Source organism: Saccostrea cucullata, unplaced genomic scaffold (assembly GCF_032062105.1).
Source record: "Saccostrea cucullata isolate Sc308-1 unplaced genomic scaffold, CSIRO_AGI_Scuc_v1 ctg7320, whole genome shotgun sequence".
NCBI lineage: Eukaryota > Metazoa > Mollusca > Bivalvia > Ostreida > Ostreidae > Saccostrea > Saccostrea cuccullata.
The window spans coordinates 42552-109698 of record NW_026929843.1 but is presented as its reverse complement, the minus strand read 5'-3'; the positions used below and the strand labels follow the sequence as shown (position 1 = coordinate 109698).

Sequence of the window (67147 nt, the reverse complement as noted above, 5' to 3'; positions counted from 1 at the left end):
CAAGCAAATATTTTTTTATTCAAGCAAAAAATTTCCAGGGACAAAATGCTATACTAGTAATCTAATTTCGTAAATTTCCAGAACAGATTATCTATGAAAAAAAAAAAAAACTTTGATTGAGGCCATGCTTCCTAGCAAAATGGGTAATGTAAATTGATATAAATTTTAGACTTTAGAATAATTAAATATTCATCGTTTAAACAATCTTAAATGGTTTAAAAGAATATTTCATACGTTAAAAATGGGTGGTTAACTCCAGAAAAAAATGCCGCAAATTTATGTTCCTTTTTAATTTTTCCATCATATAAACCCCCAAATTTAACTTTTTTTAGGGAACGGATGTGAATTTAAAATGCTCTTTTCGAGGTAAACTAAATAAATATCGGAGCCATGGTGTCTGAAGATTTGTTGAATATCAATAGATAATCAGGGTACGCATTTTTCCATCGTCTGAATACATAGTCAGCGCATGTTTTCTGCTGTTCTTACGAAAACTGTAGTTGTTTTGAAAAAAATAATGCATATTAAAAGGAGATAGCCACAAACGGGTCACTTAATTTAACAAATTCTCGCTTCCATTGTTACGACTTCATTACTTTTAGGTCACCTGAGTCACTCAGGTGCCCTTTGCATCTGTTTTTGCCCGCGCCGTCCGTCTTTCGTGACGTCTTTCGTCATCAATCGGTCGAAATTTTGAACATTTTCAGCTTCTTTCCAACCCCAACCAATTTAACCAAATTTGGCACAAAGCATCTATGGGTAAAGGGGGAACAATAATTGTGAATTTCATACCCCTCCCCCCTGGGGCCTGGGGGGTGGGGCCAAAACCACTAAAATTAATCTTTCTTAAAATCTTCTTCTTTACTCCTGGACATAAGCAGTAAACTGTTTGCATATTGCAATAGCTTTGGTCCTTTACCAAAATTGTAAAATTCGTGGCCCGGGGGTCGGGGTTTTTGTACTAGGGCGGGGCTAAATAATATATAGTGAAAATGCATTATTTCTTTGAAAATTTCTTTTTCCCCTGGGTATCAAATAAACTAACTAAGTACATAGTTATGAAGAGCAAGAGTGCCTCTACCAAAATTGTGAATTTTATCCCCCAGGGTCAGGGGTTCTGGTGTCAGGGCAGGGCTTATTGATTATATAGAGGAAATACATGAATTCTTTAAAATTTCTTCTTTACTCCTGGGTATTAGATAAACTAACTAAGTATATAGTTATATAAAAGAGTCCTCTCCCAAAATTTTTTTTATGGCCCCAGGGTCGGGGTTCTGTTGTTAGGGGGGGGTCTTTTGATTATGTAGTGAAATAATAATTTTTTGAAAATCTTCTTCTCTGCTCCTAGGTTTTATATAAACTAACTAAGTACATAGTTATGATGAGAAAGAGTCGACTCCAAAATTGTGAATTTTATGGCCCCAGGGTCGGGGGTTTGGTGTCGGGGGGGGCAAAATTGATTATATAGAGGAATTATACATGAATTCTTTGAAATCTTCTTCTTTACTCCTGGGTATTAAATAAACTTTTTTTCTGCTCCTGGTTACACACTATAACTATAACTATATAAACTAACTAATCATAGTTATATGAACAAATCCTTGCCAAAATTGTGAATTTTAGGGCCCCCGGGGTGGGGATTCTGGTGTTAGGGCGGGGCTTTTATTATACAACTGACATGATTAGTGAAAAAACATTAAATCTTTGAATATTTTCTTTTTTTTAGGTTTTAAGCAGATGAATTACCTATATAGTTATGAGCAATCCCTAATCTTCAAGAATTGTAAATTTAAGGCCCCAGGGTCAGTTGTACCATAGTGGGGGGGGCTGTCTTTTACTAAAATGAACGAGTTTTTGATTATTGATTGTTAGTGTTTAACTCCCCCTCCCGAAAATTTCACTGATATGGAGCGTCACCATAGCCGGTGAAGGGGAAATTTAGGCTTATGCTCGGCACCAGGGCCATTACAGGGATTTCGTGCCACACCTGCTGTGCACGGGGCCCCCGGTTTATACGGTCATGAAAGCCCCATTTTGTCGCCTTTTCGACAGCAAGGGGTTTAGGACCTATTTAACCCGGATCCCCACGGGAATAATTGTTTTAAATGTGTCCTTGGTATTAATCAAATTTTTTAAAAGCAAATTGCTTTCCGAAAAAAGTGCAAAGTGTGGATCTAGGCCTAAGAGTCAAGGGTTTGTGTGGTAGCGGCACTACTATTTTTGCTAAATTACTGATTATTGAAATACATTTTTTTTTCCCCACCCCCGCCTATGGGTATAAAGTAACAAACAAAGAACTGCTAAGTGTATAGGTTATGACCAGATTGTAAATGCTATAGCATCTGGCTTTAAAAATGGATCAAAATTAGTACTGGGAAGTTGTTGAAAATGTAAAGGGTTATAAGGCCCAGGGGCCTCTTGTTTAAAAATTTCAATTCATCATGTGATTCCACCCGCAAAGTACTCGTCGAAACGTTACATTGTATTCTTCAACCTGACCTAAAAAAATCACTATGTTTGGTGTCGTTTTAGAATTTAGCACAATAAATGTTGTAATTTTGGTTTTTATCTATACTTATAAATTAATAAAATTTCAAATAAAATTGAAAAGGGGGAAAAAACTTCTTCCCCTTAATACTACACTACATACAAGATGATGTCCGTAAACTATTTTAGTTTTCACTCAGATAGTAAGTATCGTCATAAAATTAAAAGTAATTACTTCAATTTTTGAAAACAGCCATGAAATAGCATCAACATGAGTATTGTGGCGTTTCGGGTTTGGCGGTCTAATACTCCCTTTTAATGAAAATACAACAAACAATCTATTATTTATTTCATAAAATGATCACTGAATTATGCAATCACCACTTGATTTAATTGATATAAAAGAAATAAGTTGTGGTAACCAATTAAAAAGTGAAAAGTGTAAATTGTTTTCGTCAATCACCGATTCAATTTGACAAAGCTTCTAGAACATCACGCCCCTTTTGCTACATTGTTTTAATTAAGAAATAATTATAAATATTGTAATTATGGGGTTTTTGATTAAATAGTTTTACAACAAATGGTGTTATATAAATTAAAATACAAAAAAACAATAGTTTTGTAAAAACGAGCAAAATATGCTTGAAATTTTCGAAACATATTATTGCCAAAAAAAACACTAATATTTATTGATGAAAGGATTATATAAGTACACAAATGGTCAAACTTTGGGTAGTAAAAGTATACGTTTTCAATTATGGCAATCCATGAGAAGTATCAAAAGTCGATGACGAGTGAATACAATTAAAAATAATTTAAATCGGAAATCTTTGGAAAAATGATATGTGTGCATATATATGCTTTGTTATGAGTTTATCGGTAAAAAATTTTTTTCCGTATGGGAGCATCGTGGTAACTAACCCGACGTACAATTTGTAATCAACTTAAATTGCGTTAAAAAGAGAGAAAACTTACGAATAAGGTATTGTTCAAATGCAATTAAACGCTTAAAGTTTCGTGCTTTAATAAAGACATTTCATTTTTTTTTTTCTCTCAAAAAAAATTTTTCTCCAATGCCAACTTCTTTCAGAACCAAATTATTGGTATTCAACACTATATTTCCCTTATATGAATTCCTGTAGTTTTAAAGGGGGGGGGGGGGGGGGGGAACCAGCCTTTTCATTGAACATTTCCAAAAGTATTGGTGGGGGAAAAAGGGGGGGAGCCTTTTTACGTATCATAAGGGTACATTATAATTATAAACCAAGACCCAAGTTCCTGTGAATTTTTACCCCTCCCCCAACTCCCCAAAATCAAAAAACAATAATTTACATACAACCAAAATATTGCAATATTTAAACTTGTTCAAGAATTTATTGCAACTACAAAGCATTTCTTTTCTATCTGTTTTTTTTCAATTGAAATAAGAACTATACATATAAAACCTATTTATGTTTTTTTATTCATTTTTTTTTTTAAATTTTTACAATTATTTAAAATTTAAATTCCAGTATATATGTTAAAATATAAACTTAGATTATATTATCAGCTCATATATTTCTCTTTTTTTTTTGTTCTCCTTAATTTGCCTTGTCATATACATTTCTACTGAATAAATGCATGTATATATTTATAATGTTCAATGTTATATTAATAATGTTTACTTGTACATGTATGTTTTTACCTTGTATTGTGGAAAGGCTTTTATAGGCAGTGCCTGCTTCCCAATCCAAATTTTTTTTTATAATAAAATATTGTTTAAATTAAATTAAAATCAATTTATTTGTATATTATTATATTGTTGCTTTTATCCTTCATGATTGTTTTGAACAAAGAATTTTTCCCTCTATAAATCTGTAGTCTGTAGTAAAATCTACAACTTCCAACTACATTATATTTAATTTTCTGTTGTAAATGGTAAAGTTCTATGTATAAATTAATTTCCCGTGCTTGCGCGGGTAATTATCTAGTTTTTTTTTAAAAACATAATGACATCCCTGTAAAAATTTAAAACCGTATTCGAATTTCTAGAGAGAGAGATGGAGAGAGAGAGTATGGAGAGAGAGAAGGAAAATATAAAAAACACTGATGATAGTCCCGCCTCCTATTAATATTATAGGCCCACCTAAACACTACTCCGGGTACATGTAAAATTTCCGGGAAAACGACACTAATGTATCGTTATTTCAACTTTGATTCATGGCAACAAGGCATTGTTTTTTCATATGTTCTAGCTAAAATAACCATGAATACGTCGCTTTTCTAGTGGTTGTAATATATTTTGGATTCACTTTTTTACAAATGAACTTTGATCCACAACACATAAATATTTCAATGAAGGTATAAATAACGAAAAGTTTCAATCTCAACGCCATGAAGCAATATACAAAATAAAAGCAGAGCAAACCACCTCCAAACATCAGAGGTGGGATAGGGCCCTGGAGGATGAGATCCCCTGCCGATCGGTCACACCCGCCGTGTGCCCGTTGTATAATCAGGAAATAACAAAAAAAACCTTATAAATTAGTGTATAAATAATGGACTAACAATTGGTATGAAAACGTATAGCATTTCATTCAATGATAAATTGTATTTGCTACAATATTTTATGACCATAGAATTTAAAAATGATGACTTTAAACTTTTAACAATTATTATGATGAACAAGACCCCACTGCTTTGGGGAATGTTGCTGTAAACATATTACAAATGTTACAGAAATCGATATAAAAAAAAATAATAAAATAAATAATATAAATATGACTAAGAAGAGATGATAAAAACAGAGGCCCCTAGAAAAAAGTGGGATCAGGTGCCCTGGATGAGTAAACACCCCCTGTTGACCAGTCACATCCATTGTGAGACCTATGTTTTGTTCAGGTAGACAGAGGTTTCCATAGTCAAATTCAATATAAAAAGTCTAAACAATAAGTATGAAACATGATACATGTATCGGTAGCCAAATGAGGTCAACTATTAAGAATCATATTTGCATACAAGGTTATTAAAACTACCATGAACTTTGAGAAACTCTGACTTTAAATGAGGCTATTGAAATCCCTGTAAAGTAAACTTACAGAGAATAGTCTTTGTCTCTTTAACAAAATAGTGATAAACTGGACATAAACACCATAAGCACGTGATATAGTGGACTATTATCACATGAACATGTGCCAAACAGATTGATGTGCTCTACTGCTATTGGCCGTTAGTTTTTGGCATTAAAACATAGTCATTTAGCTGTTTCAAGCACCTTAATTGGGAAAAATATTTAGGTCTTTTGATTTATAAAATATCACATCAGTGTATATTATCACACTAAATGAATTCTTATAAAAATATTAATAAATTATATTACATCAATAATCCAGAAATTTTAAAGTAAAAAAAATTGCGATAGAAAAACCCACTCACTGGTTTGGTCAGCCTGTGCTCAGTGTTGTGTACAGAGTTTCACAAATTGAAAACACCTGTCTGTTGAAGTGTACACTGTTTTTGTAAACAGGGCACGAGCTCTGTTGTTGTTAAAGTTTACGTTCCCAGGATGTATTCAAGTGTTAAACACTAAACACATCACTGAGCACATACAGACTGACAATACCAGTGAAAGGGTTCCTTTCACATTTCTACTCTGAACTTTCTGGATTACATTATTTTTTAATTATTTTTAAAATATTTTTCATTAATACACAGCATAATTGTTACTTTTCTGAAGTATTAAGGAAAAAAGTGAAAATTTTTGAAAGTGCAAGATGTGTCTATCAATCACATCCAGAAATTCACATTTAAAAAGTGGTATTTTCCTATCAACCCTATATCCTAAACAGATGACATAAAGAAACAAACTAATTAATTAAGATAATAAATGCCTGACTCAGGCTTACTGTCAACAGAATCAAAATATCAAATCTCTACATAATAATAGAATTATCTTTTAAAAACAAGAGAATATGTGTACAGATGGATGGATGTATTACAAAGACATGATTTCTTTTTCTGTTCCTTATATATGATGCTTTCATATCTTATTCTGATTGTTAAGTTCTAATTATGGGTGGAAGTGTTTGTTAAAAAAATACTCCTCAATGTATAATTTAGAAATAATTCATATAAACATTATAATGTGTGCAAAATTTAGCAGAAATTATTATACCAGTTAGTAAATGTAAATCTGATTTACAGTGTAAGTAGTTGATACATGTACACATGAATTTCAAATTTGTTTTATATCTGACTTCTTAAAATTAAATTCCATGAAAAAGAAACCAAAAATGTCTCAAAGCATAGAAAAAAAATAAAAAAAAAATGGAATGACCTTGACCTTTGACCTTGTAAAATGTTCAAGGTCAAGGGTTACATGTACAATGCAATTGACCCCATTCTTCTATGACTTTAAGTTTCCAAATTATAAGGTTTAATAGTAAGTACAAAGAAGTTAAAGGGCAATAACTCATATAAGGTGTCATCTGATCCTTTCACACTTATACAGTGAAGTTAGTTCCAAAGACCCTTAAGACATTAATGAAAGATTGATGTCTCTACCGTTTCAGAGGAGTAGTGATAACAAGGTTTTTCGCTCAAGGGGCAATAACTTTTAAAAGGGTTAATGTTAGGGGACAAGAATGAAATCTTTGAAACAGTTTTAAGAGTACATATTAATGATGCATAGACATTAAGTATATATTGAGAGACAAAAGAGATATATAAAATGCTAAATTTCTCATTATTGGAATGACCTTGACCTTTGACCTTTCCATGAATTTTTAAGGTCGAAGGTCAATGAATCTTATGCAGTTAGTCCCATGTCTCTACGACTTGTTGTTTTGAAAATTTTTAATTATTTGTAAAATTCAAAAAGTTTGAGGGGCAATAACTCATTGAAGGGGTCACCGAATACTTTCACAATGCATAGATTGGAGAGTCCCCTCAATTACTTGAAGACATTTGTAAAAGTTTTATATCTCTGTGATTTATGGTTTTGGAGGAGTAGCGATAACAAGCATTTCTTGCGAAAGGGGCAATAACCACGAAAAAGGGGTCAAGGTTCATTTACACAGGGTCAAATGTGATAATCTTTTACGGAGTACATACTTATGATCTTAAAATCTTTTCGATAAATCTTGAAACGCAAAATCACACGGCGGAAAAATAATACAAGAGGCCCAGGGGCTACAGCGCTCACCTGAGCACATCGGCTAGGAAAAAGCACATATCAGATCAAAACTAAAAGTTTTCTAGTTGGGGGGGGGGGGGGGGAAACTTGAATTTTAACCCCGGGGGGTTGATTTAAAAAAAATTGAATTCACTACCTGAGGCTACCACTTAGTTTCATCCCTGGTCCTGTGGTTCTTGAGAAGATTTTTTCAAAATGCCATTAATTTTTCTCTAATTCATAATTATCTCCCCTTGGAGAAGGGTGTGGCCCATTATTTGAACAAACTTAAACCCCTTTCCCAAAATTTGTGGCAAATTTGGTTTAAAATTGGTCCAGTGGTTCTTGAGGAGTGAAAAAGTGAAAAGTTTTTGACGACAACCCGCGACAACGACTCAACAAAGACAGACAACAGACAAATTTTGATCAAAAAGCTCACTTGAGCTTTGGCTAGGTGGCTAAAAAAAAAGGGAAAAAAAGAAAAAAAAAATCAACATTTTTCCCCAGAAAAGGGGGAAAGACCTAACAACAACAAAGTATGATTTCTTTAAAAAAAAATGCATTCCAAATACAGTAATGGAGTACACGCACACACTAAATTTTTTTCCTTACAGTATATTTTGTTTCATTTAAAAAATAGTAATTATTAAACCATTTACTTACTTCTTTAGGGATGCTTTTTTTTTTTGACCGAAAAAATCAAAAAAAAAAAAAGTAATAAAAAAAAAAATATTTGGGGGTTTTTAAATTTAAAATTTTTAATTTAGAAAATTAAAGAAAACTTATCAGAGTATTCTAAAAAAAAAAATGACTTTGCTGTACTTGAGAAGATTTTAAAGATTTTTCCAATATATTTAATTAATCTACGTAAAACCTTGATCGTCCTTTGTGGCGTCCTTTGTGGCCCTACCCTACCCTACCCCCGGGGGTCATGATTTGAACAACTTTGAATCTACAGTACTAATGAATGTTTTCACATTAGTTTCATCTTTCCTGGCATAGTCATTGGTTTTTGAGAAGAATTTTATTAAATCATGCCAAAAATGTTCACTTATTATGTATTATCTCCCACTGAATGAATGTGACCATCATTTGAACAAACTTGAATCCTCTTCATACAAGGATGATTTGAGGCAAGTTTGATTAAAATTGGCTAAATAGTTCTTGAGAAAAAGTCAAAAATGTAGAAAGTTTACAGACAGATGGATGAACGAACAGCTAGACGGACTACAGACAAAATGTGACAAGAAAAGCTCACTTGAACTTTCAGCTCAGGTGAGCTAAAAATCATGAACAAATCATTGTTACAAGGCACAGCAAAGATAAACTTTAAGATCTTTAAAATTAGCACTTTTTCTCTTAAATATGTAACATCAAACATGAAAATCATCCATTCAATACTTTTCATATCATGTACCTCTTAAGATTTTTTTTAAACACAAACTTAACAATAAGTTGTTTAAGAATGAAATTTACTGTGAGCCTGTGTTGATGGTGGAGGTGGTCTCCCTCTGGCTGGTATTGAGGGGGGTGGTACTGGTTCCTCGGGGAGTTCCTCAAAGAGATCATCCATCTCCAACTCATCTTGTTCTGGGGGAGGTTCAGGTTTGTCTTCTAAATGTAAACATTAAATTTAAGCAGGAAGTAATCAACGTGAGATTGGTACATTCATAGATTTCTTGTTTGGTAAACATTCCTTGTTTTGGGTAATAAAAAAACTAGGAAAATTCTTTAATTAAAATGTTATCATCTCTATTTAAACTCATATTGCAAAAACTAGCAAGTCTCAAGTATTTCAATGTGTCCACTGTAAATAAACTCTTATATATTTGTATTCATTTGAACACATGCAAACACAATGAATTACTTTTGTAACCCGGCATTTCCAAACAACAATTTGCATTCATTACAAACATATATTAAGTAAATTACTTTTTTATTTTTCTATATGACTGTGAACATTGTGATGGGAAGGTACACAAAGTTGGTTTACACTTAATTGTAACAGGAAAAGAGAAAATTTATGGTTGGACTCGGAATTTTACCCTGGACCCCTGTATTACTAGTTAAGTGTTTACAGCTACCAGACCATAATATCCACGGTCCAAAGAGTCATTACTTTCCTTATTTTGTCTTCATCACTAAAGACACAAAGCCAAATATTCTTAGTCAGGTAGGGCTTTTATTGGGAAGTGGTCAATGGCACCTCATGAAATAGGAAAGGGTAAAACTGATGGCTGGACCTGGAAACAAACCTGGTAGGACACCTACACCAGTCCATGGCACCTGATCCCACTTCTGATGTTTTGGAGGTCTGTGTTTGCTCTGCTCCTAATTTGTATTGTTTTATGGATTTTGATGATTGAATACTGTTCATTATCTCCATATCCTTCTACCAGTAAGGTGCTCTAACCACTTAGCCACCAAGTCCAATATACATATTCCCTATACATATAGCCAAAAACCTAAACCTTAATTCTACACGATGCTCAGATGAATCTCACCTCATTTATACAAAAGTCTGTAAGTTGTCAGAAGCCAGCACTCTAGTCTCTTGATACATTAAATGAAATGAAGGGTTAATTCTTTATTTAAGGATGTACAACACACCCACCCCAAAAAATTCCTGTCGTTTAATTTTCGCTATTTTTGTATATTTAGTACATGAATATATTTACTGATGTATGCACATTTTGGACAAAATCGTTCGAGTGGTTTTTGGACAGGAACTTCCAAAAGTTACCCCCCTTTAGTTGTTTACAAAGAGAGAAAATTTTTAGTCAATGAACTACTTAAACCTTGATTTTCAAAAAAGCCAGAATAGATATACCGGTAAATGTCAAATTTCACTGTCTTATTCCTTTAACCATTTAAGACAAAAACATAGTCATCTTTTTAATATACATATCATCAAAACAACTTTTAAAGACCTTAAACTGAAATACTATGTATTATCTAAGCCTTGAAAATTGTGTATTTTTCAAATTCAAATTTTTTTTGTGAAAAAACCTGTCGTTTAATTTTGTTAAAAAACTTTCTTTAGGTAGCTGGTAGTAAAAATAATCTTCATAATTTTTGTATAACTTTTGTACGACCAGTTTTGATTTAATAGCGGAAAATTCCCCCCCCCCCCCCCCCTTTCTCAATTAATCACGTTCCCGCGTGTCTTTCATACGGTCTATGAATATGCTTATGAATCTACAATATATTTTAAAAAAATCAAATTGGAATATTGCTTTTGCTTTAAAAATAAACTGACTTACAATTTCAAAAGTCCTCATATGTAAAGCGTATTTTAATGTAGATTTTAAGGCAATATTTGAATACCCTTACTACCCCCACCCCTTCCTGTTTTGCGTCGCAGACCATTAGCTTTTGACGAAATATGATTACAGTGCAAATAAACTAGTATTTCGTCATTTGAATCCGGAGGTATGCATAATTTTTTTAATTCATGAATGCCAATAAATACTGACTACTGTTTTTATATTTCTGTGGGAAAAAATTACACATCAAGGATTTTAGTGTTTAGTCCATATGTATGCGCTATGCACTTCCATTATCACATGAAACCTGGATACGAATTCAAGTTATGTTGAACTTGAATATGTTGATTTTTAATTTTATTTCTTTAATTCTATTTATAAAAAAAATGGTGTATGTTCAACTCTCCTGTGATATAAATGGAATAATTGTAGTTTCTTTCATGTCATTATTTCAAACGAGACAGTATGTGACTGTGGGCCGGGGATACATCGACATTTGCATAGATGTACACCCCTCATATTGTACGCATTCTTTCAATTTCGTTGCTTCTAAAGTTAAAATGAAAATTCTGTATTCATCCACATTAACTTCAAAATATCAAACATTAAACTCTTCGTCTATTTCAATTCGTATCAAATCGCACATTCATTTGATAAAAATCTTATCATGCTTATAGGCAACATTTTGTTTTGATTCGAGGAAATGCGAACCGACATTGTTGACAGGACAGAAAGTCAAACGATTTGCTGCAATAGGATATTCATAAATGCAGATAATTTCAGTACTAGTGAAAATTCTTTTCAATTCTATACTTACATTGTGTATATGTGGTCTATAGTATTCAATTCTCGGATTTATCAGGTCCTGCTGTAAATGTATCTGATTCTGTGGAAAACCGTGAATAAAGGGAGGAAAATAAACATCCCCTACATTTTCAGAGTTGTTCCTTTTTGATCAGTAAGGGTTCGAGAACAACATCGATTTTTACATTGTTAAAAGTGTTTTTGTTTGTTTATTGTTGTTTTATTTAATTAAGAAGAAAAACAATATTTATATCGTAAATGCACAAATTGTAATGAAGACCATTAATCGGAATGTTATATAGCCAATTGTACATAATAAGAATTTCGGCAATGTAAAATAAAATTTTCAGAATTAAAAAAAAATGCTACGCCTTGATCATGATTACAATTGATTGTATATAAAATAAAATGAAATAAACATAAAGAGATGGTATTTTATGTCTTGCTTTTAACAGAGTTTAATCGGGTTAATTAAAAAAAAAACATGGATTGAGTATGGTATTCATTATCATAGCCAAGCCCCTTATCCAATTTTTTTTTGATTGATATACATCAGGATCGTTTTATTCATCATTTTGACGCTTTATTGCTGACGTTAATTTCACGTCACGTCAAACGTTCGATTGAAATCGCAAGAGTTCTGTTAGGTGTGTACGTTCTTAAATGCCTGAGGAAAATCAATGGTTATCTGCAAAAGATAACAGCCAAAATAATAATATATTGTAGTGACAGGGTCATGAATTCATTACAATTACTGTTATGGAGGTGCTAAAATACTCAATTATATTCTGTTTTCTACTTATAACAAAAGACTAGGGCAGGGCAATTGTCGATATTTTGGTATATTGCGGTAAACTGACTAAAAATACTCCTATTGCAATGTTTTTCTAATATCGATATATAGGCAACTGCAAAGAATAAGACCAATGCTAAATTTGGACAAACTGTCAGGATAAGACTAATGCTCATTTTAAGACAAATGCTACGGTAAAGAGAACTGCTCGTTTTAAGACAACTGCTTAGTTAAAGAAAACTGCTCGTTTAAAGACAACTGCTCAGAATACTCATTTTAAGACAACTGCTCAGGTTTGATCAGAAATTTGATCACTTGAGTCTTTGGCTCAGGTTAAACTTTGATTCCCTACTGAAGCCCTGCCCTCCCCCGGCCCGGGTCATGATTTGAACAATTTAAAATCTGCACTCCCAGCATGCTTCCACATAAGTTTCAGTTTCTCTGGCCAAGTGGATGCTGAGAAGAAGATTTTTAAAGATTTTCCTATATATTTCTATGTAAAAAATTTGTTTCCCTATTGTGGTCCCGCCCTGCCCAGGGGTCATAACCTTTATAATTTAAAATTCTCACTACCCCAGCATGCTTCCACATTTATAAGTTTTCAGCTTCCTGGCCCAGTGGTTCTTCAAAAGAACATTTTTTTAAAAAGAAATCCCATATATTTCTTTGTAAAACTTTTGATTCCCTGTTGTGGCCCCGCCCTTCCTCCTGGGGTCAAGATTTTAATAATTTAGAATCTACACTACCCCAGCATGCTTCCACATAATTTTCAGCTTTTCTGCCTCAGTGGATCCTGAGAAGATTTTTCCTATATATTTCAATGTAAAACTTTGATTCCCTATTGTGGTCCCCCTACCCCCCGGGTCCCCCTTCCCGGGTGTAGTGATTTTTACAATTTAGAATTTACACTACCCCAGCATGCTTCCACATAAGTTTCAGCTTTTCTGGCCCAGTTGTTCTGAGAAGATTTTTTAATAAACCCACCCTATTTTTGTACAGTCAAACTTGTCTTAGCGGCAACCCGAAATCAACGGCCACTCGCGGTCAGCGGCCACTTTCAGTTCCCCCCGACGATTTTTCCTATATATTTTAACTGGAATAAACGGCCACCTGTGTAAAGTGGCCAGCGGCCACCCAAATCCTCCCCCAACAGCCATATTGACACTGTAATAGGCGGCCATTTCATCACTTGTTGCGGTCCTATTACATCTTTTAAACGCATTGGCTGATATTATGATAATGATAGTAAATTTAATCTATTAATGCAATTTTAAAAAAAATGCTTTTAGATACGCTGAACTCTGTGTTTATGAAAAAAAGATATTTGTCCTGTTAGATCAATTTGTAATTATTTTTCAAGATCGCCGATTGAAAAATTAAAAGAATTTAACTACAATTGATACTTTCCTCTAGCTTCACACCTTTTAGATTTTGATTCCATGAAGAAGCCCTAATTGTTACTCTTGTGAAAACAAAGTGCTTCATGTGCCATGATTATCTAGTGAATTTCACTATCAAGAGACGATCGATAGGGATCCATGACGCTCTACTGCACGTGACACCTGTGATATGGAATGATTTTCAACTGCGTAAATACACCTCTCTGGTCAACTGGTTAATTTTACTTGTGTGTCTGTGTATGTTACATAGAAATTCTGACAGCTTTATAAACAATAAAATTAACCAGACTTTAAAAACATTAGCAAGTAGGTTAATTACCTATTTATAAAGTTGGGAGGGGGGTGTAGGCTACTGCTGACCACTTTAACATATGAAAGTGAATATATTCTTACTTAAATTTCTATGCTTTATTTTATTTACCATAAAACTGTATTTTTGTGTATTTTTTTCTTTATAAAAAAAGAATAATAGTCAGGCACTGTCGGTATTTCTTCAAATAAAAATTAAAAGAATTTATTTAATATTTCAATGTTACCAAAGCACACTGATGAATGCAAGATTTTTAACTAATATGTAGGAACAGACACATACACAAAACCTTTAACATTTCAATTCTTTAATATTCTTTTTAAATGAGCTTGGGTTATTATATATATACATGAAAAAGCTTTTTTGAAATTGACCTGTTTAATTATGATGAATCAATTTAACTGTAGTGCTTAATGTTGTTTATTTATTGACCAAATGTCCTTTTCGAGGGCAAACTGGAATAAGAGGCCACCTGTCTTAAGTGGCCAGTTTTCAGACTTCCCAAAGGTGGCCTCTTAAAACAAGTAAAACAAATGTGTTGTACCAAGTTATGTTAAAATTGGCCCAGTGGTTCTTGAGAAAAAGTCAAAAATGTGAATAATTTACAGATGGACGGACAGTAAGACAGACAGACGACGGACAAAATGTGATCGGAAAAGCTCACGAGCTTTCAGTTCAGGTGAGCTAAAACAAATATATTTTTACAGATTCACTTTATGGAAGTAAAATATTATGTATCTCGTAATTTATAAATGGAAAGAACTTCTAATTAACAATCTTTTCAATGTTTAGAAAACCTTTGTTTCTATAAATAACTACTCAAACCCCAATCCCCATACACCAACATTTAAAACTTATTTGTACAGGGCAGCCCGGTCCTCCGAGCTCAATAAAAATCATATGGTAAAGAGCAAGAAAAGTTTAACCTTGTGAGCTACATACGACTACAACAGACTGCTCACATTTAAAGAAAAAAGAGATTTAAAAGGATAACATTGAAAGAACAGCTATTATACTACGTGAAATCTGTAAGTGAATAAGAGTGTCTGCACAAGAGTCATGAGGTAAGGAGTTGATCCTCATGTCCCGGGTTCAGATCCCACTGAGGGGGATGTGGGGACCTATCTTTGGATGATACCAAATAAATCATTATGATAACTTATCTAAACCAATTGAGGTATGTGCCACAGTAGGTGCTGGCGCTAAAAATATCCCTCACTGCTCCATGGCCCTGATTAATGCCCAGTCTGAAATTAAAATTTGCAGCTCTCCACCACAAGTGGCATCTCAATATGAGTGAAAATATTCTCAAAGAATGTTAAGTAACAAAAAACGTAAAACATGGTTACAGCATATAATTCAAAACAGCTTACTACTTTTGGTCACATCTTAAACTGTAATCAGCCTCATTCTTTATCTTTTACTTGAAGTGAGTAAGTAACATGATTGTATAATCATCAGTAGGAATGTTCATGTACTTCATACAATTTTACCATGGTGTAAATACACATGCAAGTCAATCCTTATTTTTATTTTTAATTCAAACGTAAACAGAAGGATTCCACACAAAAAGAAAGTTGAATCGAAGTTTTTAAGACCTTGTGTTTTACTTTGTAAACAAAGAAATTCTTGATACTTTTATGGGGAACATATTTACCCCTAAAATTGTGTTTGGAATATAGAAATTCCTTATACATCAAATCTGTTACTTTTCTTTCAAGAAATTATCAAGAAAATTGAAAGTCAGTGTACTTCTACTAATCCGTCTTGAATTTTTACTTGAAAGTAAAGCAACTGTAATGAAGGACACAAAATAATACATACCCTTAACTTCTCCTTCCGGTGGTAATGCATAGTCAGGGTTAATTGATAGAAAATCAGGTTCTATTTAAAAAGACATTTATTTAAAGAATTATAGCACAGAATTTGTGTGCAAAGCAAGTGCTTCAAAAAGTAAAAGAATTCTAGACTTATATCATGATAATTAAAATCTCACAGTAAAAATCAGTATTACAAACTTTCATATGATTCCTCCTGTTCTGACTCAGATGATTCCATTGGTGGTGGTGGTGGTCCCCTCCTAATCCCAGGTGGTTGTGGTAGTGCTTTTAACAACAGATGGTAGTCTGCGAGCAGGTTGAAAGGTTAAATTTTATTTATTCGAATTAAATTAATCATCGCGAACTAGTGTTGTTGATTTCAACTGGTTCAAAAATAGCACGAAGATTCTATACATGTAACTTGGAAGCCTCCTTGGTCTTATGCATAATTGTTAGGGAGTTGGTTTACAGTATCATGATAATAAAATCATGATATTAAAAATCAGCATTTAAAAACTTTCATATGATTCCTCATTATTTTTCTAAAAAATATGGTGGAAAAGGTGGTCCCCTACTTTCTTGAAATTTTTGTGGTATATTGTGGAATCAATTTTGTTTGTAGTGTAAGCAGGTGGTAGTTTTAACTTTTTCAACATGCCTCTTTTCTGAAACTTTAATTTTATTTATTTAAGGAATGAATTAAATATAAAGAATAACATTCTTGGGGCAATAAACCGTTAAATGTGTTGTTGAAACTACACTTCAATTGAACTTCAATTGAATAGCACGAAGATTCTATACAATCATGTAACTTGAAAGCCTCTTACTTTAGCTTGCTCTTATGCATAATTGTTTTCAATGTGAATAATCTTTTAAAAATAAATATTTTAGATTGATTGATTGATTGTATACGCCAAAATATTTCACTGATACGGAGACGTCATATTGCGGGTGACGGACTGCAAATTTAGGCCATGCAGCACTTACGGCCTTTGAGCAGGGAGGGATCTTTATCGTACAATTTTTAAAAGTCATTAAAAAGCATTTAATGAGAGATGGGGCATTAAAATACATGTAGCTTATTCAGTTTGATTTTTCATAGTCATTATTTTTCAGCAAAGATAAAAAATATGCTAGAAAAGCAAAATTTTACTTTCTTGAAATTTTTATGTATATAAAATCAATTATGTTTGGACGGTAAGATGCCGTTCTTTTAACTTTTTCAACATTTTTTATACTTTCTGTAATTGTAATTTGAAAGATTGAACAAATAAATGAATAATTTCTGGACTTTATAATATGTACCTAAAGACCGGTATTTGGGTCTCCGTATCACGATAGCTAGGTATCACACTAACAAAAAATCGCGATATACCGGTATAATCATTTAAAGATAAAAGTAATGCACATCCCTAAATTTTAATTGTTTTAAATGTGAATAATCTTTTAAAAATAAATATTTTGAGATTGATTGATTGATTGTATAATGTTTAATGTCCCCCATGACTGAATATATCTCACTGATGTTTAATATTCGGAGAGGTCACCATTGCGGGTGAGGGACTGCAAATTTAGGTATATTGCAGTTCCAGCACTGTACGTTGTTTTTTTTGGGGTGGGTGGGGGTCTTTATCGTACAATTTTTAAAGGTCAGTCATATAAAAAGCATTTAATGAGAGATGGGGCATTCTGAAGTACACACCCTTTGACCATTAGCTTCATATAAAGTTTGAATTTTTCATATTGTGACATTTAATTTACCACATTTGTACATAATTATGTATGTAAGGTCATGTACCAAAGATATAACAACAAGCAAAATTTAAAACACTTATGCCCCCTTCTTAACATTTTATTAATTATTTTTCCTACATGAACATTAATATTTGACTGGAATGTTTTACACATGTCTAAATGTGTGCAATACATACCCAACAGAACAATTTATGGAAATTTGACTTAGATATTGGAATTGACATCACAAAATGTATACTAAATTTAAATTCACTTGTGCAAGTGCACTAAGAAGAAAATTATATTTCATTAGAACTGCATGTCGTACATAAAATACTAGTTCTTTGGAAAATTGGAAGAAGGGCATACCTGTCAAATATTTGTGATTGAATTAAAAAAAATTTGACATGCTTAGATTTTTCAACTGATCAACCTGTATAGCCAAACTTCATCACATTTTGTCAGTATGTGTCTAGCTGGTTTTGTAAACTTTAGGTTTAAATAGGTGTTTTTAAACATTAGAGATCCATTCAGCGCAGTAATTGAGTTCTCTGAGCTGTCTACTCTGCAAGTCAAGTAATTGTTCACCGAGTCTTTAGAGTCTTTGATCTTAAATACAAAGCTCTTGAATGTTCTTATACTCTTCGTGAAAACTCGAAAATAGGGCATAAAAATGTCCAATGACAAGAATGCTATACTAGTAATCTAATTTCCAAAACAAATTATCTCTGATAAAAAAAACTTTTATTGAGGCCACTTCCTAGCCAAAATGGGTAATGTTTTAAAATGAACTTTGGTCCATAAAACATGAGAATATTTCAATAACAATTCATCATGATGAACAAGACCCTGCTGTTTTGGAGAAGGTTGCTGTAAACATCTTACAACTGTTAAAAAAATTGAATTAAAATAAATACTGTAGACATACTTCAGTTTCACAGGGTCATAATTCCGCGGAATTTCAATTTCTGTTTAATCCACGGGTAGAAATTTACTCGGATTTTCTCGACTGCCACTATATGCCTAACATTTATATTAAGTACGCTTGGACAAATTTCCGCGGAAAATTTGTGACCGCGTACATAGGGTAAATTAATACTACATGGGAAAAAGTACTTCTACGGTATATAAGTACCCTATAAGCAGAAGTTTTAGCGAGGATTTAATTTTGGCATAATTAATATCAAAAATTAATTGCGCTTTATTTGTAATAGCTTCTTAAGTGAGGTTTTAAAAATCAATAAAATTACATCTCACTAAAAATAAAATACCAATTATTTAAGGACAAATTGCTAAATTTGATTCTTGATAAATTTTCCACTTATACAGTTATGCAAATATAAAGAGGGCTGAAAACAGGGGCCCCTGGAAACAGGTGGGATTGGGTGTCTTGGAGTAGTAAGCATCCCCTGTTGTCATAACACATCTAGCTGCTTCAAGTACCTTGGGAAAAATATTCAGGTCTTTTGACTGATACAATATATTCAATAAATGTATATTACACTATATGATCTCAAATAAAAATATTAATGATTGAATAATATAACATCTTTGATCCAAACGTGCAAGAGAAAAACCCACTCACTAGTATTGTCAAAAGAGCTTTCTCGAAAGTTACATGTACCCTTTTTTTTAATAACAAATTCTTTTTTTATAATAATTGAAGAACCTTATATCCTTACCAGATGACTTTTATTATCAAACTTAAGATGAGAGCTTCGAGATGATTTCTTTTACTGTTCATAATGACCCATTCATATCTTATGCTATTTGTTAAGTTCTAATTATCAGCAGAAATGTTCAATAATTACTTTTCAGTGTAGAAATTAGAAATCATTCATATAAAGATTATATGAAATTTAATATATAAAATGTGTGTAACATATAGCATGATATAGTGAAAATTATTATACTAGGTAGGGTAAATTTGAAAATAGCTTATATGTACACATGAAAATATAACATTATGCAAAAAAAAAAATCAAACCAGTGATGTTATTAATACAGTTGTAGCTGCATTCCTAGAAGACATTAATTAATCAGAACACACACTAAATCTTTTTCCTTATCATGCTTGTAGTATATTTTGTTTCATTATAACAATTAAGCTAAATAAGTACTTACTGTTATAGGTGATGGTTCTTTCTTTGACAATTCACCTAGGGAGAATCAATAAATTCAGTTTTTGGGAGATTTTAATTAAAAGTTACTTATTTAGAAAATTTAATAACTTATCAGAGTATGTACTATATAATTATATAGATACATAATTGGTCCCTCATCACCAAAACACCCAAAGAAAAGGTCTTCCTCTTCTTCAAATTCTAGATTTGAATCAGAACAATCAATATTTTTCTCAAACTAAGCAAGTAAACTATGAACTTGCTATAATTACAGTAAGATCTTATTTCATCAACTTATCCTTTATTGTCATACAAAAGATTACCCCCATTTTGTTCTTAAGTTGCCCATTTTTCATTTTGAAAATTTTATGAAAAAATTTATGTGATCGATGAAAATGTTTGTTTCTTAGTAAACTATTCAAACTAGACTGCGAGCATAACCAGATACTGTACATCTTTGTCCCTTTTCAAGGATTCAGGTAGTTATAGTCTAAATATAATGAAAAAACACATTTCCATGCTGTTTTTGAATGTTCCTTAGTTGTTTTTTTTATGTAAAAATCGAGTTAAACAAAACACTGTTGGTTATATGGCTATAAATATACTAAAAGCTAATTTCAGTGAAAAAAATTCAAACTTGAGATGCTAAAAGATCAACTCAAACCAATCAAAGTAAAATGTAAAAGTAAAATAGAAATTGAACCATTTGTTCAGGCAAAGACAAAAAAGGTTGCTAGTTTACTTACATTGTATGAATAACATTGTTTATATGCTTTTAAGTATATTCAAAATCAAAAAAATCATTTGGTAACGAGAAAGAAAATTTTAACCTTGTGAGCTACATAAGATTACAGACTTCTCACTTTTAAATAACAAAGACAAAAGAGCTTTAAAGAGATAACTTTGTAAGAACAATCTACTCCATATTATTTGCAAACTGTAAAGCAGGGATTAGAACATCTGCTCTAGAGTTGCAGGGTAAGAAGTTGATCTTTTCATCGAGAGTTCGAATTCCACTGTGGGATGTGAGGAAGCTTTTGGATGAGACCCAATAAATCAAGGTCCTGTGTCACAGTACGTGCTGGCACAAAAAAGATCCCTCTCTGCTTAATGGCCCTGAGTGCCCAGTATAGGACAAAATTTGCAGCTCTACACTGGCAAGTGGTGGTATCTCAATTTGATTGAAAATATTCTAAAGGAATTTTAAACAACATACAAACCTAAAACATGGTTACAGTATATAAATCGAGACAGATTTTTCATGTTTTTTATACAGTTTTACCATCATGAAAATAAATCAATCTACATTTTGATTGTAAACAGGATTCCACACAAAAAAGTTGAAACAAAGTTTTAAAGACATCATGTTTTACTTTGTAATCAAAGTAATTCCTAATATGGGGAACATATTTACCCCTAAAATTGTGTTTGGGACAAAGAAATTCCTAATACATTAAATGTTATTTTTCTTCCAAGAAATTATCAAGAAATTCAAAATTGAATGTCTGTGTACCAGGTACTTCTACTAATCTGCCTTGAATTTTTACTTTAAAAAGTAAAATTACCATAATAAATCACACAAAATAACACATACCTTCTATCCCTCCTGCCATCGCCATTGAAACTCTGGTATAGACAGGTTTAACTGATAAAACATCAGGTTCTGTTTAGAAAGACAATAATTTTAAAATGAGTTATAGCATAGATTTTGTTGTGCAATGGAAGTGCTTAAAAAGTTCAAGAATTCTTAAACGATCGTTATAATTTTGAAAAATATCTCATGGTAAAAAGCAGTATTACAAACTTTCATAATCTTCATCATCTGATTCTGAGAATTTGTCATCCATAACCCCCCTTGGTGGGGGTGGTCTCCTCTCAAGCACCTGTTCTCTGGGAAGATATACAGGTAGTGAGGGTGGTGGTCGTGACACCTTCGTAAGATTCTGTCGATGGGGAGGACGAACAGTTGGTCCTCTTTTCTGAAACTTTTATTTTATGATATATATAAATATTTATATATTTATAAATTCATGATAAAATGAAATCAAAATATATCTTTTGCAAATGTGTCCTTGAAACAATCCCTAAATGAACTAAAAGGATGATACTTCTACTTTTGTATGATAAAACCCTTGTGTTTAACAAAACAGGGATTATAATATCTTGCACTGTTTAAATTTTAAATTACTACAAATAACTTAATTAATATTGCAGATACCTCAATATTCACACTGACTGATATAAAACAGAGAAAAGTAAAAAAAAAACTAGAACTGTCCAATAGGGACAAATACCCCCCGCTGGGTTTTTCAGAGAAGGTGCCAATTCAAAAATACTTATGGATCTAGAGGTGTTCACTATTTACTTACAAAAATTTACAAGACTTAATGCTCATTATGTTTCTTAATGAGTGAAGTGAAAGTGCAACCAAATGAAACATCAATACTAATACATTGTAATTCAATCGTAACATTTCTTTTGATTTCTGCATTAAAGAAATATATTGCAATTATGTGTCATGACACTCTGCAAACTAATTGTTGAAAAAATAATCATTATACAAAATCAAATTAATCTTGATATATCAAATTCATTTTGAAAATAAAAAGCTGGTCATCCGGTTATGAAGTGCTTTGACAGACAATAAATTACAATTAAAAGAATAAGAAAAGAGAGATCTTTAATTCTTGTGCCTTATTCCCTGGAGATTTGATAACACACACACGCTTGATAAGAGATATGCCTTAACAACCTCCAACACCAAACTCATAAATTTATCTGTAACTGGATGCATGTCCAGTCATTATTCCCAAGAGACAAATGAATTTACATTATCTTCGATGTAATGTAAAAACTGTTTTAAACACTTGATGATGTTTCTTTTTTTTAGTTTTAATGAGTTGTTTTAAGCTATACTAGTTCACATTTTTGTACAGATATTCTAGAGTCTATCTCTCAAACCTTATAAATGAGCCCAAAATGAACAAGTCAATTTAAATAAAAAGTAAAACCTGTAAAATGCAGAAAAATTAACAAATAAAGTTTAAAATTCCAGGTGCACACCTTTATATGGTGAATAATAAGAGTGCAAATTTTCAGATAAATCCTTGCAATAGTTTGTGAGAAACGGTCTGCACAAGACCACAAAATAAAAATGAAAAAAAAAACACCCGCAAAATTCAAAATAATGATCCAATTAATATGAAAAAAGCAGGTGCACACCTTCATATGGTGAATGATATGTGTATAAATTTTCAGACAAATCCTTCCAACAGTTTTTGAGAAATCGTCCGGACAAAATCTCATCTACACACAGACAGACAGACAGACAGCTAGACGGACATGGTGATTCCAATATACCCCCCCCTAAACTTCGTTTGTGGGGGGGTATATAAATACTAAATTTATTTTATCTGTAAGTTAATGCCTATAGAAAACCTTGAAAACCCAAAATATTGTTTAATTTTTTTAATAAAATTGCAAAATTTTGATTTTTGTTAAGAGGGCTAAAAAGCAACTTCGGTTCCGATAATCATGATAATGGAATGAAAATCATTCAACCGTTAAACAGTTTTAGCAAAGTAAAAGATGTCATAACTTTTTTGTTTTTGGTGCATAGTTATCCTGTATATAATTTTCACCCTAAAATTAGGGTGTTGCGTTTCTATTGATTGCGAGTAAATATAAATTGTTACCAGGAAATTCTGATAAAAACATAATTAAAACACAGTACTTACTTCTTTTGGTGGTGCTTGTTTCTTTGGTAATTCAACTGTAGAGAAAAGAAAAAGTTGTATAATGAAAATAATTTAACTTTTGAAAGATTTTTATCCAATACAATTTAGAAAATTTTGAAACTTACTAAATGTATCAGTGATATTATGTGATACGTACATGACTCATCATCATCATCAAAAAGACTAAATCCCATGTCTACATCTTCTTCATCAGATTCTAGATTAAAGTAATCAGAATATCATGCAATACTTCATAATCATTTAATACATGAATTTCTCTTTAACTGAACAAGTGACAAAAAAGGGAAAAATTATCTTCAAGTTGTGAGATCTAGTTATCCTTTGTTATCAATGAAAGCATTTTTTTATGATCAATGAAACTATGTTCATCTTACAATCCAAAAAAACTGATAGCTGCCTAGGAGCCCCTATTCCCCATGCACTGGTATACTTAATCTCAGACCTGCTCGGAAAAGATTTCTGCATAGACTAATACTACATCTTATGTTAAGAAAGTCACTAGAGGTCTGGCCCCAGGATCATGATTCATGAAACATTATAAGCTTAAGTCTAAATCTTTCATTTTTTCTAAAATGTTTTATAAGCCAAGCAGACAAAAACTATACTATTTGTCAATATTGCTTTACAAATGTTTTGTTATCTACAATTTAAGAGAATGAAAGAAAAAGTGAGCAGGCTCACATACCCCACGCTCCCCCAAAACTCAAAGTGCTGAAAATCCCGGAAAAAAAATAAAGGAATCGGAGAATTTTCGGGTTATATGCACATCTACAAATTGTGTCCTAAATATTTGCAAAGTTTGATGAAATTCTGTGCAGCGGTTTATGAGGAGTTGCGCTGACAAACTGTTCACCACTACATTAAAGATATCCCCAAAAATCTAAGTTGTAAAGTGCCGAAATTCCCAGAAAAAAAAGGAATCGGATTTCCTGGTAATATGCACATCTACACACGGTGTCCTAAACATCTCCAAAGTTTGACAAAAATCTGTGCAGCGGTTTATGAGGAGTTGCGCTGACAAAAAATTCTGTGAAAAAAATAATGGTATCAGAATTTCCTGGTAATATGCATATCTACACATTGTGTCCTATATACCTGCAAAGTTTGACGAAATTCTGTGCAGTGGTTTATGAGGAGTTGCGCTGACAAAAAGGAAGGACTGACTGACTGACTGACTGACTGACAGACGGACGGACTGACTGACGGACTGGTCAAAAACATTATACCTCACGCAAATAGTTGCATAGGGTATAATAATTCAATAATAAATAAATATTTTACTTGGGAATAAAAATTTGAATTAATTAAGTCTAAGTTCGTTTCATGATCCTGGAGCCTGGTTTAAAATGACTCATGTATCCAGGGTTTCTCAGGCTAAAGCCATCATAATCCCACTTGAAATGGACTCAACTAATTAACATTAAGTGCTATGTATTTAAGCTTTCTTCATTATCATAGATGTTCACATTTCTTTGCAAACATTTTCCATTTTAATTCGTCATAGCATTCTTATGAATTCACCCGATTCTGATGCAGAAATCCCCAGTATTTGATGCATAACTCTTCAGGTGCCAAATTCATTTCTTGCTTATGTTATAGTCAGTATGGTATTGTAAATAATTGTTTTTAAATAGTGTACCAGGTAACATTTTATTTTCAGGTTTAAATTGTTGACATTCATAAAAATTATTATTAAATTATTTGTGTTCTTGTTAATATTAATTCATTTCTTGTTCAGGTGCATGGCCAATATTTGCAAGGTTCATAAAATCACTTGTATCCATTCTCATATATGATCCCTGTTGTTTAAGTTATAACTTGAAAGTTCATAATATTAATTTTGTTGCTGCATGGTGACATGGGTTTGTTACTACTCATCTAGTCTTACCTTCCAAAGATGAAGAAAGCTTTTCCAATACTTTTCCTAACACAGGTTTTGCTCCTATAAAAAAAGTAATCAATCCTCAAGACAGGAAACCTTTTCTTATTTATGTTGTGGAAAGTGTGATGAATTCATAAATAAAATATCATTTGTTCTTTAATTTGCCATGGGTAATTTTTGAATTCCTTATATTAGTAAGTTTTTTTAATTTTGCAAATTTTCAAGGGAAAAAATATTAAAAAACCTGAAAACTATAAGACTGAGTGAGCAATAGAATTCAATAAAAGTATATACATATACTACTTATAAGTTAATAGAGCTTTTCAAAATGATAAAAAAAATAGTCTTAAATGATAATTATTATTGAATTCGGATTACTATACAATTATAAGAAAAATTTAATATCTAAGCTACAAGAATCCTAACCTGTGACCTCTTTTCCGACGTACAAGTCTTTCTGTCCCATGCCGACCATCACGCCCTGATGTCGAGGACGTCCAACGGTTGTCTCAAATTCTGCTCGGGGGCGTCGTCCCCAGCAAACCCCGCCTTCATAAACAGTGAACCCATGTCCATGATAACAGGGGAGGCATCCTTATTAAATAATTTATTCTTCATCAGTCCAATATTAAGACAACTATTTTGCATCTAATGAATATTTTCTGCATTGTCCACAATATCGGGCTTTCTGATGAAAGTAGTGTTATCCCACAGTGGCAAATTCATGTTTACAAGCACAGACCCTGGGCCAGTTAAATGGAAAACAAACATGCAAATACTGTATAAGTGGAAATTTTAGCGAGACACAAATTTAGCGATTTGTCCTATAAAATTGGTAATCTATTTTTAGCGAGATGTTATTTTAGCGTTTTTAAATTGCATACTGAAGAAGCTATTACAAATAAAACGCAATTAATTTTTAGCGACATTCAATTTTAGCGATCTCAGCACCCTCGCTAATAATGCCAAAATAAAATCCTTGCTAAAATTTCTACTTATACGGTATAAAACAGGCAATCAACTAACCATAAGTGTTTGTGATTTCTCAGTTAAATTGTCTAGTTTTTCACCCCTCTCTAGTACTTTTTCTACATTTTCTTTCATTTTAGAGTGGATATCGTCAATCTGAAATTTATGGATTCAAAATAAAACATTATAATTATAGTAAACTGCAGAACAAATACAATAGAATCAGAACTCTTTAGTGCGCAGTGAAGAAAGGTTTCTTTATAATTACATGTAAGCTACCTTAAAATCAATAATAATCTTAAGATGATTGTAAGATACAAATTGATCCATCAAAATATCATTAAGATATAATTATGGTATAAGTGGAATTTTTAGTGAGACGCAAATTAGCGATTTGTTCTCAAATGGTGGCATTCAATTTTTAGCGAGATGTAATGTTGGTGATTTTAAATTACTCACGAAAGAAGCTAATGCATATAAAATGCAATCAATTTTTAGCGATATTTAATTTTAGTGATCAACAGCACCCTCACTAATAATGCCAAAATAAAATCATCACTAAAAATTCCACTTGTACGGTTTATGTCTATTGATTAAAAAGGTAAAATATGATTTTATACAGGTCAACTTGTCAATCATGATCAGCTTTTGAAAAAAAGGCTGATCATTCAACTCAATGAAATTATTCTTTTCAATTGTTAACAAATATTCCATCTGATTTTCAGTTTTACCTTTAGAAATTTATTTTTAAAAATTTATTTTTCATCCTTATTTATCCCTTACGTAAACAAGCATGATAATATTTTCAGCAAATCTTTGTCCACCTTAAATATGGCCTACAGCATGTTCACTGTGTAGCAATTCAGTCATTTTTAAGCAACAAATATCTGTCAGGTATTAACTACAGTACTTAGCTATATATACTGCAAAGTATTCCTTTGGTTTCAATTGATTGAACAAATTTTGTTTCTATACACTCTCAATCTCACTTACATGTAGTAATCATGGGACTAAATAAATATATCGTAATTAAAACATACCTCAGACTCCAAACACAATTCATCAACGTCCATAGCTTCTTCCTGGGAAGAGAATGAAAAAACATTTAAGAGGCAGTCCACCGAAAAACCAGGCAGTTTTGTATTGATAGGCGGCACATCGAATGTGAGGAATATTTGATATTTTATTGAAAACAATATCAATGTAGTCCAAATGGAATAATGTAATCGAAGATTTGTTTGAAAATTACTTATTTAGTAAAATATCTGTTTCTTTCGTGTTATTGGGTTCCCCTATATAAACCATTGAATTTAGGTCAGAAACAAAGAACTGTAACTTCCAATACATTTTTAACAGTACTATAATTCACGCTGAACTAAATCTAGAAATATTTCATCTTTCTGTTTCAAAAATAAAATCGGTGGGAAAAACACTTTTGAATTAGTTTTCTGGCAAAATATATAGACGTTTTTATGAAATTTTGCAGTGCAAGAGTTATCTCCCGTGGAATCGGTAAATCTGAAACACACCTTACTATCGGAATCCAAGAGAAATATTTAGAATCGACACACTAAAGAAAATTATTAAACAAAAAATAACTACTTTATTTTCAGAATAGAACTCATTTACGCCTTCAAACGTAATATTTGGATAAAAATGGGTTGTATTATTCAGGTTGAATCCACGTTTCCATTGATGCATCAGTGACGTCATATGCCTGACTAATACTGCGTCACAATCAAATAGTTACAAGACTTCCAGAAAAGTTTGTAAATTCTCTGCGTAAAAGTGCTAAGAAAAATAATTAAAAATAAGTAATTTCCCCTTTTCTGTTCAATTACTCTACACAGTGCATTATCCAAAATGTTAAATAATATTTTTATATCTTCATATACATGTTTTAATACTAGGATATGCGCAAAGCTAGTTAATTTTTATAGTGTTTATACCAAATATTTCTTATGTTATTGGGATGTGAAAGTTTTTTTTTCCTGATTATCAAGGAATCGTGAATATTTTAGATTTACGCAAAATTAATTTAACGAAGTTGAGATGTTTACATCATGATACATTTTTTGTAATATCTTTAATATATTTATCTTTGCAGTCAAATAAAAATAAACAAGCAGCGGAAAATATGAAAAAAAAAATCTGATAAATAATTTAAGTTACAATAATATTTATTACGGAAGATTACTGCTGAACTCCCCACTTCAATTTGACACTAAAACGGAAGATGGTTCAGTGAAACGTTTCTGTTTTTTTTTTATTATTTTTTTTTTTATAATTAGGGGATCGAAATAATTACACACTCACTTTTAATATGGAGTTAAAATATGTGGCTATGTTGACCAATTCTAAAACGTTTTTTATATTCATGAAACCAGTTTTTGAAAAAATGATGCCATGATCCCCCCCCCGTGCTTTTTGCTTGCGATTTATGGGCTCTTAAATAATGATGTGTATAAAAGAACTTTTTTTATTTACATAAAATAAGATTTTGTGAAAGAATATATAGGGGAAAAGGATTAACAGATGACGGGTTGAAAAAACTTGGATAAACCCGAGACTATACACATAAAAATATTTTCTGTATTTACACTGTAGGTACGTGCCCCACTAATAGAATTTAACTCCTTATTAATTCCTGAGAAAACATTAATGAAAGAAAAAAAAATTACTTGGAAATAAGATATTTAATGATCTCTCAGCTGCTGCATAATGCATGTACAAACACTAATGTCTTTTTTTAATACAGAGTATCAAGAAATCAAAGATGTTTTACATGCACACTGTAATCTTCAATTCTCGTACGTAAAAGACATGAGGAATTTAGATATATACATATACATTTGAATATAATAACAAAATCTTCTAAAACATTTTACTGACTGAAAAGAAACAAAAGATAAGCATATTATTTCTCTGGTAAATTAAAATGAAAAACCATGTTTAGGAAATATTCCTAAAAACCACACCCGATTGAAATAAAACTGATCCCGATCGAAAATAATTCAAAATTTGTAAAGTTATCAAATTAAAGGCAACTGCCACCTATAAGACATGTATAAAAATAGATTTAGTAAATTTTGAAGTATGTAACAACAAAAGAGCCAAATTTAACAATACAATTATAGTATTTTCTTCTTTATATAATTCCGATCGGGATCGATTTAATTTGGGAAAAATTGTAGATAATAGGTGAATTTGACTCCTTTTATTTCCCTCAATATACCTGTTCCCACCAATTTTATGAAGTGACTCAAAAGTTTGTACTTTGTATTCATAATAACATGAGGAAAAAATTCTGTCATAATAATGTATTGGATTTTATAAAGTATCAAAAATCGGATACTGAATTCAAAAAGTCACTTGTTAAACTCAATTTTGGACCACATTATTTTTTTCTAAAGAAATAAAATTTGGAGTCTTATTCATTATAAAATAAAAGATAAGAGTCTTTCCTATAAATAATATTGATTGACACATTTAGCTTTTGAGTATCTGTTACATATAAAACAAAATAAAAACGTAGTATTTTTTATACCCTAATGTTGACCTTTTTGCACTTAAAATTAGACATTTACCAATAATAGGACTAGAGGATCACTAAAAAAATTTTTGATGTTGTCATGTGTAAACACTTGCTTAAAGAAGTCTACATGCAAAAAATAATTAAAATCCATGGCATGCCATGTGCCACCTATTGCCTGGTTTTTCGGTGGACTGCCTCTTAAGCTAAAGTGACTTTTCTTATAAATCTACAACTTTAAACCAAGAACCATACATCCCACTGGCAGATAGGTGACGTTGACTTAAGGCAAATGTTTGTAATTTACCTAATTTTTAAATATTATTTGTTGAAGATTGCAACACTTCTGACCTGTTACATATACAAATTTTTTAAAGAGCAGTCTTTAATTAACATTAATCAAAAATGTCATATTTTGAACATTCATTTAATGAAAATACCAATATTTTGTTCATCAAAAGGTGAAATTTGAGATGTGTTTCTATCAACGGATGTCTAAATTTTGTTTAAAAATTTTGTTTTAAAAAGTGTTTACCTATCCCAATCCCATGAGCCAAGATTTCAGCAATCTGATGCTGCAGAACAAAGAAAACTAGATATCATTGAGATGGTGGCCATCTCAAAGGACCCAGCTTTCAACAATGAACATGAAAACGTAAGGTACCGGTAGACTAAAAGCCTTAGGGTTTATTTTGAAGAGGAACATTTGTGTAATATAGTAAAAGTAATTTAGTACGACTTCACGGATATTGCGTATTTACAGATATTAATCAAAGTTATCTTGTATCCCCCGTTATATAAATTTACTGGAATTAGAGAGAAAAATTATGCAACAAACAAAGATTTTAAACAGAGAGGCTAATTCTGACCATGACCTAGACACTTCAACCAAGCTCACTGCACATCCATTGACCAGTGGAACTCTGTGAGTGAAGTAATTTCCAAATTGGGCCAAGGAGAGAGAAAATATGCACCTGACAAGGATTTTTCATAAAATTCTGCTATGACCTTGACCTTTGACCTAGATATCTGGTTCAAAGTCACTGCACACCAGTTACCCAAAAGCACTCTGTGGGTGAGGTATGAGCCAGATTGGGCCAAGAAGAAGATATGCTCCAGACAAGAGATATTGGATGGACAGCTAGATGGACGGACAGACTGATCATTATAGAGCGCCCGCCAAGCGGGGCCCTAATTAATGTGCAACTTTGCCTTGCCTGTTCTAAAAAGGATTCAAAAGAACTTTTTCCGGTATATCAGACATCTTCCTTATTCTGTCCCCTGGATTCAATATTTCAACAATTACATTAGATCTTGAAGACATTATGAAGCTTTCACTGATATGCTCTAGCCCAAATAGTTCACATCACTGAGTAGATTTTTCTTGTTCATTGTTAATTAAAAATAATTGCATGAGTCTTCATTAGTTTTCCTGCCGTGTGTAGGAACTACTAATTCTTCCCCACTGTGCATATTTTGTGTCACTAAGTTGACTGATTAACAATTAATGTTACACAGTTACAAACATATAGATGAAAGAGGCTTTTGTATCAGAAAACCTAACCTTTATAAGCCAGTATTTGGGGTAAAAATATGTCAAAGGAATTTTACAAAATTAATTGAACCTTTTGGGGTTTTTTAGAGGATTGGGTGGATGTGGCCACCAGACTTTATTGATCTCTTTAAAAGAAGAGCTCTCTATATTAAAGATATAAACAATATTAAAGGATCAAATTTTAAAAGTAAAAAGTTTGATGAAATTTTTTCTTTGCCAAATTATTTTCAATGGCTTATGAGACATTTATCATTTCTAAAGATTTAAGTTATACATGTATGTAATGGTAAATTCTTTGTTGAGCCCCTGCCTCTTCAAAATGATGATAATTACTGTAAACATATTACTTTTGGCTGTGTATTCTTCTTAGCGTTTTTGGCGGAAAGGATCTTCCGTTTATTAAAGTACAACGTTAAATGTCTTGCTCATATATTTATATATGCACTAAATCAAATCTATGCTAACTCATTCAAAAATCAATTTCCACCAAATATCGTACGCACTAAATGTAATACATTTACAGTATACAGTGTTCTGAAGGTGACCCCTGTATCCTTGGCCTATCTGTTTTTAACAGCTAATGATCGTTTATTATAATTTTAACATTCAGACATTGTCTTATAAATATTAAATCATGGTGAAATCCTTAACATAATTTTTAAAATAATGTTCATCTTGAAAAAAAAAAATGACTGCCACTGTGTTGTCAAAACGTCTATATTAAGCTATCCTTTCAGAATATGCACTGACCAGTATGATCCAGGAACAATATACATGTATGTACTTATTCAAAGCATATTATTTTTGCTTGTTACAAACATACATTTTTCTACTGTAAACGATTTTTATTTGTGTGCAAGAAATATCTATTCAGCAAGTGTTGCATCCTACTATAATCTCAAGAATATTACTTGCTGTGAACCATTTATTTTGCTTGGTATTTAGTATGTTTCATCATTCATGAAAATATATTGTGACAATTACAAATTGGTTTCATATTCATGAATCGCAAATAAAAATATTACGCAAATAATAGTTGATTTAAATTACATTTATATTCAGGTTTCCACAGATAATCATGAAAAGTGAAATGAATAACTCTAACTTAACATACTTCGGAAGCAGGTTCTGCACATTCAAAGGCTTCATATGCTTCTTCATAAACCTCGAGATCATCCTGAAAATTAAATAAAAATAAATATGCCATTGGGTAAATTAACTTTTTGTAACAACCGAAAACTTCTAAGCAACTTCCATATTTGAATAAATCATACAAGTATTGTATTTTGATTGAACAAATTCTGTCAATCATTTTTCAGAACTCAAAGAAACACAAGAAAAGAAAGATAAAATACTAACAGAGAGATTAAAAAACAACTCCATCCTTCTCATTTAAGACATTTTACCGAGAGAAATTGATTTGGGTTCAATTTTCTTGGATGTTTATACTCTGGCAGAGTCAAACCTGTATATGAAAAGTGTTGGTCAAGTTTCTCCATTGAAATCCAAAATTAGCCAGATTTCTGTATTTCACAATGTGAAAATCTAGATTTACTGTTCTTTATTATTTATAATAAAAAATACAAAAAAAAAAAAATGTTTTGCGTTATATTAAAAATCTTGTACATGTACCCTATAATGTCCAGTGGCCTTGATTTGAACAAAATTGATCCCATGAATATATCTACTGTAAAAGCACATATATTCGTAGGGGATTAAATTTCATTTATTTCGTTGTTAACAATATCTAACGAAATTAAATCCCACATGAAATTTTATATGACTATATATTGAATAGGATTAGTCTCAAAACAATGAAATTAAATGCCCATAAAAATATTTTTGATGACAAAATAATGAAATTTTTGCCCAAGAAAATTTGTGCTGCTACAGTATTTAAATACTTCAATACTTTTATTTGAGCAGGAGAGTTTCAAAATATTCCTGTATATATAGCATCATTATTATATAACTAACTGAAGTCAATTTATTTTGAATTTTTACTGAAGATTTTTTTAGGTAGCCTAAGGGTGGGGTGGGGTCTTTGCTTTAACATTAATAGGTACAGATTCTTGTTCCCAGCAACACGTTAATAAGCCTTTGGCTGAGGTGAGCTACAAGGTATGGTTCATTATAATACCAAACAATTCACTCTAGAAAAACAAGCCTATTCATTCATATGGCTCAACTGTACATACAGTAAAACTTATCTAATCTGAATGCTGTATATTCCAAAATCTTGCCAAACATGATGTTAACTATAACTCTTTTTAAGTAAATTTAGCTGTTGAAAATTTTGTTAACTTCTATCATGGAACAAGTGGTGTTATACCTACTGTATCAGTGGAAATTTTAGCGAGACACAAATTTAGCGATTTGTCCTTAAAAATGGTTGTTTTATTTTTAGCAATAAGTAATTTTAGCGATTTTAAAATGCTCACAAAAGAGGCTATTACAAATAAAATGCAATTAATATTTAGCAATATTCAATATTAGCATTCTTGGCACCCTCACTAATAGTGCCAAAATTAACTCCTTGCTAAAAATTCTGCTTATACAGTAATAAGAACTCACTGGACAAACCTCCTCCTCTGCACTGCGACGATAAAATTTCATTTTTACTCCTTCTTCCTCGAAATCTTCTTCCTCTTCCTCTCCTGTTCCCGATCCTTCCTGTAAAGAGGTCAAGAGGTCAAAGTCAATATAATCCTCATGATGTCTGTACATGCTGCAAATAGGCTCTATACAATTGAAGATTTGGCTTTTGATCTGCTCAACTGAGATAAATTAAGGCTCATAAGTGAGCTGTTTTGTTCAGTTTCCTAATAGTATGTTTTCCTGTCTGTTTGTCTGTCATGTGTTATCTGTATACTTTTTCACACTTTCAACTTCTTTTCAAGGACTACTGAACTTGCATGCTGCATATAAATTCTTCATTCTGCTTTGATGTTTAATCAGAGATACTTCTGACTAACTAGGGCGGGTATTGAGATATATTGCGATATTTTTAACTGAGTGTATATTTGTGATATGTATTGCAATATTTTAAAAGTAATTAAAAAGACATTTTATCACTTTATTTACTTCAATTTACATACAGAATGTACATACCTATGATATGAAACCAACCCTGAAAATAATCTGGTTGATATCAATTACTGTAGATAATTTTCATTTTCGCAACACCTTATTTTCGGGAGATAGTCATTGCCTCTTTATTAGCGAGACAATATTTTCACGAATTGTGGTCATTACTCTATATAATTTTAAGGAATTCTATAATACGCGAGCATGAAATTTTTGCGAGCATTCCGTCTCACGTAATTAGGGGAAAATAAAGTTCTCGCGAATAAAGTGATTTACAGTAAGTAATGCTCTGAAATGCTCCCACAAAACAACTTCTGTCTTACTGTTTGGCTTAAAAACCAACTTTCATAAAGTCCATTTTTATATCAAATGATAAAGTTCCTTAATTTAAGCATATTGCCAATTTCATATGGATATTACAAAATCGTATTGCAATATGTTATTTTTTGTCATAATGGTATCACAATATATTGAAATATTGATATTTTTGCCCAGCCCTATATGACTGACTGCTAAGCTGGTCTAAATATAATTCATTAACCCACTCCCTTTAACTCTTTTTCTCTCTCTCTTTCTCGAACATGTAACAGGTATAATTCCAATTGTACTGGTTTTGTTTTTATCATGATGCAAATTTAAGAATTTTGTTTCTGGGTATTACATCTTAACAATGTGAATGAAAAATTGTTTTATTGATGCATGTATATCACAAAATCTAATTAATTAAAACAGTTACTGCATTTTTTCTTCATATATTGGAGCCATATTTGATTGCAATACAGGAAGAACAGGATATTATTAGTTACATAGTCTTTTAGTGACAGGGTATGGGATGATACCTGGTTAGTAAATTTCATACCTGGCGAGGCGGAGCCGAGTCAGGTATGAAATTTACTAACCAGGTATCATCCCATACCCTGTCACTAAAAGACTGTGTAACGAATTTACCCCACCGATGTAACATTTACATTTTATCTGTAGTTTATAAATGGTTTTCTCTGCTAAATCCTTCATCACGCTTATACTATGCCTACTATGACGTCACGTTTGTGTTTGTGACGTAATACATCGACCGGGTATAGATTACAACTGACCGGGTATGGATTTACAACTGACCGGGTATAAGAAATCCACCGCCTTCACGTGACATACTTCAACCAATCGTAAGCCAGGATTTCACGGAAAAATTATCAGAGGTGGGGTAAATATAATATACAGGCATGGAATAAATGCCTCGCCCACCAAAAATAAACTTTTCTGAATATTTAACCCCCTTCAAATAATTTCATCTTTACCTTTTCCTTGACTATGACTAAATTGTTAGAAATGCTTGATTGTTTAACTTAGTTTTAGTTTTTAATGAAAATAAAAGAATTTTACCTCGGCGGACGAATATTCTTCTTCCATCTCTTCTTCATCACTTGAACTCTCATCCTAAATAGAAAAAAAATAAATACTGTAGAAGTACTTTTTTCTGTGTGGTATTATTAATCTACACTATGTATGTGGTAACAAATTTTCGGCATAAATTTGTCCAAGCGTACTCAATATAAATGAAAGGTAATACAGTGGACCTTCAGATATCCGGACGCCAGATATCCAGATGCTTCAGTATCCGGATGATTTTTCATCAGAACGAAATTTTTAAATGCTATTTATTCTTGTTTAACTGGTGATTCAGATATCCGAATGCTTCACATATCCGGACAAATTGACTGGGAACCAAAGCATCCGGATAAATGAAGGCCCACTGTACAGTATATACATGTAGTAACAGTCTAAGAAATCTGCATGATTTTCTACACGCTGATTCAACACAAATTAAGATCCCGTTGAATAATGACCCATGGAAAAAAGTAAGTTTACAGTATATCGTATAAGTGAAAATTTTAGCGAAATAATGATTGACCCATGGAAAAAAGTAAGTTTACAGTTTACCGTATATTAAGTGGAAAGAACTGCGAACGATAGTATTGTTCTCCCGCCTACCTCCAAGTCAATTTTCAAAAGTTAATATATTTGATTAATTTTTTGTATTCTTTTTAGATAATTATATGGATTTTCATAAAACATTACTTATTTGGGAAAACAAAGAGAGATAGCTCTAAAATTTTGGTAAAACTTGTGTTTTTCAATATAGAAATTAACGGAAAAACGGAAAATATTTTTAAAACATCCCCCCTCCGTGTCACAAAAATTCCTTTTTACAGGTAATTTGAAATGTTATTTCACAAATTCATACGAAAACTTTTTGTGTGACACAGGGGGGAACATATTTTTATTGACAAAAATCGATAGAAATGCTTACCGTAAAATCCCGAGTATTGTGCGCATTGTTGTAAAAGACGCACCTCCAACTTTGGGGGTAAAAATCCTGAAAAAAACGCTGGTCCTATGTAAAAAGCGCATCCCAAAAACGCAGAAATCGGATGTGACATTACTTGTTCTAGTACATTAACTTAAAATAAAATAAAAAATTTACGAATCACAAACGAGAGTAGAACGTCAGTTTTTTTCACTTTACATATATTCAAGTGTGCATGAATGAACATTTTAATTTAATCTTTGTAATAGTTATCTAAAAAGAGGTAATAATACTTGATTATTTTCTTTTTAATTATTTCCAATCCAAGCGTGTTATGAATTAGGTCATACCCAAGCGATATTAATGTCGAAAAGTTGGCTTTTAGTAATTAAACAGTTCTTGGTATCCATTGATAATTTTCTTGGTTGTAATTGACTGTTTAAACAAAAACGTTTATATGTGCTTCCACTGCCTAGTGTTTTAATAACGCAGGTGTTGAAGTGATAATTGTTATATAAACAATGGTCATGCCACTCATGGCCTACGTGACAACTTAGACTGAAGTTAAATATAGCAATGACGCAGCAATACAATCCCTAACAATTTGTAACTCAAATCACATATCTTAAATTTAAAACATAAAAATAAGTTATAGAAATAAGAATAAATCAGAAAAACATCAAAAAGATTATAGCTGTTGACTCATTTATACCTCACCTCACCTGTCCTCTTCGTGCCCGCTGGCACATAAGGCCCCAATACACAGTCTCCAATGTTTCTGTCTTTGCTGCTGCCCTCGCTGACGCCCAGCTTTTCCTCCCCAGTCTCTTGCTCCGTGGTCCTCCTCCAAGTTGTTTTTGACCGGCCTACTTTTCTCTTTCCTTCTGGATGCCATGTCAGTGCAGTGGTACATATCCTGGTGTTATCCATCCTCAGTACATGGCCAATCCACTTCCACTTCCTGAGGGTTATCATTTCACTTGCTGTAGCTGTCTTTGTTCTTTGATGGAGTTCTTCATTAGACACTTTCTCGGGCCATCTTACTCGCAAGATCTTTCTAAGGCATCTATTCTGGAAGGTGTCAATTTTCTTTTTGTCTCTCTCTGTTGTTTTCCATGTTTCGCTTCCATACATTAAAACTGACAGGACTAGGCTGTTAAATAGCTTTACTTTTGTTTGGATGGAAAACTTTGATGAGCTCCAGATTTTCCTGAGCCTTCCGAATTGGGACTTAGCTTTTCCCAGTCTGTTGGTAATGTCCTCGTCAGCACCTCCCTTTGTTGTTATTACGCCTCCAAGGTAAGTAAATTTTTCTACATCTTCTAGGTCTTGTCCATCAATCTTGACTGCTTCTTTTATGTCTGAGTTGATCTTCATCACTTTAGTTTTCTCGGTGTTTATTCTGAGGCCAGCTTGCTTAGCAGTTTCATTGAGTCTTTGTGTCTTTTGTTGGATGTCTTGAAATTTGGAGGAAAGTAAGGCAAGATCATCTGCGAAGTCTAGGTCTTCCAGTTTTGTTGTGAAATTCCATCTTATTCCTGTTGGCTCGCTTTCTGTAGTTCTTTTCATTACGTAATCTATGACCAACAGAAATAGGAATCCAGACATTGTGCAGCCCTGTTTCACTCCTGTTGATACCCAGAATCAGTCCGTTTCTTCTCCATCTTCAAGGACTGCACATTGGAATGATTCATATAGGAGTTTCACCATTCTGACCAATTTGTCTGGGATGCCATAGAACTTCATGATGGACCAAAGGCTCTCTCTGTGAATGGAATCAAATGCCTTTTCAAAGTCAACATAGTTTATAAACAATGTTGAATTCCATTCGGTGCATTGCTCTATGATGTTTCGGAGTGTGAATAGTTGTTCAGTTGTACTCCTCCCTCTTCTGAAGCCAGCTTGTTCCTCACGCAGCTGTTTTTCAACTCCATCTTGGATTCTCTGTATTACTATTCTGGAGAATACTTTGCTTGGCACAGATAGAAGTGTTATTCCTCTATAATTATCACATACCGATCTATCACCTTTCTTTGGGATCTTCACTATCAGGCCTTTACTCCAGACTGATGGTATGGTTTCTTGTCTCCAGATTGTTGAAAACAGTTTTTCCAAATATCTTGCTGTTGTCTCTGTGTTTGCCTTTAACAATTCAGCTGTTATTCCATCTACTCCTCCAGCCTTTCCATTCTTCAGGTTCTTTATAGCCTTCACTATTTCCTCTTTTCGTATGGGACTTGTATCCATCTCATCTAATTCTTGATCTTCGCTTTCAACTTCTAATGGATGTTCAGGTTGCGGGCGGTTTAATATTTCTTGAAAGTGCTCTTTCCACCTTTTCTTTCTTTCATCTTGACTGCTCAGGATCTTCCCCTCTTTATCCTTTATTGCTGTTGTCATGCCTTTCTTTTCATTGCTTAACACTCTAGTTATCTCGTATACTGTTTTCATGTGCCCATTACTTGCTGCTCTTTCTGCTTCTGTAATCATGTCTTCTGTCCACTTTCTCCTGTTATTCCTCATACTGCGTTTTACCTCTCTGTCTTTAACTGAATATTTATTTCTTAAACTTCTTTTTAATCTTTCTGATCTGCTGTTGGTAAGTTGGAGTTTTAGCTGCTTCCTCTCTTCTACTACCTTCCAAGACTCCCTGCTTATCCATGGTTTTTGTCCCTTTTCTTTTACCCCAAGTATGCTGTCTGCTGTCTCGTTGTAACCTTTTATCATATTTTCCCAGATGTCGTCAACACTTTCTAATCCTTCTAGCACTTGGAATCTATTTTTGACTCATTTATAGGTATTAATTAAATACATCTATGTCTTAAGCGACATGCTGTTCGTTGATGATATAAGCGACGGTAGTTCAAAATGGCGGAATATGCAATGGAAATAAAATATAAACAAAGATCGTTTTTCATCAGAATTTGATTTTTGAAACGGTTTTCTTTATTTCAATACTTAGGGTATATGTATATTTCTACAACAGGTAGGACTTATGCATATAACTCTCTAAAATTCGATTAACTTTGACGTAATTGGTTACAAAAGGGTAATCAATTCAAATGGATCAGGAAAATGGTCCTCGGCACTGAGAAAGTGACCTGAAAAAAAGGGGGATGAATTTTGTTCCGATGTATTGAGTGCATCCCTACTTTTGAACATTTTTCTGACGAAAAAAAGTGCGCCCAATACTCGGGATTTTAAGGTATTTTCCACCAATTTCAAAGCGATTTACATCTGAAACATAATATCTTATTGATATATTTATGTTAGATTTATTTGTCTAGAACATTTGAAAAGATATAAGGAACATTTAATCATTTCCAAGACTATTTCAAAATATGGTGATGCTTGAAACTCCGATTTTAGTGAATAATATCGTCTACCCCCCTTTTCTCAAGAGCTGGAATTATGGATAATTTACTTTAGCGCTGGTATTAAGACAATTATTTAATTACCATTGAACTGTTCTTTGTTTTAGACAAAAATTTTATGGCCAAATTGCTATTTATATTGAATTAAATGGTTCCAAAATGCAGGCGAGAATCGAGAGTTAGCGTGCGTATTTCTTTTAGCGAGATGCAAATTCAGCGATAAATTTCTACTATATCAAATAGAAATCAGTGGTCATGTGACTTTTTCTTCTGCGAGTTCTATTAAATGTACCTCCTCTCCTTCCCAGGATAAATATTTCAGCTGATCCACGTCCTCGTTTTCCAGGAGGTCCCAGACGTCTGGAGCATCCTCTGGAATCACCTCATCCTACAAATTAATTAATCCACGGGTCCATTAAAAAATTAACATGAAGTGTGAATTTCAAAATGGTGTCTATAATGCATGTACGTGTATATGGCTAAAATATTAGATACTTAAAGATTTAAAAGTCAAAGGAGTATATATATTTTAAGAAGGAAGTGCCTACATTTAGATGTTGATGTTCTCAGTTTTAATTACATTGTATAGACTTAAGTTAATCTCAAAAGGACTTTCAGATTATAAAATCATAACAAAGAAATGTTGTACAATAATCTTAAAATATTTTGATTATCATAATCTGTTGTTTTTCTTGACGTGAGATCCATAAAATTTAGATGGAAAATTGAAAATTTAGATAAAAAAGTTACTAATAACTAGATTTCAGAGGTGATTACCTTTTCTCGTTTCTCGATGGCGACAAAGCTGGTGAGTGACGTGACGATGGTATACTTCTTACTCAGCTCTATAATATACTGCTTCAGGTTCATTTTCCTCACCTGAAATTCAAAAAAAATACATACTGTATAAATAATACATTTTGTATATTAATTACCATCAAATTCATGTCAATTGTAATACAAATGTTTCTACAATCAGTACTTTGGAAATATTACTACATACAAAAGTTTTGCATTAAAGAGATATGTATAATAATGTTTTTAACTTTTTAAGATGCTTTGGCTAAGAAAATAATTCATCAATTGCAATATATATCAAATTCTATTTTTGTTTATTTTACCTCATGTCCTGTTCTGTCAGGGGAGAGAACTCCATCTTCCCAATCTCTGATTACCCCTTTGGCAGTCAGCCTATGCAGCATCTAAAAATAAATCAGAATCAGTGGCTAATATTCTATATAACAGTTCATCAAAAGCCCTGCTGAATTCAAAGGAAAAATAAAAATCATTAGAAAGGATGTCTTATAAAATCTTGATGGTAAGAATTGTTGTAATTTATTGCAAAAGCCTGACATTCTATCAGCCTGAAGGGGATTTTATTTTTGTCTGTATTTATCTGTGAGTTGTAAAACTGACCTTGCCCTTTGTGACACTAAGGTCAGAGGTCGACACAACTGTTGATATCTCTTGACCTCCAACCTCTGCTTTCAGAGTTGCCTGAAATAGTAAATTTACACTGTCATTCAGTTAAGTTAAAATACCAATAAAACACAAAATATATTCACTAAACAAAGCACTTCTCTTTCATTGGTGCATAATCTAACCAGAAGTCTCTGTCGAGACTGAAGCTCTACTGGTTTGAACTTATAGCAAAGGAAGAGAAAAGTACTTTAGCAGCTGGGATTTGAAACTTAATTTACAACAGCAATGAATAGAATAATGATCGTTGATAAAGTCTCTTTATGTTCTGAGTGTAGTCTACTTGTGTGCCAAGTTATATTGAAATCAGACCAAAACTGTAAGAGGAGTAGCATTTTGAAAGAATTTCACAGAAATTTCTATTTTTAGTAACCACGGCAACACCGTTCATCGAAATCAAAAACCGATACACAGAATTATGTATTTTAGTGTAGTCTACTTGTGTGCCAAGTTATATTGAAATTAGACCAAAACTGTAGCAGGAGTAGCATTTTGAAAAATTGTTTACAGACAGACGGACAGCTAGACAGACGCCGGACGCATTACTATCGCATAAGCTCTTCTGGTCTCTGACCAGTAGAGCTAAAAAATAATGGTCCCTGTAACTTTAAAAATTATCAGTACCAAAAATGTTGATTCAGAACTAAATTATTCTAACTTTTTAACTATAAAACTCAAATTCAAGGCCCAAAAAAATTATGGATTTCTTTTGAACAAAATACATGCAATACAAACCATGTAACAGTTGTCCACAAAGCCATAAATGACTTGTCGGGACCCACTAAACAGGGCGGTTATTTGCTGCGGAGCTTGGATGGGAGCAGGGTGCTGGTCGTCATGGCGCCAATCAACAGATACAGAGGTCAGCACTGGCTGGGCAGCTTTCTGTAACTGGGACTTGACCTTAAAATAGAAAATGTTGGATTGATAATCAGAGAGGGGGAATTGGAATATGGAGGGGAAAAAACTGCCATTATGCTATCTTAATTTGTTTTTTTAATTTGAAGACAAAATATTTACCTTTTCCTCCCACTTGGATTTGAATTTGGAGTCGTAAAACTCAAATGACCCTGCTCCTACTCTGGCCACAGCTTTCAGTAGGTGACGATTGGCCACAGAGCTGTAAATATGATATGAAAGAAATAAACTTATTAATATGCTTATATAAAACTGTTACAGTAACTGAATTAAATTAAATTCTATTAAAATTAATGCAAAAAATGTTAAAATAATGAACTCCCCCCCCCCCACCTCCTGCTAATCAATGTTACTATATGTACATGTACACTGTTTAATATTTTTTTTCAAACAAATTCTATAGAAATATTTTCTGACATTACCTGACCCCTAGTGTAAAGACTCTGGTGTGCTGGTAATTTTGGGAGATTTTGGACAGAGTTGTCTCCTCATTGTTAATATGGCCATCAGAGATCAGGAAGATATTCCTAGTGTAACTCTCTGGTTTTAGGAGGTAGTAAGAGTTCAAAGGTCGACAAAGTTCTGTGTTACCTTCCTCTGCTTGCAGCCTCTGAGAGAGAAATCAAAAGAAAAATTAAAAATTCAAATACAAGCAGTACTTCATAACTGTATTGTTCAATTTCACTGATCAATTTGAAAGTGGTAAGTGTTTTAAAATTTTTATTTCTTGCCTGTATGAACTGTTTTGCTGATTGTATGTTAAATTTACTGGCCAGCTGGCTGGACGGGAAAAGCTCTTGGAAAGCTGCAACATACAAAATTCAACAGAAAGATGACTTAAATTCTAAATTTAAAATGAATTAAAATACTTCTGCATATTTTATGTTAATATAAGATGTACAGATCAGGGAGATACCAATTAATTCTTTCAACAGGCAAAGTATGAACAGCTAGCTACATGTACTAAAAATTTATATGCAAATTACCTGAGAAAAACAATTTTAATTTTGTTAAAAGCTTAATTAATTTCTTGCTCCCAAAAATATACTGTAGACGTACTTTTTCCACGTGGTCATTATTCCGCGGAATCTCAATTTCTGTTTAATCCGCAGGTATAAAATTACGCGGATTTTCTAGATTGTCTCTATATGTGCCTTACATTTATATTAAGTACGCTTGGACAAATTTCCGCGGAAAAATTGTAAGCGAGTACATTGCGTAGATTAATACCACGCGGAAAAAAGTACTTCTACAGTAATTGTGTGCATACAATGTATCTCAAGGAATAAAGATCACTTTGCTGTAAGCATAGTACATATACTCATTATACAATGTATGTAGGATTGCTATTACTGTTTTTTTTTTATAACTATATTAATTCTATTCTGTCTAAAATCATTTCCCAAAATGTTACCTGTTCCAAAAGACACCACATTAAATCTCCAGCTGGACTCCATGAGGTGTAGGGTCAGGAGAGCCGTTTTCTTGGCTTGTTGGAGGGCGGAGCCTTTCATGGAGTTGGAGCTGTCAATCATCAGAATGACCTCGACCTCTGACTCCTCCTCCGCCTCAAACTCAGGGTAAAAGGTCAGCATACAGGCCTGATAATTAAAAAAGTAAACATATCAATGATTAATCTAATGGTGATTAACTTACAGAATATTAAAACTCAGTAAAAATTTTGTGAGACTAGCCTCGGTGTCATTAAAAATTCAATTCAAATAAACCAAAATGCATTTATCTTAGACTTTCTGCAGAATTGTACCATACATGTATTTCAAGTTAATATATGCTTTGCTGAAAAAGGAAGTTGACACTAATGCAACGCATATGTCTTCTATCTAATTTAAGCTTTTTAAAAAACATTACAATAAATCATCATTATCCTCTTAATCAAATAAATATGATCAATTTCAAAGGGTAAGTTTCATTAAATCCCTTTTACTTGCAGTTGTACTTAATGCATTTAACCATTTATCAAGCTTATTATCTTTCAAATGAAATAATACGCCCAAGGTAAAATGATACACAACTTTAATAGAATACCTGTGAATCTTGGCCTTCGTCGGATTCCACCCACATCCTGGGTACGTGGATCTCAGCTAGACCAATCAGAAGCTGGAAGCCATCTTCTATTGTCTGGTCCTCCTTCATCTCGACCGTGGCTTTAGTGGCCGTTCTCTACAGAATACAACACCCTTAATGTACTCACCCTCTGGTGTATTTATTTATTGTACTTTTTATTTATCCTCCTGAGGTTGTACTCATTGCACTAACAACAGAAGGTATAATTTTTAAGGTGCCATCACCATATTATCATTTTGATATAACACTGTTTCATAATATTAACCATTAAAAAAGAAATGTTTTATCACTTTCACTATTATTTTTCTGGAGATGTGAAAATAATAAAATGCCATAGGTCTAATGCAATAGTACATTGTACTTTTCATTAAAATTCACCAGACAAGTGTAGTGTGAGGGTTTTACCTTTACAAGAATTTTGTGAGTAGGACATTCCAGACTTCTGATGTCAAAAGGCATGTCAACATAAACCTGTACACTGCAGTCTGTGTCCTCAACCTGTACTGTATCCCAGTCCTGAGGAGGAAAATCAGACATCAAATATAATCATTCCTCATATCATTTAGCACTGTGTATCAATTAAACAATGAAGTATGATTTACCACGCACATGAAAAAGGAACAAGTTATATCAACATGACAAAATAAAAACCAAACTTTCTGAAAAAATACTCAATAACATTTCAGTCTATAGTTTGACTTCCTTAGTATTATCATCTGTTCTCATACAAAAGCACAATTCTGATTCAATGTTTTTCAATGAATTTAATAAATTAATCTACAAAAAACTGCAGGTATTCATTCCTTTTCCTTTAAAATGCACAAACCTTGTCTTTGAATTCTGGGGCGTCGACATACTTCTGTTTCCATGGCGCCACGCTGCCTGGGAGTCGGAAGTTGATGAGTTCCCCGTCGACCTGCAGCTCTGTGACGTAGGTTATCTTAATGATGACGGTAGCCTTAGGGGGGAGGTTTCCCACACTCACTGTGAATACCTCCTATAAATAGACCAAAGAAGCGGATACATTAAGCTCCCATATTACTCCAACAATTAAACTATGTACAGGTTATCATATTACTTCAACGAAAAACTTAACGGAATATACCTGGTATATTCATAATTCAAAAAAATGCATGATAACAAATGCTCATGATCAATATAAAATCATTATGAGACATATAAAGACACAAATCTTATGAAATTAAAATCTTATTATTAATCCTTGTTAATTAAAGGTTCTCTGTTCATTGGAATATAGAGAACAAATAAAACTCACTGACAATGCATGTACCTAGTAATTGTTTGCTTTTCACCCACAACAGTGACAAAAAGCCCAAGGAATTTGAATTCATGATTTTCCCCCATGATTTCTGACTTACTGGCGTTTCCTCATCTTGGTCCATTAGATACGCCCCGTGCCCCTCTTTGATGGCCTGTTTGTATTCTTTGTGGGCGGTCTCTTTCTCCTTCACCTCCCCTATGATGTGTTTACCGTTAATGAAAGCCTCGAATCCGCAGACGGCGGCCATGTCATCCAGAGGGAAGACGTACTTTGCTTCCAGAGCTTTGTCACTACTGTTATGGTACTCTTGTAGAACCACTACCTGTTGTTTTCATACAGAAGAATAGGTATTAAACAAACTTGCAAATATTAATCTAATAATTTCACTTTGTTTGACGTATTCTAGCCTCTGATCAGTTACATGTAATATCTAAAAAGCTTCGCAGATTATAAAGCGTAAACTGACACAAACAAGGTTATATACAATACTAAATTCATGTTTATAAATGGAGTCATATTTGAATCTGAGTATCTTTGTATATTGAGTATCTATAAAATGTAAAATAAAGAACTGCAAAGTAATCTCTTATCTGATAAAACATAATAGGAACTTAATAATAAGAAAGGACGTTCACGTTTGACTAATTCACTTTGGCCTACATTACCTCTCCTGCCAGGTCAATCAGTTTGGCTCTGATGTGGGCTTCTATGAGGGACACAGGCGTGTCATCATTGGAAACCAGTCCAACCTTGACCTTGGTCAGAGGGTCAGTCACATTTTTCACATCACTGATATCTGAAAAATGAACAAATTATTGTATATGTATTCACTTTCATCATGAAGAGATTTTTATGAATGTCAGAGGGCACAATAAACACTTTTTACTAATCCTTTAGAAACAATTTTAAAATTTTATCAAACTATATTGAATTGTACATGTATATTTAGCAAAATTATGTAATAAAATTATAGGGTACCTGACATATTGTATAACAAAAGATCAAACACTGAACTAACCGACATCTGTATCTGAGTCAGTTGTCTCCCTTTCTATCTCCTCCTCCATTGATAACTCCCCTGGTATCTCCCCTCCCACGGTAAACTCCACCAGATAACTCAACATCTGCTGGTCTGTACTGTACACCACATACTCATCATCCTGTCACAAAAATGGAGAAAATGTACACAAGAGGAACAAGGTATCAAAGTTAAGCAGGCAAAGATATTCACTCTAGTGTAACACTGGTATGCACATTTATGCTGAAGTCATCTTAATACTGACTTGTACAATTCAAACATCAAACTGTTACTGCATGGGTGGCAATTTATTTTTTTTCAAATTTTATTTTGAAAATAAATGATTCTAGAAAGAATAGGTGGGGGGTATGAAGGCTGAAGAGAGGGGGTGTTTGTGGGGACACTCTTTTTTTTTTTTTGGGGGGGGGGGGTTACACCATTATATAACACTAGTACTTGTTTTACATATGACAATTTGCCTTAAAAATGTCCATCACTCTATTTCAAAAATATATTAAAATTACTTCAGTCACAAGAAAATCCTTATCATTTCTATAACATGTAACTGGGGAGGAAACCTCATCACTTCATTAACACACCGTAAAATCTGATTCTAAGTCCTCCGTCGCCGCCACTCCATGAACACTGTTGTAGCCACTAGGGGGCTCTGTGAGGTCCCGCTGATATTTATAGACATCCAGGGTATTCCCCAGAGCCACCAGGTTTACCAACATCATTCTTGTATTCCTTGTTTTACTTGGCTTTGAGTATTTTATGCTTGTGCTGGACAAAGAATGAAAACATAAATCATGAATTTGCTTTTTAATTAAGACATTAATTATTTATGTTCTATATTCCTACTGTGACAATTAAAGTTCATCTTTCAAAAGACTGGATGGCAATTAAGCTAACTATCCTTTAAACATGAGAAGAAAATAATGATTTAATAACTTTCAAATGAATGTAAGAATATTTTAGAATTCCCTTTATCCTCCCTTATTTCTTGATTTTGTGGTTGTCCAAAGCAATAGTGTGGGTACAGTACTTATCATTCATTAAATATAATAAATTTGCAATATGAGATTGTTCGAAATATTTTATATACATCCTGACACTGGCATTTGATTGAAATACATCACTTCAAGTAAAATTTTCTGTTTTTAAATAAATCTTACATTGTCATTACTATAAACAAACCTAGCAGAACTGGCGAAATAGATTCCATTTCCCAGCATTCCCGGGTCTGTTCTCTTCCCTCCGTAGTCATCGACGACGACCTTTGGCATCAGGAGACCTCTGATAAATATCCAATCAAGAGAGTCAATACTGGGTGCTTGTAAGTTTAAATTGTTAATAAAGCAAAAAATGATCTAGTCAAGAATAAATTTATCAATAGCAGGCAAGCTCACTTTATCCCATATCTAGTTTTCAATGCTGTTACACATGAACATTACATAAATGAATATGCTTCAACTGGCATCAAAGGTAATGTCTAGCATTCATTACCTGGAGAGAATTCCTACAAAGTTTTCCACATTGGATGCATGAAAGAGAAGTCTAGAATTTAAGTCTGCCCGGAACACCTCACTCTCACCAGGACGATGAACGGCATAAACATTCTGTACATTTAACTTATCTTCACTGAAACAAACAGTAAGCAATAGGTACACAAAATATGAAGCTGTGACATTTACAATAAATTAGCTGCCATCTAGGTTGGATAACATTTTGGCTTTAACTCAACATTCAGGCCTTTCAGAATCCACACTTACCCAGTAAGATAAGCAATAATGTTACAAGAAACTAATCACCAATTATGAGATTTTACCACTTCCCACCACTTTACTCTAATATTAATTTTTAATATGATAATCTTTGACTGTCTTTAACACTAACAGACTCAAGAGATTATCTTGTCTGACTACTATAATTACAAGTTTGAACATACTTATACTACTTTGATTGAGGATGTTTTTGACCAGTGTTGGAAGACCCCCAGGGATGTGTGTGTTATCTGACATCTAAGGGTTTTGTACTTGTGATATGACATCTGAGGGTTTTGTAATTGTGATATCTGACATCTGAGGGTTTTGTACTTGTGATATCTGACATCTAAGGGTTTTGTACTTGTGATATCTGACATCTGAGGGTTTTGTACTTGTGATATCTGACATCTGAGGGTTTTGTACTTGTGATATCTGACATCTGAGGGTTTTGTACTTGTGATATCTGACATCTGAGGGTTTTGTACTTGTGATATCTGACATCTGAGGGTTTTGTACTTGTGATATCTGACATCTGAGGATTTTGTACTTGTGATATCTGACATATGAGGGTTTTGTACTTGTGATATCTGACTACTATACAGGTTTGTACTTACTCCTTAAGATTGAGAACGTTTTTGACTGGTGTTGGTAGACCCCCGGGAACGTGAGATATCTGACATCTGAGGGCTTTGTACTGGGCCTCCGTGTTCCCCCTTGTAGACCAGTCTGTAGCTTCACTCACGGACACCACGTCCTTAATCAGCTACAACACAAAAACCACATCATCTCAAGACTGTCTCAATATAATATTAGCCTGTTATTTTAATAGACATTTTCAGGTACTGTTCTTACATAACATGTGTCGGCTTCAAGAAAATCGACATGTACATTGAACATTATGAAAATTAATTTTTTTAACAATTTTTTTTTTATCAGTCAAAGACACTTCAAGTAATGCATAAATGATTGTCTTTTTCTTACATAGTACATGTAGTACAGTCATGTAAATAAAGCATTGTTGATTTCCATGTCAGAATACAGATCCTAGTCTCCTAGCACAAAGAAATTCCATATCAAGGACATGCAACTAATTCAATAACACATTGTACCTGACAAAGGTCCAGTTTCCTGGCCAGCCATGACAAGGTGAAGGTCGTGGTCTTGTGCTGGGGATTGTGGGGGAGCGTGGAGTAGAACTCGGTAAACAGACTCTGTAGCTTACTCTCATCTGATTGGTTCTCCTTCATCTCAGACAAAATGGCCGTCGCCTTCTCAACCTAAAATGGAAGTGATTAATCTAGCATTTAAATGGTTTGAGGAGTTTTCTAGAAAAGTTAATCTTGCATTGTCAAGTTAGAAATATGGATGACAGATTAAATTAATGATGATAATCTGCTGCTTTTACATATGAAATTTGACTAGTTGTTGCTCAACTACAGACTTTTAAATAACAAATGAATCTATTGTCACAATTTCACTAACTATATGAAGCTAATGATATATTTATAGTGACCTCACATAAAGATCTGTTTCAGTGACTGTAGTGACCTACTTACCTGATCTGTAATTACATTGACCTTGTTCAGTTTCAGTGACATAACTAACCTACTGATCTGGTCTCTAATGACCTTGACATACTGACCTGGTATTGTATCCGTGACTGTAGTGACCCAATGACCTGGTCTGTAATGACTAGGGGTGTGCAATATTATCGATATATCGGTATATTGCAATATTAAACCCAACGATAATATATTGCAATATATTTTTTCAATACCGGTATTGACGATATGCAAACCGGAAGTATTACACAAATGCTAAATATGGTGTATTTGCAGTTGTAAAGTTTGTTTTTGTTAGTAAATAGACATTGCAACAGTGTGTAAAAGGTAAGCATGGAATTAAAAGGATTAATTATTACAATCATCACAAGGATTATGTTGAAGATTCAATTCAACAACACTTAATTTTTTCCAGAAAACTTATACTCTGGTTTCGTACTTTTCTTGATCAAAATGGCGGACGAAAAAAATGTTATAAACGATGTTTAGCCAGTGTAGGTTTGTGATGCTTAAATATTCTGATTCCTATGTCTGAGGACACATACCACGTTTAAAAAAAAAAGAAAAGAAAAGTTGAGATATGACATAAAACAACAGTTTCTGAATTTTTACGAAGTTATTTTTTTAAGAAAAGGAGAACATGTCGACTGTCTTAATTTTACTCGAAAAATATGTCGATTTCTTACACAAATAACTAAGACACTTTGACAGGGAACTAAATAAACAGTGAACAGCAAACATTATCTGACGTGAAATGATCAGATATGGTATTTTAAGTTTATAGATACACTATTTTTCGGTTCACTTCAAACTTTACATGAAATGGACAGCAAAGCAATATATTGCAATATTCATCGCAATATGCCATCAAATATTGCAATATATCGCAATATAGTTTTTCTGGCGATATCCACCCCTAGTAATGACCTTGACCTACTGACCTGGTCCAGTTTCAGTGATTGAAGTAGCCTACTGACCTGGTCTAGTTTCAGTGACTGTAGTGACCTACTGACCTGGTCTAGTTTCAGTGACTGTAGTGACCTACTGACCTGGTCTAGTTTCAGTGACTGTAGTGACCTACTGACCTGGTCTAGTTTCAGTGAGTTGATTGACCTTGACCTACTGACCTGGTCTAGTTTCAGTGATTGTAGTGACCTACTGACCTGGTCTAGTTTCAGTGATTGTAGTGACCTACTGACCTGGTCTAGTTTCAGTGATTGTAGTGACCTACTGACCTGGTCTAGTTTCAGTGATTGTAGTGACCTACTGACAGTGATTGTAGTGACCTACTGACCTGGTCTAGTTTCAGTGATTGTAGTGACCTACTGACCTGGTCTAGTTTCAGTGACTGTAGTGACCTACTGACCTGGTCTAGTTTCAGTGACTGTATTGACCTACTGACCTGGTCTGTTATGACCTTGAACTTCTGACCTGGTCTAGTTTCAGTGACTGTATTGACCTACTGACCTGGTCTGTTATGACCTTGACCTACTGACCTGGTCTAGTTTTAGTGATTGTAGTGGACTACTAAGGATTTCCTCTATCTCGCCCCCGGCTTCCTGCCAGATGTGATGCATCAGCTCCTTCACAGGGGTAGATAACTCTGTATCCTCCATACCATACTCAACCATCATCTGAATGTTATAAGAAAAATATTAATTCAAAGATTCAATTTATCACATCATATTTTTAAACTCTGTACCATAATTGCACTCTGAATAAAAATATTCTGAAAGTAAAAATTACTTGATTGATATATTCACAGCTACATATAAAGTCAACTGTATTTCATAATTTTGAAACACGGTATGATTATATGATTTCCAGTAGGATATATAAAGTTAAAAGATACATTGCATACAGTATCAATGGCTCTAGTCCATCTCTATATCATTCTGAAGAATGATATACCTTTTGAAATTTCTTTGATCCGATATGCTGACATGGGGGTTTCCGACAGACAGTCATGCTATTTGGGGACTCTGTCATCTGTTTATAGAGGGCGCTAAACACACTCAGGGCTTCCTCTGACGTCTGTACAAATCGGAACTCTCTAGTGCCACTACCTGGCTTGTCCTGGAAAATTAAGCAAAAAATAATCTGTGATTGTATCCCGGTCTCCAAAATTCAAAATGTATTAAAATGTTAGAAGCTTAAGTACATTTATTAAGCTCAATTATCATGTTTACTCCTTTTATACATTAAATTTCAGTTACACATGACATTTCTTTTTCGAGATGTGAACGTCCCAAAAGGGTTTCTTATGAAATTTAGAAAAAATAAAAAAGATTCATAAAACTTTTAATAGCTATGTGCCTATGTTTTAAAGCATGTGATAAAAGGAATCTTTATGCACCTTAACATGTTTAAGGCTTGTGAATAAAAAGAAAACACAGAACTCATTGGATAAAAATTATATCGAACAATAAACCACTGACAATCCTATATTTGTTTCATATGTTGGTACTACACACCTGTACTTCCTGCACACTGCCCTGGTGAGAACAGATACAAAACCTAGGAGACTGTTCCTTGTTGTCAAGGGGAATAACTCTTTTTGATACATGAATCTCCAGCACACAGAACTGGGTTATTTGTGTCTTCTTGTCATATTTCTGTAAAATACATAGAAATATCTCTTAGGAACCTTAATTATTCATAAATTAGATTGATTTGTCTAAAAATAAATATACTGGTATTTCAATTCAACATCATCGAAAAAATATACCAAGACCTATTTTCCCTACTACAGAAAATTATGCAGATGAGTAATTCCTAAAAACTTGGTAAATGTAACATAAGATAATCACTTATGATAATTTTGAATTCCTAGAGCATCTTCAGTTTATAACTGACCTGAAGCATGGCGAATTTGGCCAGATCACTCCCATTGTCATACTGGGGCATGTTTTTATCCCCCTCCTGCCAAACTTTCACAGACTTGGGGTTAAAACTAGACACCATTTTCTTCTTTTTCCCCTCAGGTTTAGGTCCTGATTTTCCAGCTTTTCAAAAAGAAAAAAATAATAGTGTTATCATTTGATGAATTCAAAGAGTTTATTTAATATTAAAATGTTGTTTTTATTGTTATTAATTTGCAATAAAAATTTAATCAACCATCAATCAAAATATCAAAACTGATCTTTCTAAAATTATCTGTTCTCTTTTTTCATGTTTAGAATTGTACAAAAAAGAACCTGACATGGAAATTTATTTTAGCCATTACCAATTCCTTCCTTGTAAAGCCAAATACAGATCTAAACCTGCAGTTTTAACAACTAATTAACAACCCAGAATTTAATAAGGATGTAAAAAAAAAACAATGACCAACCAACCTTCCTTCCTGTACTGCAGAAAGTCAAAAACAGCTGTTGAGTTTCTATTTTCATTTTTTATTTGTCCTTACCCATTATTTTGCCGCTGCTGAATTCCTGAGCCTTTGTTTTCCCCACAAGGAGATAATCATCAGTGTTGAGTTGCTTCCCTTGGTCAACACAGTCAAATATAAAATCGAGGCTCACCACTGGGATTCGGAATTTCTCGGCCATTTTACATTTGTAGCTGACGTCAGCTTTCTCTGGATCGTTGAGCACAACATGAGTACTCTGTAAGAAAAGTCAGTATTCTGAATGCATAAATCTTAGAAAATGCCTTTCATTAAGCAAGATTCTCAGCTGTCCTATAAACTTGGGCCCCTTAAAATCCCCTATTCCAAATGCAAAAACATGCATAGTTTCTTTCTGGGGATTAAAAAAACTTTAAAACCTTTCTGCTACATTATGGACAATTTAAATCATCAGTTTTGTACACTTCAACACTTTTACAAAACTAGACACTTTATTCATGCAGAAAATTACTATAAACTGTATACAGGGAAATTTTTGTGCCCCTTTTTTATGCCCCTTTCACCCTTGTCACTAGTGAGCAAATTTAAATGGAGTGTATTCAAAGAGTACAGAAAAAATTCTTAAACTGAACTGTGACTGGGAATTTCAAATGGGGCAAAATTGTTAGCAAATATAAACATGATAAAAGGGTGAAAATAACATGGACACTTGCAAAATTTATAACCCTCTTTTTAGTATTAATTTGATATGCATACCTTCTTTGTTATACAATGTAGGAAATAATTCCACCATTGTTTGTTATGGTTTTTCTGACTTCCTGTTTCTTCTTGAAACCGACGCTGGTGCTGAGGTCAAGGACAACCTGACAACCAGCAAACACGCCCTCTGTTGTCATGACGATTTGTTTAAACACGCCTACCTCAATTGTAATAAAGACAAATATTAAAGGTCATATTTTTAGTTTTTCAAGTTTTCAAAGATTCAATTTATTTTGAATTTTTTTTTTATCATTTCCACAGTATACAACTATAGTGAACATGGTGAAAATGGTCTTATCTGACACTTGAACAATCTGTTTGCAATTTATGCAACCTCTATTTTTAGTCTCATTTGATTGTTTCCAAGTTCTTTCCACTTGTAACAGTCAGTTAAACAATTAGTTATGAGTTGTAAATAGTGAGGCTATGCTCCTGTATGTACTGATGCTAGCTACATCTCCTAGAAAAAAATTCTTTGTCAGTTATAATGCTTTCATTCTTAAAATTATAAGTAAATCTTGTATTATTGTTAAAGCCACATATTTTGGGTTGAAATATAGTTGATTTTTGGTCATACATTCATGTATAATTGAAAACAGCTCATCTGGATTTGGACACAAATTAAATCTGTGTTTCCAGTAAGATGTTTGATCACCATTAGGCAGAATACCTTTTGTTGTTTTGATTGTAACACATAACTGGTAAGGATATTTCCAATTTTGCCCAGGTTTAGGTTCAGGTTTAATCCTGGTCTGTAAATACATTTTAGGCTATGCTCCTATATTACTGGTGCTATAACCAGGATTCTGATTTGCAATGAACATGCATTGACTCCTATGGGAGAGAAATTGGGGAAAAAGCCCCCTACCCCCGAATAGGTCCATACAATGCTCTAAACTAAGCCATCTGGCTACTTGGCAAAATCAAATCTGTCATACCACCATACCCCCTCCCCTTCTTCAATAGGTGTAGGCACACTAACTGGACACCAACCCAGGCTCTTCCCCTGCAGGCCTCTCATCAGACAGGTTTCACGGCAGGTTTCACTGTTATTGTTAAGCATGAGTGTTAAATGTTAGATCTCTGGTGTTTCTAAACATTGTACAGGGTTATCTGGCCACTGGTGATTGAACCCATCCACCGTGAACCCAGAATTACAAAAAGTACAGGGTTTTAAAAGAAGTAAAATAGTGTATCCTCCAAAAGGTCTAAAAAAGAAAAGTTTTGCAAAGATGAATTTTTAATTGACTTAAAATAAATTACAAAAGTGAAAAGCATTTACCTTTTAATTTTTTGCATTAGGATAGTGCAAAATAGTCCTAATGTTCAGTCCCTAGTCCATTTTTCCAAAATTGGAAGGGGTATTCCCCTATCTCTTACAAACTGACGAACTGCGTGGTTTTTCAAAGCGCAATGGTATTGCGTAACAATATCACCGTATACAACGGGTAACGCGGGGGAGTCGCTTAAAAGTATGGGGGAGTCGTTTTCAACGTATGGGGGAGTAGATTTTCACCGCTTCGGAGTCAGAAGAGATGTGGGTCACGTCTTTTTTCGGTATTTATTAAATGTATTTACACAAAAGAAATAGCCCACGGAAGGTAGCAATAGTTAAGCTTTGTCTTGGTCATTTATTCGTCAAGCATATACGTCTAGTTTTCTCAAACACTTTGAAACTATTCGACAGATTTCATATTTACGTTGATCGAGTGGTTAAAATGTGCATGATTTGCACAATCTACGGCTTGTGTAGGGATTCCGACAGTTAAAACTGCAAAAGCAAACGTTTATCTTTAATATGCATCAATTAAAAAGTGTCTAGACTTTATAGAAATAATAATAAATACATTTTCTCTTCAGACTGTAATGGTAACGTAGGGGGGAGTCGTTTCTGGAAAAACACAACGCATGGGGGAGTCGCACAGTTGAATACTACTATCATTTTAATTTTCAACTTTTCGTTTGCTAAAGGCTTCCTTACACTTTTTTAATAATATTAGTAAAATGTAACATGCATTAAAAAAATTGCTCAATATATGCAATATGTACAAGTAAAACTTCCCTATTGTGAAGTACATGAGCATGCATATACCAGTACTTCATATACTTTACTACATGTACTTAAGGAATCACTGTCTAGTTAGGAGAGTATGCCAGGGCATCAACAATAGTGGGAAACATGGAATAATTTGCATAATGGGCGAAGCCCGTTATGCTTAAATTATCCCATTTATCACTTTAAAAAATACACTAATATATATTTAAATTACATGAGGACTTCCATGCCAATTTCAATAGTCCTCATTCAATGACGTCAAACACCTAGGCAGCCGCACGAGATTTGCATGCACATTTTGCCTCCTTGGCGTCAGACACAGAGACAGATGCGCACGAGATTTGCATGCATTTTAGGCCTCCTTAGCTCCTGACCTATCGACCTGCCTAATTAACATTCCGGCAGAATTATCAAGGAATAAACTCCGACAAATTTCAAAGAGTTATCGCAGAGAAAAAAAATTAGAAATGGAAATATATTGTTTTAGTTTCTGCACGGATAAGCAGTGGCATATTTCAAAAATTTCAGCACTTTAAATTAAATACATGTACCGTTAGGCAGTTAATGTCGAAGAAAAAACTATAAATATTGAAAAGAGGGTAGGGGTTAGGAAAGGGGACTTTAGCTTCGCCACATTCCTTCAAACATAACATAAATAAATTCTTCTAAAGAATATATTTTGGAATGAGGACATGATATTTAAATATTTTATAGCTCTTAATATCATTAGAGCTTCAGACTTTGCCCTTACCCGGAATAAAAATTTCACGAAACAGGCACGTAGTATGAAGAACCTTCTGGACAACGTTTTGGTGCAGAATAGTTATATTTCCTAATGTATAAATAAAATTGTAACCTCATTCTACAAACCATTTTTCTTGCTTGTTACAAATTTCAGGTAAGTTGTTTATAATTCTTTTTTTTTTCCTTTCTTTTTTTGTCATTCTTTTGAAAAATTGTTGTTGTAAAAAAAAAATTGCTAAAAAAATATAGTCTTTCTTTATACTGTTTTCCTGAGCGGTCAGATAAATCACTGCTTGACTGTGGAGCGAGATGTTGGACCTGTCGATGAGATATTGCACTGCAGTGTGGGTGGGGTCAGCTGTCAGAAATTTACGGAAATGACCAAGTTTAAACTGCAGTTCGGGCAAACAAAATTTCATGATAGTAATATCATAGTAAACAGTAAAAGTTATAACAAATCATTTATCGAATGTGTTCTCGGTCGAAAATGCGTTTTGTCGACCCCGCAAAAACTATGTGCCTTCGGCCTAACAGCCTCGGGCAAACAGTTTGGTTCTTCGATCGGTCCGACAAAACGCATGTTGCCTGTGGAACCCTTTCTATGAATATAGTACTGGTCGCCCCTTTCAAAAATTTCGTGCCTGCGAAAGAACATTTCATGTACTTGTGCTCATTATACATGTACACGTATGTCAACTTGCAGTTTAAATGCCGCATGGATAATCAGGGAACACAAAACAAATATAATGAGAGGCATCTTTTTGAATACTAGTACATGTATTTCTTTATTTCAATTTACGTGTCTTTAATTTGATAAATGGTTAATGGGTGTGCATTTCAATGATTTAAAATATTAGTTACAAGAAATTTACAAGTTTTTAAAGTGTGAAATTCTTACTTTATTGAAATATTTTTTTAAAGAACACACTGTTTTCCTCTACTGGTATGTAACAATACGTCATTGTATGTATTCACAAAAGTGCTAAAAAGGAGGGGGGTCATATTCTGAGGAACTGTATATACATGTACCTGCGAAAAGTTAAGGGAGGGTATCAAATAATTAAATGTATACAGTGAAGAAATATTTTGGTATTTGATCTGTTTAGAGTTTGCAGTTAATTATTTTTACATTTCTCTCTTTATTTATCATATTGTAGACATACATTTCCAGCGCTTGGGGAAATATGCATTGCAGTCCCGTCTTCAGGATGTTAATATGTATATTAACATATGTGTATAAACCCCAGATTATCCAAAATATTCTTATTTAGCGTACTAATTCGTTGGTGCCTGACGATGTGTTACTTTAAATGATAAATAAATGATTTGATTATGAATGTTATATGTGGACCAAATTGAGAGCATATGTATAAAAATTTAACCCCCCCCCCCAAAAAAAAGTCAAGGGGCGGGACTGACGCACCAGAGCTTTCCCTTTTTCTAAGAAAATACTGATTGATATTACAAAATTTCCTATATCATAAATCTGGTTGTCGTCTTTATGGAGAGGCTGTCAATGATGAAAGTGAGGGTTTGTATTCTTTTTGAATTTTTGAGATGTAAGAAAAATACATATTAGGAGGGGGGGGGGGTCTTGTTCCCTAGCATATGTGCTCCGAAGATATATAATCTAATTGAACATGTATATTGCTGCTTTTTTTCTAGAACCTATAAAGCCACAGAAAACAATCCCTTGTCAAAACTTCAAATTATAAAAGAATTAACCAAACATCGATTTCTAGATATCTTTGAATAAATAAAAATATATTGGCAGTTTTTGCATTAGACTTTATTTTGCAACTCCCCCATACTTTGTGTTTTTTCAGACACGACTCCCCCCTACGTTACCATTACAGTCTGAAGAGAAAATGTATTTATTATTAATTTCTATAAAGTCTAGACACTTTTTAATTGTTGCATATTAAAGATGAACGTTTGTTTTTGCAGTTTTAACTGTCGGAATCCCTACACAAGCCGTAGATTGTGCAAATCATGCACATTTTAACCACTCGATCAACGTAAATATGAAATCTGTCGAATAGTTTCAAAGTGTTTGAGAAAACTAGACGTATATGCTTGACGAATAAATGACCAAGACAAAGCTTAACTATTGCTACCTTCCGTGGACTGTTTGTTTTGTGTAAATACATCTTATAAATACCGAAAAAAGACGTGACCCACATCTCTTCTGACTCCGAAGCGGTGAAAATCTACTCCCCCATACGTTGAAAACGACTCCCCCATACTTTTAAGCGACTCCCCCGCGTTACCCGTTGTATACGGTGAATATACCCGTGCAAATGAATATGCGAAAAAGGAAGTAAAGCGCACCGCTTTTTCAGTTTTTGAATGTAAGGATTAAGTTTCCATGACCGTGTTGTTTTACTAAAAGTTGAACAGCAGAACAGGAGTTTTGCAAATTAAGTAACATGAGTAAAAAAAGCATGTCAGTAGAAATAAAGTTTTTGCAAAATCATGAAAAACTGCAATACTTACGTAGATTGGAACACAGGTCGTGTGACAAGCCGTCGTTTACATGTATTATAGTTTGTATTTTAGTCAATGTTTATTTACGGACATTTCCTCATTCTTGTTTAGTATTAAAAGTACGAGGATTTCCGGTTAGGCGATCTAGTATTCGGAACTTCTTTTGAACTTTCACGTTATTCTGAATTTGTACCTAGGCCTTTTCGGTCCCATCCTTTTCCCCTTTGGATCAAAAATGTGATTGGAAAACCACAAGTGTTGTGTGTAAAAAGAATCTGAATATGCTTTTGTCCTCTTTTCAGATTTAATCTTAATTAATTTTTCTGGAAAAAATATTTTAAAAAAATACAGATGTTGACTATAATGTTTGTTTTTTTCCCACTTAGTCCTGGTAGTCCTATGTACAATATATTTTGCAACGCAGCTAACGGAAAAATATAAGTAATGCACGTCAGCATCTCCTGTTGAATTTACACCTTTGGAAGATGTTCAGTATACTATGAGTTACAAAATACTAGTATTACAGATTCAAGTGCCTGTGGATCACAGGTATTTAACACCAAAGTAACAAAGTATATATGATGACATCACCACACTACAAAAGTAAGAAAAAAACTTATATTTTATTTTGGTCCTTGGAAAGGTAAGAAAAGAACCACACATTTGTTAAACAAACCAATTTATCAAAAAATTGAGTCACTTTGCAGTAAAATAAATTTTGATATTAGGACTAAGTTTGTGCTTTGAATTGTTTGATGTTAAAACATAGGCATAGGTAGTCAAAAATTACGAAACCCATTTCGACAAATGTTATCAGTTTTTAAAAGCAATGCAAATATCACATCATATTTTTTATAGCCAGTATGCATCCTGAAAATAATATCCATGCAAGTTCTTTTTAAATAGGTCTTTTAGTTCAATTAAGGTTGACCTGTACCAAAATCTTTAACCTGTTCACTAATAAAGAAGATATCTTTCATTTCCTACATCCAAAGCAAGTTTGCAATTGTGGACTCTTAGATGCATCACCCATGCAAGTAAAATCATAACAGGTCACACAACTACAGAGCTATTCCAAAAACATTAACCTCGTCACTCATCTGGAAAATGTAGGTCAGATCCAGCATCCGTATACGTAGCAAGTCTGGTGGTGTCCATTCTAAGATACATCAAGATGCAAGTTAGGTCCAGGTAGGGCTTATTGTTACTTGGAAATGGACTTGCCCCTAAAACCTTAACCTGGTCACTCATCTGGAAATTAATTTATCATATGTACTAGGAACACGTGCTTTTGTTTATTATGTGCTAATAAAAGCGGCAGTAGCTATTGGTCAGTATTTAAAGGTCGATACCTGTAGAACAGGTATTTACTTTAATCACGATTTTAACTCATTCGAAGGCTTTGCTTTGCGACATTCAGACGTATACTTCCTAACGACAAAAATTGTAAGGAGACAGGCCCATCCCTGTTTAGAAAGTAGATTCTACAACCAGTGACCAGTCTACAAAGTATTGCATTCAACAAAGACAGCTATTCTCTTCAAACATTCAGTTTACCATCGAAATTACAGAGACGGTTCATTAAACACAGTTCCCGTAGTAAAGTATCCAGAATAACGCATGCAGACCGAGAATCCTCAACCCCGAGACACGTACATGTATACCTGAAGTTATGACTTTTCACGACTCAATAAAAGACGGGAAGTCCAGCATTCGTTACATCAACAGTCAAAGGAGATTTCACAGTCATAAACAGAGTAAAAAAGGGCCATTGAAGCAAAAGATAAGTTTGAAAACAATGTTTTCAGTTTTTTGTGATAATTTAAGTTCAAGTTTTTGAACGCGGCATTAATTTATCAACCATTTATTATTGTAAAAATAAAAGTACACAATGAAAGGAAACACAGACAAGATACCTCTTAGATAAGTTATTTCACCTATGTCTCTATCTTCTTAGAATTTTCCACTGCTCATCGGAAGACAAAGGTCCAGAATCGCCTGAACAGTTCAACAGACTTTTACATGCATAAGCAGAGAGTACATGATGCTCATTGAAGTAAAAGATAAGTATTTTCGATAATACTTAAGTTATTTATAATGAAAACGTTTTGAATACATTTAAACACACAGAATACATGTACTACTTCGATAAATGATTTCGATTATGACTATGAGGGAGTAGCTAGAATCTAAAGCAGGCTTTGATATACTGTATGAATACATTTGTACATATACATATATGCTTAAAACAAACCCTAAAAAACTGATTTGGATTTGATTTCACAACTAAGTTAAATTAGGTCGGGAGATTATAATTCAGCTTAATTTTGACAGATTCCCTTTGCAATACACTCAGCTTTACATGTAAAACAATAAAAACTTTAGATAAAACCACTAGATTAAGATAGATGTATGTTAAATACTATCAATCAAAAATACAAAAGCCTACTGCTTGTAAATGAAATTATTTCATTTTTTCGTTATTAAATGAAAGATAGAAGGGAAAAAGCTCAGTGTCACGTTGTTATTTAGGGTTTACACGTGAACTTGTGTTGTATTTTGTTTATTAGGGGAATCACTCGCTTGGGGGGGGGGGGGGGGGTAGTTTTACTTTATTCCTTATTTGGACTGCTCTACACGTGGGGCTACTTCCTGGCTTGGACTGCCCTCTACGGTGGCTGTAAAAATCCAAAGAATAAAGAAATAATATATTTTTAATAACTGAAGTTTATTCTTTGAAATCGTCGATGAAAGTGTGTATTAATAATCTTATAAACAAACAGTCACCAGTTACAAATACAATGTAAAATATTATAAAAATATGTTTTAAAATTAATCCTGGTGACTGTACAGAGGGTTGAACAATTTAGGAAAAATCCCTCTGTTAATTGAAAATCTAAACTTGCATAGATATAATATAAATCTAACTACTAATGTTACAGCGGACAGTCTCGTAGCATGAATTACTAAACAGAGAAAATTTGGAAATAAAACATTCTATTTTACACTTTTCTTTTAACTTTAATCATAGATCATTGAAGTGGAAACTAGTCCGAACTAAAATCATTTAAATATAAAGGTAATCATAACAATCAAAAGCTTGTGTACTTACAATCTTATCTCTAAAGTCATTTTACAATTTACTTTTCCAGCGCTTTTCGATGTAAACAAATAACATTTTTACCTCCTTATATTAAAGAGCGCGCAATGAATATAATGGCGCTAAATTTCAAATTACAATTCTAAGAACGCTACATTTATTTGAGACTGTCGCTAAACCCGTTTATTACAATAAAACATACAACTATAAACTATACAAATTCTAAATGAGGCCACTATGCATAAAACTTGTGCAACGATAAAATCTTTAGGGGAAACTTAACTCAAGCTCAAATTTAGAATCAATTTAAGAAATAAATAAAAATACTTATCAATAAAATACTTAATATTTTAAAAATTTATTTATGAGCATAAAAAGAATTGCTTTAATAGAAAATGAGGTAATTAACTAAAAATTAATATGATTTACATACCTGTAAAAATCCAAAGAATAAAGAAATAATATATTTTTAATAACTGAAGTTTATTCTTTGAAATCGTCGATGAAAGTGACCAAGCTTGGGCGAATTTTCACCGACGATTCCGCGTCTTTGGATTACAGGATTTTAGCCAATCAAAATTTAGAATTTCTTAATGAATAGCCGAAAGTTGTAAAAATTTTCCAAATAAAGATGATTAATTAAAAACAGAGTGATCACGTGACATAAAAATGACCGCCACGGTAATTGAGTAAACTTGAACACCTGGGCTTGACTTCAGACCCTTAGGCATTCTTAACAAAAAGACAAAATCACAAAAGAGATTAACACTATTACGCAATTATTTGATTATCATACTTATTGAACATCTGACTCTAAAAACTCATAGGTAAATTGTTTACCAAAATACAATAGAAATCCATTAGCTGGTCATGCCAATATTTGTAAAAGAAAGTCCTTTTTTTCACTTGTACAAAAACTGTTTTATATTGAATAAACAGGAAAACCTTGGGTGACAAATTGAATTCTTACACTGTAAAATACTTGTACTTTTTGTTAAATTCTGACACTAATTATTCAAAGTCAATCTGTTTTCTTCTTATACATGTACGAGTTTCTTTTCTTAAACAAAATACATATTTTACTAAATAAAATGAAAATATATACAATTTATTGAATTTATTACAATTTTGTTTTATTAAAATGTATCTGTCTTCCTCATAACACCTAATTTTCTATTTTAATAAAACTTTGTGGGAAGACATCAGGATTGATTTTATATTCAAACAGTTAAGTAAGTTATTTTATGATAATTCTACAAGACTAAAATGGTAATAAAATGTATAAAAAAAATAAAAAAAAAAGTTATTTTTGGACATGACTTGAAGAAACTAGATTTCATTCATCACACTACGACGCAAATTAAAAATTGTTTTCAAAAGACATGAGATATTTGAGAACAAATAATGAATCGGTTGAAGTTGTTGTGTGTCGAGGAATTTTTCGATTCAGTGTATAGATAGTAGTCTAAGTTTTCAAGAGCGTACAAGAATAGAATTGTATATATAATCTTTGGGGGTGGAATACCACAACGTCATAAATAGAAATATCTTAACTATTATTATTTTAGGTTTTATTTTGAAATAATCGTAATGATTTATAAATTTTGAATGAGGGAAGTTTTTCATATCCCTATATTTGAATCTACATCGAACATTAAACGGTTGTGATTATACTTTATCTGTGTTATCTATGATACTGCTTCGTTAAAATTGGAAAATCAGATGTACATGGAAATGCCGCTCCAAAGGCTCAAGAAATTTAAAATGTTATAAAAATCATATCCATGGACACTGTCGCAGAATATAAAATGAATAGTGATCTAGAAGTCGTTAAAAATTTACTTGTGAAAAATTCTTTATATAGTATAATGGAAAAACAGTACTGAATTGTATTTTGTAATAGAAGTTTATAAAATAGTTATAATTTTGCACAGTTATGAAGTTTTGGTTTTACTACACATGAAGATTCATAATGTATGATACATTTAATGCACAGTAATCTTTATAGTAATCCTGGCGCTAAACATACTGCAACTAGTAGATTTAACATTATGTTCTTGCACGTTACAGCCAGTGAAGTTTATATTGGTGCGTATGTGACGCAAGTAGAGTTTCCAGGGTGTTTCTGGTGCACAGCACGATCCATCCGTGGAAGTCCTGGTGCATAGCATGTTGCTGCCAGTGGAAGTCCTGGTGCATAGCACGTTGCAGCCAGTGGAAGTCCTGGTGCATAGCATGTTGTAGCCAGTGGAAGTCCTGGTGCATAGCAAGTTGCAACCAGTGGAAGTCCTGGTGCATAGCATGTTGTAGCCAGTGGAAGTCATGGTGCATAGCATGTTGCAACCAGTGGAAGTCCTGGTGCATAGCATGTTGCAGCCAGTGGAAGTCCTGGTGCATAGCATGTTGCAGCCAGTGGAAGTCCTGGTGCGTATTGACGCAGCCAGTGGAGTTCTATACATTTTCCTTGTGTGTAGCACGTCGCAGCTTGATAAAGTCTGGTCGAATAGTATGTTGTCAGTGGCGTTATCATGATAAATTCTGGTTCACAGTCTGATGCAGCCAGCAAATAATTTACAGCGATACTATGGTATACAAAATTGATATATTTGTACATGTGTTTATTTTTAAAGGCTTGTTGAAAATTTTAATTGATTTTCAGAACTTATTTACTTTCGGCAAGAAAATTGAAGGAAAATGCTTTACGGCGAAAATCATGATGATTACTTAAGCTAAACAATCGTCATTTGTTTTGTTTGGAATGTAAAGATGTCGTTTTTATTTAAAAAATTATAAATGTATAGGAGATATACATGTTTGCGTTCAATCTGGCCAATGGTAAAATCAAAATCTATATACATAAAGAATAAGACATAAATTGTATGGTTCTATATAGTTAAAAGAATATACTTATGTTTGGGTCAATTAAAAAAAAAAAAATTAAATGAATTGAAGGTAATACAACTGTATTAACAGCGCATATTATGATGATTTACATCTGATGACATTTGTCATGTCTGAAAAATAAAATCTTAAAGACTTATAAAAGAAATATATGTATACGTTCAATCTTGCTAATGGTGAAATACATGTCAATAATATATTAAACACTCGGATATATGATTTGTTTAGTTCCTTATGTTTGAAAGCTTAAGATGAATGTTTTTGTTAATTGAACTAATACTTTTTTGAGATTCGATGTTATTTTATGATACTTATTCTTTATCAATTATAGAAAAAGCAACACGGACCTGAACAAAGTGAGTACGATCTAGTTTTTTACTTCCAGTACCAGCGTCAAAGCTATTGGTTGCTTTGTTACAAAAGCTTGTCTTAAAAAGGATCATTGTTCTAAACATATATTCAACATAAGAATTGGATAAACACTTTGAATGTTTTATATTTATTTGGGAAAATTTAGGTTACGTTTGCATTTACATTAAAATATAAATAAATAAATAAATATATTTTCCACCAGAAATTGTTAAACACACGTATGATCAAGAAAAATGCAAGAAAGGTCAACATTTACAAAAATGTTTAGCAAAGAATCCTCATATAAATGATCATTAAATTTAACTGCTTCTTGAGCTTGTAGAAAAACCAGAGCCCTCTTTCTTTATGTTCGAAATATTGGCAAGCAAGCGCTTCCATTCCTATATAGACAAGTGTTCTTGTTTTGATTGTAAATAATTTATGTTCGTTTGAGTGAAACGAATTAGAACATAAATTAATTTATCATATGTACTAGGAACACGTGCTTTTGTTTATTATGTGCTAATAAAAGCGGCAGTAGCTATTGGTCAGTATTTAAAGGTCGATACCTGTAGAACAGGTATTTACTTCAATCACGATTTTAACTCATTCGAAGGCTTTGCTTTGCGACATTCACACCCACCCACCCACCCCCTGATTTACTTCAACCTTTTTTACTTGTCTTTTGTTTGATAAAGAAAGCAATTGTTTTCATTACAAGAAAATTAAAAGTTTAGTACACAACGGATTAATGTCAAAGGTGGGAAACAATTTGCTTAGTCGCTTTAAATAATTTTATGTAAAATTTGATATAAATGTAAGATTGTTGTGTAATGGTACACAGTACCTACATATAGTCGAAATGTATTTACAGATAGTTCTAACTTACATTTATTTTGCATAGGTTTTACTTAAACTAGTCATGTAATTGTACATTATAAT

The 67147-nt window shown here is 33.0% G+C and overlaps 1 protein-coding gene across 1 annotated transcript; it reads right to left on the bottom strand.

The window, feature by feature from the left end:
* Nucleotides 1-23783: 23783 nt before the first annotated feature.
* LOC134282308 (protein mono-ADP-ribosyltransferase PARP4-like) lies at nt 23784-54733 on the bottom strand. The gene is made up of 34 exons (XM_062764712.1): nt 54564-54733; nt 53868-54064; nt 53318-53466; nt 52936-53076; nt 52373-52537; nt 51958-52095; nt 50009-50176; nt 49514-49662; nt 48640-48774; nt 48331-48429; nt 47733-47916; nt 47134-47275; nt 46781-46911; nt 46213-46437; nt 45660-45830; nt 45239-45349; nt 44795-44929; nt 44163-44349; nt 43480-43553; nt 43171-43358; nt 42851-42950; nt 42566-42733; nt 41768-41848; nt 41473-41553; nt 41129-41230; nt 40644-40739; nt 36053-36106; nt 34160-34258; nt 32700-32762; nt 27539-27580; nt 26556-26654; nt 25956-26123; nt 25536-25589; nt 23784-23843 (listed from the first exon to the last, which is right to left on the bottom strand). The coding sequence occupies exons 2-32, from the start codon at nt 54007-54009 to the stop codon at nt 26004-26006; spliced, it is 3939 nt and encodes a 1312-aa protein (XP_062620696.1). The 5' UTR covers nt 54010-54064; nt 54564-54733; the 3' UTR covers nt 23784-23843; nt 25536-25589; nt 25956-26003.
* Between the last annotated feature and the right edge of the window lie 12414 nt (nt 54734-67147).

Excerpts from the sequence above, each read along its gene's own strand:
- LOC134282308 (XM_062764712.1), bottom strand. The coding sequence starts at position 54,009 with ATGGCCGAGAAATTCCGAATCCCAGTGGTGAGCCTCGATTTTATATTT. Across the intron at positions 50,177-51,957 it reads AATCACTAAAACTAGACCAG|GTTGAGAAGGCGACGGCCAT; the intron begins GTCAGTAGGTCA and ends CTTCCATTTTAG. Across the intron at positions 46,438-46,780 it reads TGATTGACCTGGCAGGAGAG|GTAGTGGTTCTACAAGAGTA; the intron begins GTAATGTAGGCC and ends TGAAAACAACAG.